The sequence below is a fragment of the Bos mutus genome, chromosome 10 (assembly GCF_027580195.1).
Source record: "Bos mutus isolate GX-2022 chromosome 10, NWIPB_WYAK_1.1, whole genome shotgun sequence".
Classification (NCBI taxonomy): domain Eukaryota; kingdom Metazoa; phylum Chordata; class Mammalia; order Artiodactyla; family Bovidae; genus Bos; species Bos mutus.
Window position 1 is genome coordinate 82,653,150 of NC_091626.1, and position 52,911 is coordinate 82,706,060.

Genomic DNA, 52,911 nt, shown 5'->3' on the forward strand with positions numbered 1-52,911 from the left:
GTGATAGCCTTCTCCAAGCCACTAGAGTTGAGATTCATGCCTGGAGGTGTGTAGGCAACTGCACACAGAGCAACAGAAAATAGTCGAAGAGTGGCTCTAAGGCAGGTGTACAAAAGGAGAGCAGAGAGAATCTGGTTTAAGGACAAGACTGATTTACCATCTAACTTATTTTAAAATTTAAGATTCATCTATTGCCCCTGAGCACTTTTACTTCAGAAAAAGAGAAACCAGGCTCTTTTACCTTTCAGAACAGGCACAGCAGGGTGCCCACAGAACGTGTTTTTGCATTTAGTGGTACACACCCAGACCGTAAAGGAGACTCAATGGCCAGCATACAGAGTATGTGTCAACTACCAGGCCATATGCAAAGTACTCCTAACAGAATTTAATCCTCAAAGTACTACCTATGACATTACGCTACCTTTTAAAATTTAATTATTTAACTTTTGGCTGTGCTGGATCTTCATTGCTGCGAGGGCTTTCCTCTAGTTGGAGCAAGCAGGAGCTGTTCTGTAGTTGCTCATTGTGCTGGTTTCTCTTGTTGCGGAGCACAGGCTCTAGGCTCTAGGCTCTAGTACGTGGGCTCAGTAGCTGTGGTTCCCAGGCTGTAGGGCACAGGCTCCATAGTCGTGGCACACAAGCTTCACTGCTCCAAGGCATGTGGGGTCTTTCTGGATCAGAGATGGAATCTATGTCTTCTGCATTGACAGGTGGGTTCTTTTATCACTGAGCCACCAAGGAAGCCCTGACATTATGTTATTATCTTCATTTCTGAGATGGGGAAATAGGTACATAGCTTGCCAACACCACAACACTAGTAACTCATGGGGCTATAGGAAGCTTTTTATCTTGTAAATTCATAATTTTTATAGTTATAGGACTAATTATATTTCCTATTTTTTGCATGTCAGATTTAGTAAAGCAGATTTCCTAGGAATTTAGATAGCTCATTTAAATATTTGAACTTACTGGCATAAATTTGGTCAAATTTCTCTCAAAATTTTCAAAATTCAGCTTCATTTCTGATACTGGTTTTATGTGCTTCTTTCTCTTTTTCTTACCTAGTCTTGCTAGAAATGTATCAATTTAATTAGTCTTTTCAAAGCAAAAACTTTCTTGGTTTGTTGTCCCTTTCTATTATAGATTTGTTTCTTATTTCATTAATTTCCCCTCTTATCTATATTATTTCTTCCTTCTATTTTCCTTGGGAGTTGCTGGTGATTTTTTTCTAGTTTCCTGATATGGATGCTTATTAGATCATTGATTTTTAGCCCTTGTTCTAGTCTAAAGTATGTATTTAAGACTATACAACTTCCTGAAGACACAGTTTTTTGAGGCAGAAGCCCAATGTTTCTCCCTTTGCCTGGCAAAGCAAAATAGCTATCTTTTTCTACTTAAATGTCCATACAATAGAATACTACTTCATGATAAAAAAAAATAAAGTACTGGTACCTCAAAGTGTAACATGAATAAACTCCACATCATGCTAAGTGAAAGACGTCTGTCACAGAAGAGCATGTGTTCCTTGACTCCACTTACAAAAAATGTCCAGAATGGGCAAATCTATAAAGATGGAAAGTAGACCTAGTGGCTGCCTTCAGTCAGGGGTATGGGTATGGGAGAGCAGCATGGCTGTTGACCTAATAGGCAAGGGGTTTCTTTCTAGGGTGATGAAAAAGTTCTAAATAGACTGTGGTAATGGTTGCACAACTCGGTCACTATACTAAAACCACTAAGTTGTACCCATTAAATGGGTGAATTATGTGGTATGTGATTGTATCTTAATAAAGATGTTAAAGAGAAAAAATGGCTATTCCATTAAATCAATGAAATATGATTTTAAGGTACATTCTATTACTTAATTATTAAACACTGAGTTTATTTTCAGTTTTCCACACTGCTGAGTAATAGTGTAAACATTCCATTTGAAAGAACTATTTTTTTTTAACTAAAGCTGCTATAAATGTAAAAGACATGCTATGTTATTAAGGTCACCTTTATAACTTCAAGATTAATACTTTACAGATGTAAAGAACTAGTTATCTTCCATACAATTATCTCCCATAAAACAAGGTCAGTAGCCGGTTCTTATGCCTCATTTATGGTTAGTCTGGCAGAAAGAAACACAAAAATAAAGTGCCTTAAACAAAGAAGACATTTTCTCGGTCACATGAAAGTCTAGAGGTAGGCAACCCAGGGCTGGGGTGGCAGGTATCTCCACAATGTCCTCAGGACCCCAGGCTCCTTTTAGTCTACTGCTTTGCCAGTTTGAGTATAGTTTTATGGTTCAAACAGTAGCTAAAAGAGGACCATGTTCCAGTCCCCGTTTAGCCTCCAGTTAGTCACTCTAAGCAAGACACTTTGTCAAGGCCTTCATTTCCTCGTTAAAAACAAACAAGTTGGACCCAATATTCTCTAAGATCCTTTCTAGCACTGTGATTGTATGGTATCTTGTGGATTCATTTCAGAAGACTTAACATTTGTTTACATTAAATCACTTCTGATACATTGATTATCAGAAACTGTCCATATAATGAACTGTGAATTATTTCTTAACATATTTTTTCAAGCCAGAAACAGTAATTCAACTATCACATTCTGAGATTTTAATCAAAATAAGATGACCAGAATCATACAACTTAGCATTTACAGCATTAAACTTAAAATATATATATATATATATATAGTTAATAGAACATTAAAAGTCAAAAGAATATCTGACAGAGGGAGAGAGATTGAGAATTCATGAAGTATGTTTCATTGACAATTACTCCATAACAATTGTGCACTCAGAATTTGTGGACATAACCTTACAAGCTGGGGGGAAAGGCCATCCCAAAGGTCAAAACAGAGAGCCAAAATGATTCTGAATTTCCTAAAGGTACATTTTGAGGAAGAAAGAATTCTTCCCCATTCCCCCAACCTCCTGTCCCAAAGAGAAGAATTTTAAAATATGCACATCGTTGGTAATAGCTTACAGAAAATAAATGCCCAGATAGAAGGACAATATTTAACTTAATACTTATTCTTTAATTTGTTTTTTATAGCAGACATGTTAATTTCATTTTGAACATGGTATGCCAAATAACCTGAACTTCCAGGAATGAAGTCGTGTAGCTCCCCAAGAAATTTCTTCATGGCATCAATTGATATATAACCTACAGAATAGAATATATATATTGGAAATTCTATCATACTATCTCCTTTTCAAGGTCTTTGATTTATTAGAGCTAAGATTTCCAAAGAATGTTTTTAGAAAAGAAGTAAAAAGAAGAAATACCAGTGAGAATATTCTCCATAAAATGTGGTAACTATCAGGGAACACCTTCCTCCCCTCTTCACCACTACCCCTAGCCTTATACTTTTTTTAAAACACGAGATACTTCATTAGCCACTTTGACTACAGAGAGTGTGATGTACCAGTTAGGGCTGGAACTTAAAAGTACCTAGACCAAAATAACTGGGACGTGTTTCTGGCTTAAAATATAATCACTTAGAACTCCCTATCCAGCTAGGGTTGTGTTGTTACTAACAACACAAACAGCTAGCTCATCTTCCCTAGTAGGGCAAGCGACACCTTCCTGCATTGCTAACACTGAGATAACAGTCTTTAATAAAAAATTAAGAGGAAAACTGATATCACAACTTAGTCAACAAAGGTTGTAGGTGTGAGTAATTCCAATGTCATTAATAATCTGAAATAGATACAAGAATCAAAAAGAAAACCTGAATGGAAAGAGCTTACAGACTCAATGATTTTGAGTAATATTACCTTGATAGCAGTTGCTTATCTGAGTGATAATGTTTTATGTGTAATATAAATGTCTGTGGCTTATACTAATATTGAAATCTAATTTAAAAGTAAATACCATATGAAAAAAAATTCTGCTAAAGCTCAGAGATGACTGAATTTAGACCACCACCATCAACAGTATATCTATACGGTTTGATTGTTTATAATAACAGGTAATAAATTCAGTTAATAAATTAACTATGAGGCCAATAACATAAAATTCATTAGCATCTTTAAAGATATTTTAAACATAACCATTTACTTCAGAACATCTCTTAAAGCACTATTACTATACTCCATATTGTTCATGGTCCTTGTCTAATGGCTAGATTTATGTGTAAAATAAACTAGTGCATTAAAATAGTAACATTTAATTAACTGCACATACATACTGTGTGAAGTTTCTAAAGATATGTGGGAGGATAAAAATTTTTTAAATATTTACTATATTAATAAAATTATTCCTGCAACTTAAATAAGGATAGGACATTTACGATTTAAAACTGGATTACTGTAGCAGTTTTGAAGTAGTTAGGACTTCAGGCTGAAATTGACAGACACCCAATTTAAACTAGCTTAAACAGAAACTAATAAGAACCTACTGCATGCATAGCACAGAAAACTACTCAGTGTTCTGTGGTGACCTAACTGGAAGGAAATCCAAAGAAGTGGGGATATACATATACACACAGTTTATTCACTTTGCTATACAGCAGAAATGAAAACAACATTGTAAAATGACTATACTCCAAAAAAAACCTATTTTAAAAAATTAAAAAAATAAATAAACTAGATGAAGGTGAGTTTACTGGAGAGACACTGCAATATCAACCAAACTATGAGGAAGGCATACATATTGCTAAGCCTCAGAAATAACTAGCTCTCATGGCTGTCTCACTGATCTCCAGTTTTTTCCTATACATATTAATTTAAATTAATTTTCTTCTCAACACAAGCTGACTTTCTTTACAGGGTAGAAAATATGGCCACCAATAGCTCTCAAGTTTTATATCTTAGAGCTATGGTCACTTGAATAAGAAGGACATTACTTGCTGCACTCCATGTCTAGAAATCCAAAGAACTGTGATTGGTCCAGCTCAAGTCAGGTATTCATTCCCAAAGCAACTGTTTGGGGTAGGAACTAGCTCATGTTTTAGAAAATGTAACCCAAAATAATTGAGAAGAAAAGAGAGTTCCTAGGAAAGACATTCTTGGTGGACAATTCTATATGAGTCTGTGGTAGCCAGCCCCTCAGATGGCCCTGAAGGATCCCTATCTCCTGGTATTCATAAATTTGTATAGGCTCCTCCCACTTTGTAATTGGGTTGTTCTGTATGACTGGCAGCACTTGGCAGAAGTAATGATATGTCCCTTCTGAGAATAGGATATAGAAAAGACACTGGCTTCTGTCTTCGACACACTCTTTCTCGCACTTGCATTTCTCATTCTGAGGAAAGCAAGCTACCACGTTGTGAACAGCCCTTATGGAAGTCCACTTGGTGAGAGCTAAGCCTTTTGCCAAAACCCAACAAGAACCCAAAGCCTGCCAACAACCATATGCATAAGCTTTGAAATGGATTTTCCTGTCCCTAAAATGTCTATGGTTTTTCCAGTGGTCAGGTATGGATGTGACAGTTGGACCGTGAAGAAAGCTGAGCGCTGAAGAATTGATGCTTTTGAACTGTGGTGTTGGAGAAGACTCTTGAGAGTCCTCTGGACTGCAAGGAGATCCAACCAGTCCATTCTGAAGGAAATCAGCGCTGGGATTTCTTTGGAAGGAATGATGCTAAAGCTGAAACTCCAGTACTTTGGCCACCTCATGCGAAGAGTTGACTCATTGGAAAAGACTCTGATGCTGGGAGGGATTGGGGGCAGGAGGAGAAGGGGACGACAGAGGATGAGATGGCTGGATGGCATCACTGACTCGATGGATGTGAGTCTGAGTGAACTCCGGGAGTTGGTGATGGACAGGAAGGCCTGGCATGCTGCGATTCATGGGGTCACAAAGAGTCGGACACGACTGAGCAACTGAACTGAACTGAAAATGACTGCAAACTAGCTGACAAACTGACTACAACCTTGCTACTGCTACTGCTAAGTCACTTCAGTCATGTCCGACTCTGTTGGACCCCATAGACGGCAGACCACCAGGCTTCGCCGTCCCTGGGATTCTCCAGGCAAGAATACTGGAGTGGGTTGCCATTTCTTTCTCCAATGCATGAAAGTGAAAAGTGAAAGGGAAGTCGCTCAGTCATGTTCGACTTTTAGCGACCCCATGGACTGCAGCCTACCAGGCTCCTCCGTCCATGGGATTTTCCAGGCAAGAGTACTGGAGTGGGGTGCCATTGCCTTCTCCGACTACAACCTTACTAGAGATTATTAGACATAAGTATCCAACTAAGGCTTCTCTCGTAGCTCACTCAGTAAAGAATCTGCCTGCAATGCAAGACACCTGGGTTCTATTCCTGGGTCGGGAAGATCCCCTAGAGGAGGAAACAGCAACCCACTCCAGTATGTTTGCCTGGGAAAACCCATGGACAGAGGACCATAGCAGGCTATAGTCCATGGGGTCACAAGAGTTGGACACAACTTAGCAACTAAACTACCACCATCCAACTAAGATGCTCCTGGATTCCTAGTCCTCAGAAACTATAAAATAATAAGTGTTCACTGTCTTAAGCTGCTAAGTTTTGAAGCAATTTGTTACACAGCAATATATAAATGGAGAAGGGAATGGCAAACCATTTCAGTATTCTTGCCTTGAGAACTCCATGAACAGTATGAAAAGGCAAAAAGATAGGACATTGAAAGATGCACTCCTCAGGTCTGTAGGTGCCCAATATGCTACTGGAGATCAGTGGAGAAATAACTCCAGAAAAAATGAAGAGATGGACCCAAAGCAAAAACAACACCCAGTTATAGATGTGACTGATGATGGAAGCAAACTCCAATGCTGTAAAGAGCAATATTGCATAGGAACCTGGGATGTTAGGTCCATGAATCAAGGCAAATCGGAAGTGATCAAACAGGAGATGGCAAGAGTGAATGTCGATATTTTAGGAATCAGCGATATAAAATGGACTGAAATGGGTGAATTTACGTCAGATGACCATTATATCTACTACTGTGGGCAAGAATCCCTTAGAAGAAATGGAGTAGCCATCAGAGTAAACAAGAGTCCGAAAAGCAGTACTTGGATGCAATCTCAAAAAGGACAGAATGATCTCTGTTCATTTCCAAGGCAAACCTTGGAATATCACAGTAATCCAAGTCTATGCCCCGACCAGTAATGCTGAAGAAGCTGAAGTTAAACAGTTCTATGAAGACCTACAAGACCTTGTAGAATGAACACCCAAAAAAGATGTTCTTTTCATTACAGGCTACTGGAATGCAAAAGCAGGGAGTCAAGAAACACCTGGAGTAACAGGCAAATTTGGCCTTGGAGTACAGAATGAAGCAGAGCAAAGGGTAATAGAGTTCTCCCAAGAGAATGCACTGGTCATAGCAAACACCCTTTTCCAACAACACAAGTGAAGACCCTACACATGGACATCACCAGATGGTCAACAATGAAATCAGATTGATTATATTCTTTGCAGCCAAAGATGGAGAAGCTCTACACAGCCAGCAAAGACAAGACCGGGAACTGACTGGCTCTGATCATGAACTCCTTATTGCCAAATTCAGACTTAAATTGAAGAAAGTGGGGAAAACCAATAGACCATTCAGATATGACCTAAATCAAATCTCTTATGATTATACAGTGGAAGTGAGAAATAGATTTAAGGGACTAGATCTGATAGATAGAGTGCCTGATGAACTACGGACAGAGGTTCGTGACATTGTACAGGAGACAGGGATCAGGACCATCCCCATGGAAAAGAAATGCAAAAAAGCAAAATGGCTGTCAGGGAGGCCTTACAAATATCTGTGAAAAGAAGAGAATCAAAAAGCAAAGGAAAAAGGGAAGATATAAGCATCTGAATTCAGAGTTCAAAAGAATAGCAAGAAGAGATAAGAAAGCCTTCCTCAGTGATGAATGCAAAGAAATAGAGGAAAACAATAGAATGGGAAAGACTAGAGATCTCTTCAACAAAATTAGAGATACCAAGGGAACATTTCATGCAAAGATGGACTCGATAAAGGACAGAAATGGTACGGACCTAACAGAAGCAGAAGATATTAAGAAGAGATGGCAAGAATACACAGAAGAACTGTACAAAAAAGATCTTCACAACCAAGATAATCGCGATGGTGTGATCACTCACCTAGAGCCAGACATCCTGGAATGTAAAGTCAAGTGGGCCTTAGAAAGCATCACTACGAAAAAAGCTAGTGGAGGTGATGGAATTCCCGTTGAGCTATTTCAAATCCTGAAAGATGATGCTGTGAAAGTGCTGCACTCAATATGCCAGCAAATTAGGAAAACTCAGCAGTGGCCACAGGACTGGAAAAGGTCAGTTTTCATTCCAATCCCAAAGAAAGGCAATGCCAAAGAATGCTCAAACTACTGCACAATTGCACTCATCTCACACGCTAATAAAGTAATGCTCACAATTCTCCAAGCCAGGCTTCAGCAGTACGTGACCCATAAACATCCAGATGTTCAAGCTGGTTTTAGAAAAGGCAGAGGAACCAGAGACCAAATTGAAAACATCCGCTGGATCATCGAAAAAGCAAGAGAGTTCCAGAAAAACACCTATTTCTGCTTTGTTGACTATGCCAAAGCCTTTGACTGTGTGGATCACAATAAACTGTGGAAAAGTCTGAAAGAGATGGGAGTACCAGACCACCTGACCTGCCTCTTGAAAAACTTTTATGCAGGTCAGGAAGCAACAGTTAGAAGTGGACATGGAACAACAGACTGGTTCCAAATAGGAAAAGGAGTACATCAAGGCTATATATTGGCACCATGCTTATTTAATTTAAATGCAGAGTATATCATGAGAAATGCTGGGCTGGATGAAGCACAAGCTGGAATTAAGATTGCTGGAAGAAATATCAATAATCTCAGATATTCAGATGACACCATCCTTATGGCAGAAAGCAAAGAAGAACTAAAGATCCTCTTGATGAAAGTGAAAGAGGAGAATGAAAAAGTTGGCTTAAAACTCAACATTTAGAAAACAAAGATCATGGCATTCAGTCCCATCACTTCATGGCAAATAGATGGGGAAACAGAGGAAACAGTGGCAGACTTTATTTTGGGGGGCTCCAAAATCACTGCAGACAGTGACTGCAGCCATGAAATAAAAAGATGCTTACTCCTCGGAAGAAAAGTTATGACCAACATAGACAACATATTCAAAAGCAGAGACATTACTTTGCCAACAAAGTTCTGTCTAGTCAAGGCTATGGTTTTTCCAGTAGTCACGTATAGATGTGAGAGTTGGACTATAAAGAAAGCTGAGCACCGAAGAATTGATGCTTTTGAACTGTGGTGTTGGAGAAGACTCTTGAGAGTCCCTTGGACTGCAAGGAGATCCAACCAGTCCATCCTAAAGGAGATCAGTCCTGAATGTTCATTGGAAGGACTAATGTTGAAGCTGAAACTCCAATACTTTGGTCACCTGATGAGAAGAGTTGACTCATTTGAAAAGACCCTGATGCTGGGAAAGGTTGAAGGCAGGAGGAGAAGGGGACAACAGAGGATGAGATGGTTGGATGGCATCATCAACTCAATGGACATGAGTTTGAGTAAACTCCGGGAGTTGGTGATGGACAGGGAGGCCTGGCATGCTGCAGCCCATGGGATCACAAAGAGTCAGACACGACTGAGCGACTGAACTGAATTGAACTGAATATGTAACTAATAAAGTATCTCTTATAAGTTCCCAAACTTTTAATTATCAGAACTTTTTGGTTTGGGGACTTCCCTGGTAGACAGGAGTTAAGACTTCACACTTTAATGCATGGGGGTCTAGGATTGAAATTTTTTGCCTGCAAGAAATTTATCACTATTAGTTATTCTTTTCCTTTTTATTAACTATATGTGCTCAGTTGCTTCAGTCATGTCTGATTCTACAACCCTGTGGACCATAGCCCTCCAGGCTCCTTTGTCCATAGGCTTTTCCCACCATGAATACTGGAGTGGGTTGCCATGCCCTCCTCCAGGGGATCTTCCTGACCCAGAGATCAAACTGGTGTCTCCTGCATCTCCTGCATTGCATGCAGATTCTTTACCACTGAGCCACTGGGAAGCCACATATGGAGCTATTAATCAGAATTTTTTATTATGGTTATAACCAGTGACAGCAGACTGAGAGAACTTAATTCCCATCATAAGCAAAAAATAAACAAAAAACAGACCAAAAAAACTTTGATATTTTATGGGACACTGGTAACACCTGGATATATGTCTGGTTGTCACAACATGGGGGTCATGTGGTGGAGAGGGGCATGTTTCTGGATGGGGTGCTACTGGCATCTAATGGGCACTGGCCAGGGTTGCTCTCTACAACAAAGAATCATCTGGCCTAAAATGCCAACAAAGGTCCGTCAATTTCAAAGCTATGGTTTTTCCAGTAGTCATGTATGGATGTGAGAGTTGGACTATAAAGAAAGCTGAGCACCAAAGAACTGATGCTTTTGAACTGTGGTGTTAGAGAAGACTCTTGAGAGTCCCTTGGACAGCAAGAAGATCCAACCAGTCCATCCTAAAGGAAATCAATCATGAATATTCACTGGAAAGACTGATGCTAAAGCTGAAACTCCAATATTTTGGCCCCATGATGCAAAGAACTGACTGATTTGAAAAGACCCTGACGCTGGGAAAGATTGAAGGCAGGAGGAGAAGGGGATGACAGAGGATGAGATGGTTGGATGGCATCACCGACTCAATGGACACAAGTTTGAGTAGGCCCCAGGACTTGGTGATGGACAAGGAAGCCTGGCGTGCTGCAGTCCATGGGGTTGCAAAGAGTCGGACACGACTGAGTGACTGAACTGAACTGAAAATGCCATATATGACAGTTCCAGGACTGAGAAACCCTGTTCTAGGGTATAGCTCCAACTTGTATTTTCTAAAACCAGACATATAATTAGATTTATTTTAAGAGATTTAACATTCACTGAGTTGAACTCAACCCATTTTGAGGAAGAGACAGTAAAGTTATAGTCACAAATGTTGATAACACTGCTAAATTAGAATACTGCAGCCTTACATTTTCAATCAGATTACCACTTCCCTACATTTTCAATTAACACATGCTGATTTTCTCAACAGGAAGTTATTTCTTCCTGTACAGGTAAATGGGCATGATAAAAAAGGAAAGACTGTCACTTTATGTCAAAATTAAAAACAATTAAATTATTTTTTAAATAAAGCTTTCTTCCAAGAAAGTACTATTTTTAAATTTAATGCAGTATTAGAAAGAAAAAAATAATTATTCAACTTCACAAATTAAAAAATTAGAAGATTTTACTTTAGTTCTACCAATAAAATCAATACCAGCTTACCACAGGTTAAAATTATACTTTAAAGATGACTAAGGATTATTTTTACAGTTTTTAATAATTTTATTTGGCTGCACTGGATCTTAGTGGTGGCGCGTGGGATCTAGCTCTCTGCCTGTGTGCTAAATTGCATCGGACTCTTTGTGACCCTATGGACTGTAACTTCCAGGCTCCTCTGTCCATGGGATTCTCTAGGCAAGAGTGCTAGAGTGGGGTGCCATTTCCTCCTCCAGGAGATCTTCCTGACTGAGGGATCAAACCCATGTCTCTTACAACTCCTGCACTGGCAGGTGGGTTCTTTATCACTAGTGCCACCTGGGAAGCCAGGGATCAAACCCAGGCCCCTTGTATTGGAAGCCCTGAGTCTTAACCACTGGTCCACCAGAGACATCCCTATAGTTCTTTTTTAGTTTGTTTTATATAACACTTCCATGTCTTTTTAAACAGTAAGATGGCAATGAGATATAGAACAGCACTGTTACTTGTCCAAATCTAAGCGTTTGTCTTTATTGCATGGCTGATTTTAATATTATTGGTCTTTATGTTATCAAGCAGTCAGTAAATCCAAATGAGCAAAAGACATTTAGTGGTGATGGAGCTGCCTGAAGCAAAATCAATACCAATACTATACCATAACCATCCATGGTTTAAGGTACCTACATCTTATCTGAATATTTAGATCTAGGGAAAAATCTAGGCAGCAATCAGCTACTCCCAATCATAGTACTTAAGTACAGTTGACCTTCCAAATAATGGGGGGGTTAAGGGTGCCAACTCTTCCAGCAGTCAAAAATCCACTTACAATGTATGGCCCTGGAGATTCAATGTTCCTCTTTATCTGTGGTTCTACATCTGCAAACTCAACCAGCTGCAGATTATGTAGAACTGTAGCATTTATTTTAAAAACCCTCATATACGTGGACCCTGGAAGTTCAAACGTTTGCTATCCAAAGGGCAACTGTACTTCTTCTTAGTTCACTGTCCTTTGCAGTCAACAATTGCTCCTATGGACACCTTATCTTTGACAAAGGAGGCAAGAATATACAATGGATTAAAGACAATCTCTTTAACAAGTGGTGCTGGGAAAACTGGTCAACCACTTGTAAAAGAATGAAACTAGAACACTTTCTAACACCATACACAAAAATAAACTCAAAATGGATTAAAGATCTCAACGTAAGACCAGAAACTATAAAAACCCTAGAGGAGAACATAGGCAAAACACTCTCTGACGTAAATCACAGCAGGATCCTCTATGACCCACCTCCCAGAATATTGGAAATAAAAGCAAAAATAAACAAATGGGATCTAATTAAACTTAAAAGCTTCTGCACAACAAAGGAAACTATAAGCAAGGTGAAAAGACAGTCTTCAGAATGGGAGAAAATAATAGCAAATGAAGCAACTGACAAACAACTAATCTCAAAAATATACAAGCAACTCCTGCAGCTCAATTCCAGAAAAATAAACGACCCAATCAAAAAATGGGCCAGAGAACTAAATAGACATTTCTCCAAAGAAGACATACATTACAGATGGCTAACAAACACATGAAAAGATGCTCAACATCACTCATTATCAGAGAAATGCAAATCAAAACCACAATGAGGTACCATTTCACGCCAGTCACAATGGCTGTGATCCAAAAGTCTACAAGCAATAAATTCTGGAGAGGGTGTGGAGAAAAGGGAACCCTCTTACACTGTTGGTGGGAATGCAAACTAGTGCAGCCACTATGGAGAACAGTGTGGAGATTCCTTAAAAAACTGGAAATAGAACTGCCTTATGACCCAGAAATCCCACTGTGGGCATATACACTGAGGAAACCAGAATTTAAAGAGACACATGTACCCCAATGTTCATCGCAGCACTGTTTATAATAGCCAGGACATGGAAGCAACCTAGATGTCCATCAGCAGATGAATGGATAAGAAAGCTGTGGTACATATACACGATGGAGTATTACTCAGCCATTAAAAAGAATACATTTGAATCAGTTCTAATGAGGTGGATAAAACTGGAGCCTATTATACAGAGTGAAGTAAGCCAGAAAGAAAAACACCAATACAGTATACTAACACATATATATGGAATTTAGAAAGATGGTAATGATAACCCTGTAAGCGAGACAGCAAAAGAGACACAGATGTATACAATAGTCTTTTGGACTCTGTGGGAGAGGGTGAGGATGGGATGATTAGGGAGAATGGCATTGAAACATGTATAATATCATATATGAAACGAATCGCCAGTCCAGGTTTGATGCATGATACTGGATGCTTGGGGGTGGTGCACTGGGATGACCCAGAGGGATGGTATGGGGAAGGAGGAAAGAGGGGGGTTCAGGATGGGGAACACGTGTATACCTGTGGTGAATTCATGTTGATGTACGGCAAAACCAATACAATATTGTAAAGTAATTAACCTCCAATTAAAATAAATAAATTTATATTTAAAAAAAAAGAATGTACCATATGAAGCAATAAAACCTGTTGAATCTGTTAAAAAAAAAAAAAATGCTCCTAAGAGTTCCAGAACTGACTTTTCTACTATCATAGTTGGAATAGAAGTTTTCTTTGATATCTCCAACACTCAGCCCCAAACTATACATTCAAAGTTCTTAATTGCTTTTCTGAAGGCCATTTATATTACTCAAATGAATAGAAGGAAAAAACTAATAAAACAATTGGATAGATAAACTTAGTTAGATGAATAGTAATATGATAGAAGACATTAGGAATTTGTAAACTAGTTGCAAGAGGTAATTATGACACTGCTAAAAAAGATAAAATGATAAATATACAAATGATTTTATAATGAAACATCCAAAAGTCCACACATTTTAATTGTAGTGTTTTAAAAACAAATTTTTTAAATCCTCTATTTTTAAAATTAACAATGACCCTACTAAATACTACCCACATCAAATTATCCAAATAATATTTCCTACTTTGCCTCACTTAACACTATTCAAATTTCAAAGGCCACTTTTCAACTAGCTCTTTTGTTTGCACCCTCTCAATGTCAGCCTCAATTAACTGTCTTCTTTTTATGCTGGGCACTAGAAAACCTATAAATATGAAGTCTTTCAACATCTGGGTGACCCATGAAAGGGCTTCTGGGCACATGTGAGCCTCTTTAAATTATATGTAAAGTTTATGTGTTATGTTTGTATGTATGCATGCTTAGGGGAAGGGACCTATGTTTCATCAGATTCTCAAAGGAAACTATATAATTAGGATTGTTCAAGCAATTAATATGGCTTCCCTGGTGGCTCAGATGGTAAGAATCTGCCTACTATGCAGGAGACCTGATCCATGAGTCGGGAAGATCCCCTGGAGAAAGGAATGGCTACCCACTCCAGTATTCTTGACTGGAGAATTCCATGGACAAAGGAAACTGGGGGCCTACAGTCCAGGGGGCCGCAAAGAGTTGGGCATGACTGAGCAACTAACACTAACATTTTATACAATTAATTTTCCAAATTGGGACACTTAAGAGCAAAAGTTGATGCCAGGACAACAGGCATAAACTGGAACTGTCTTATGTAAACACGGATGTGTTTCCACCTTACCAATAGACCAGCATTTTAACACAGGAAATACAGGGCCTATTTTGGGTCAGTTCTGCAGATTAATTTATTTAATGTGTGATGAGGTTCTCCTATTAGTGTGTATGACAGGGAAGTTAGACTTTGTACAAGATATTCCCTTGTTTCTTTCCTACTTGAGTTGACTCTAAATTATATTTTAAATTACCTGTTACCATGTTGTTCACTGGATAGTGCTGAAGAGGAAAGTACATCTGCTTTTCTACAACTGGAGTCCTTATAAAATGCTTTTCTGTGCTATAAAATGAAACATATAGAAAGTCATATTTATATTTGTTTTTTGGACTTGTTATACAAATTAGAAATTATTCCAGGCAATATGTATAGCAATGTATTGCTCTGTGATAAGACTTCAGTCTTATTAGGTGAAACATTAACTATGAACTTCTTTTGTGCTTCCAAACAGACGGGGAAACACTGGAAACAGTGACAGACTATATTTTGGGGGGCTTCAAAATCACTGCAGATGGTGACTGCAGCCATAAAATTAAAAGATGCTTGCTCCTTGGAAGTTATGACCAACCCAGACAGCATATTAAAAAGCAGAGACATTACTTTGCCAGCAAAGGTCCAGCTAGTCAAAGCTATGGTTTATCCAGTAGTCATGTATGGATGTGAGAGTTGGACTGTAAAGAAAGCTGAGCACCAAAGAATTGATACCTTTGAACTGTGGTGTTGGACAACATTCTTTTGAGTCCCTTGGACAACAAGGAGATCCAATCAGTCCATCCTAAAGGAAATAAATCCTGAATGTTCACTGGAAGGACTGATGCTGAAGCTGAAACTCCAATACTCTGGCCACCTGATGCAAAGAACTGACTGATGTGAAAAAAAAAAAACCCTGATGCTGGGAAAGACTGAAGGAGGGAGGAGAAGGGGACAACAGAGGATGAGATGGTTGGATGGCATCACTGACTCAATGGACAAGAGTTTGAGTAAACTCTGGGAGCTGGTGATGGACAGAGAGGCCTGGCATGCTGTGATTCATGGGGTCGCAAAGAGTCAGACATGACTGACTGACTGAACTGAACTGAACAGATATTTTTGGTTTTCTTGACTGCTTCACAAAACAAGTATTTATTGAGTAATAGAGACCTGGTCTTTTCCCCAATATTCTTTAAAGCATAATAATTCAATAATACCTTATAATTAGATAAAAAACATAAATACACATATAATTTTAAATACTCTAAAAGAAAAGGCTCCATTTTAAATAATCGTAACATTTACTGCTATTGTGTTCAAATAACTGGAACTCTATTAATTAGTATTTGCACATTTTAAGCAAAAAATGATGTCTGGGAAAAAACATGAGGTAAACTAAGTGACTCTGAGTTAAAAAGAGAAAAAGTTAAATTATTCTGAGTGTGGTTATATAGTATAATTAATTATATTCTAATTTTTACAGAGCTAAGCCGTTTTCAACTGAAATATCTTGTTTTCTAACTCCCAATAGCAATGTTTACTATATTTAGACTATATATAATCCATAGATAATACAACTGTATGAGAATAAAAACTTCAATAATAAAACATTGAAGTCATCCTTAAATTTATTTTCCTAAAAAATATCTAAAATTATATTGAGTTATAACAAAGACTTTATTTTCAATTTGTTTAAAAGTCCATCTAAAAGAAACTATAGCTTGGAGACTTCCCTGGCGGTCCAATGGTTAGGACTCTGTGCTTCCACTGCAGGGGTCATGGATTTGATTTCTGGTTGGGCAACTAAGATCGTGCATGCCATGAGGCATGGCCAATAAATTAAAAGAAAAGAAATGAAAATAGAGAAACCATAGCTCATTTAGGAAGAGTCCCACAAATAAAGCAAAACAATGTTCCCAGAAAAGTCAGGGACTAAACAAGGATACCCATTATCATTGTTATTATTTACCATGGCTCTAAAATTTCTGGCCAAGCAGAAAGAGATATGGGAGGGAAAAGCAAGAAATGGAAGAGATAGCTACTAAAATAGAAGAGCTATATAGAGAAAAGGAAGAAAAAATACTTTCATTATTAACAAATGATATAAATGTGTACCCTGAAAAGCCAAGAGGAAAAACTGAAATATTTTTAGAATCTTAAAGATTCCAATTGGGTAAATGTAAGACAAATACTCAAAAATAAATAAATTTTCTATGTATCAGCGATGACTAATGAAAATAAAATGGAAAAAATGATCCAATCCACTATAGCAACAAAGTTCATAAAAATCTAGGAATAACATAATAAGCAGTTTCTGATTCTATGTGTAGAAAAATTAGGAAACCTTACTGAGATATCAAAAAATAAAAACAAAAAAGGCATTGTCTTGGATAGGAATACTGAAAATTATCAATTATTTTCAAAGGGATTTTAGTGCTCAAGAAGAAATAATTCTAAAATTCACAGGAACAATCACGTTAGAAGATCTAACAGGAGGTAAGATTAAATTTATAATAACATGAAAAAATACCTAGGAATAATCTTAAAAGAAATATAATATTTATATGAAGAAAATATGAAAAAAATAAATATTTATCTAGTTATTTGGCTACACCAGATCTTAGTTGCAGCATGCGAGATCTTTAATTGCAGCATGTAGGATCTAGCTCCCTGACCAGGGATCTAACTAGGGCCCCCTGCATTGGGAGCACGGATTTTTAGTCACTAGACCACCAGGGAAGTCCCCTGAAAAAAAATTTTTAAGGTCCACAAAAGAAAACTTGAACAAGTGAGGAAAAATATACCATTTTATCAGATAGGAAGGTTCAGCGTCAAAGTTTCCCTAAATTAACCTATAATTTTTGTAATGTTACTAAAAATAACAACAGGAATTTTTAGTATGAACAGGCTGGTTCAAATTCTATCAAAATTCAGATGGAAAAATAAACCAGGAAGAATAGTTAACTAAGAAAATTTGGAAAAGAGTAAGGAGGAGGAACTAGCTCTAGATATTAAATAATATTATAAATAATTAAAACAGTGGTACTGTTGTACGACAAATGAATGTAATAGAATATATTAATAATAAAGTCCAGAAATAGACCCAAATACTTAAAGGGATTTAACCTAGGATAAAGGTGGCATTTCAATACAGTGGCAGGGGGGAGATAAATTATTCATTCAAACCAACAGACAAAAGTAAGTAATTATCTGAAGAAAAAAAAGAAGGTGAGATCCATACCTCACATCTTACACCAAGATATATTTGAAATGTGTCAAAGATTTCAATTTAAAAATATCATTAAGAAAAACCATAGCAAAATAATAATAATCTCATAGAAGGCTTTCTTTAAAAATGACACAAAACGCAAGGAGCCGTTAAAGAAAATATTAGTAAGAAAGAATGAATACAGGACTTTGTCCAGTGGTTAGGAATCCACCTGCCAAAGCAGGGGACACGGGTTCGATCCCTGGTCTGGGAAGATTTCACATGCCATGGGGCAACTAAGCCCCTTGTGCTGAAAATACTGAGCCCTCATGCCAAGCCCATGCCCCACAACAAGAGAAGCCACTGCAATGAGAAGTCCACTCGCTGCAACTAGAGAAAGCCTGTGCACAGCAGCAAAGACCCAGTGCAGACAAAAATAAATAATTTCTTTTAAAAAAAGAATGAATACATATAGTACAAAATTTCTGCATGCAAAACCCATTTTTTATTTATGAAATTTATTTTTTATATAAATTATGTATTTCTTTGGCAAACAGTCTTCACCTTATTTTACCCATAGCACATCTGGAATGCCACACTACAGGATAAGTCTTAACAAGGTCTATATTTCCAAAGTAGCATGGGTCTACCAGGCACTGTAGAGGAAAATAAAGAAAAGCCAGAATCTGCTGAGGTAAAGAAGAGGGAAGGGGTAACATATATTAGAAAAAGGCTAATGTGAAGGTAGAAATATGTTATCACACTGTGTCAGAGAAAGTATAGAAGAATGGTGACTATCCCAGTTTACCCTGGATTGAGGGATTTCTCAGACATGGGCTTTTCAGTGCTAAAACCAAGATTGTCCCAAGCAAATCTGGATGTCTGGTTACCCTAGCCATGTAAATACAAAATCAATTGGAATGTAAGTTGGTTTAACCTCTTAGAGGGCAATTTGACAAGGCCTATCAAGGATACAAAATGTATACACTCCTGACTCAGCAATCCCCCTTCTAAGAATTACTCTACAGACACTTGCACACATACAAAATGACATTACTTGATCAATCACTGAAGCACTGATTTTAACAGCAAATGAGAAATTACCTCAAGTCCAGTAAAAGAGGAAAAGTTAAATAAATTATGGTAAATCCATATAATAAAATACTACACAGCATAAAAATGAAAGCATTCTTTATGTAGTTAACATGGAATGATCTAAAAGGTAAATTATTAAGCGAAAAGAGGAAAGGTGCTGAACAACGTTTATAGAATATTACTATCTATGAAGAAAAGGAAGAATATTTACTTGAATTTGCCAGTATACACATATACAAGAACCTGATAATACTGGTTCCTCTGGGAGGGAAACGGGCTATCTAGAAGCCAGTATATTTCATCAGTTCAGTTCAGTTCAGTTGCTCAGTCATGTCCGACTCTTTGCGACCCCATGAACCGCAGCACACCAGGCCTCCCTGTCCATCACCAACTCCTGGAGTCTACCCAAACCCACATCCATCGAGTCGGTGACACCAATCAACCATCTCATCCTCTGTTGTCCCCTTCTCCTCCTGCCCTCAATCTTTCCCAGCATCAAGATCTTTTCAAATGAGTCAGCTTTTCGCATCAGGTGGCCTAAGTATTGGAGTTTCAGCTTCAACATCAGTCCTTCCAATGAACACCCAGGACTGATCTCCTTTAGGATGGACTGGTTGGATCTCCTTGCAGTCCAAGGGACTCTCAAGAGTCTTCTCCAACAAAAGCATCAACTGTGAACTTCTCCACAGTTAAAAAGCATCAATTCTTCTGCACTCAGCTTTCTTTATAGTCCAACTCTCACATCCATACATGACCACTGGAAAAACCATAGCCTTGACTAGACGGACCTTTGTTGGCAAAGTAATGTCTCTGCTTTTTAATATGCTATCTAGGTTGGCAGAGGCAGTGGCCGAGACGAGCTACCCTGTGCCCAAGGGCAGGGGCAGTGGCCGAGAGGAGCTACCCTGCATCAGAGGTAAGAGTATATTTCATAGTTTCCCCTTTTGTGTATCTTGAATTTTGAACCATATGAATATATTATCTATTAAAAATAAAATTTGACAATAGAAAATAATAAGTAGGCATGAAGAACTAAGGAAAAGATTTTTAAAAGGACAGCAATGAGTTTAGTATTTACATGCCTTGTCAGGTATTAAAATACATAAAGTTAAATAACTTAAAAGAATATTGTATTTAAGTTATATAACTTAGAAGAATATCAAAACAAATCCACAGATTTATGAAATAGAGCATAGCCTAAAAACAGATCTCCAGACATATTAAAAACAACATATGACAAAGAAAATCACACATCAGCTGGAGATAGATTTATTCTAAAAAACTGGTAGAAGTCTAAAAATGGGGAAAGAACAGTGAATTTTACATTTTCTGTGACAGTTATTTGAGGTATGGATAAAAACTATTGGCACCATTGCTCACCAAGTTTGTGTTCAATAAACAGAGGTGTTTATGACTTTAAAAAACTGGTGGAAACTTATTTGTAAGACAGAAATAAATTTTGATCTTCAACTGTTAACATATACCATATACAAAATGAATACCTGCAGAATAAAAAACCTATTTGATATCTAAATGGGAAAGGACTTTTCTGGACATAAAAGCAGTAAAAGAAAAAGAAAAGTGATTAGTTTAACAATGTAAAAATTCAAAACTTATGTCTCCAAAAAATATAAGACAGATAAACATCTGAGGAAACAATGTGACAAACTGGATATGTGGCAATGTGACAAAAAGTATAATATAGCTATTATATAAAGGTATCAGACAAGTTGATAAGAAAAACAGTAAGACTCCCAGTAGAAAATGAGGAAAGGGTAAAAATAAGTCATAGAAAAGGACATGTAAAATGCTAATAAAAAAGATTCAAACCTACTAGTAATCTAATAAAAAATGCAAATTAAACCAAGAACCTATTTTTCATCTATTAAGTTAGCACAAGACTTATTAATATACTGATGAGGATGCAGTGAGACAAACACTGGTGGGATTTTTAAATTTTTACTTTTATGGGAAGCAACTAACAATAGGCATCATGGCCTTTAAAAACATTCATGTTTCATTAATATCATAAAATCCACATCTGAGAATTTACATTAAGAAAATTATCTAGGGAATTTCATGGCTGTCCAGTGGTTAGGACTCTGTACTTTCACTGCCAAGTAGCTGGTCAAGAAACGAAGATCCTGGAAGCAACATGGTGCAGCCAAAAAAAAACAAAAAGAAAATTATCTAAAAAGTGGAGAAAGATTTATTTTTAAAAAGATACTTATGAAGGTGCTACGAGAATAGCAAACTATAAATTTTTTTTAATTTAAAGGGAGGTGGTTAAACAGACAATAAGATTAAATGCCAATACAGCCATTACAGACATAATATCAAATAAGGTTTTTCAAAATGGGGAACTGCCCATACAATAATAAACAGAAAATCAAGAGACAGACTCTCTGCTGTCCGACCTCAACTCTACTTAATGTGTACATGGAACTCGCTTCAGTGATGTCCAACTCTTTGCAATCCTATGGACGTCTATGCTCATGTGTCTGGTTTCTCAACCACCAGCCTCCTCTGTCCATGAGATTTTCCAGGCAAGAATACTGGAGTGGGTTGCCATGCCCTCCTCCAGGGGATCTTCCTGACCTAGGGATGGAACCCATGTCTCTTACATCTCCTGCATTGCCAGCTGGATTCTTTACCACTAGTGCCACCTGGTAAGCCCATTTAATGTGTGTATCTGTATAAAACTAGCAAGAAATGTACTAATGTTGATGGTGGTTATCTGAGTGGTGGGTTTGCTTACAATTTAAATTTTCTTTATTCTTGTTGTTGTTGTTAGTATTTTCCATTTTGTCAAACTAGATGCATTACATTTATTATAAAACAAGAACAAGAAAAATAAGCAAAAATTCATGCCATTTTCAGAAGATTTGGGAACGTACTGGGAAAGAAAAACAGCACAATGATTAAGAGTTTGGACTCTAGAATTGGTTTCAAATTACCTTCACTACTTAAATAATACCAGGTGAATTATTTAACTCTCTGAACCTGTTTCCTCAATTGTAAAACAAGGCTAATACTATTTATCTATCTTATAGAGTTGTGAGAATCAAATGAAATACTGTGAATGGCTTAGCTCATAAATGTCTTTCATTTGGCACGTGTTCAATAACTAATTCACCATTCAGTGTTCAATATTACACGCTCTGGTGGTTCCACAAAGAAAGACATCTACCTTTATTTTTGTTGTTATTTTGTTGTTACTGGAAAATATTAGACATATTTCCCCCAGATTTGTAAGCTCTCTTTGTATATTAAGGAAAACAGCTTTTGTCAAATGTTTTTTCAAGTATATATTTTTCTTTTAACTTGGTTTATATTTCTATTTCCAGGTACAAGTTTAAAATAGTTTTGGTAGTCATATTATCAATCTTTTCCTTATGGTTCTGCATTTTGCAGGACAACCATTTCTTGAAGGAAAAAAAAAAAACACACATCTGTTATCTTCTCTAGTCAAGTGAATCACTGGGAGTTACTTTTTAATCTCTATTTCCTGGAGGCGGTCCTAAGATGGTGGAGGAATAGGACAGGGAGCCCACTTTCTCTCCCACAAATTCATCGAAAGAACATTTGAATGCTGAGTAAATTCCACAAAACAACTTCTGAATGCTGGCAGAGGACATCAGGCACCCAGAAAGGCAGCCCATTGTCTTCAAAAGGAGGTAGGACAAAAGATAAAAAGAGAGACAAAAGAGGTAGGGAAGGAGATCCCTCCCCGGAAGGGAGTCTTAAAAAAGAGAGAAGTTCCAATGCCATTCTCCCAAATCATCCCACCCAGAGGGATGGTACGGGGAGGGAGAAGGGAGGGGGCTTCAGGATGGGGAACACGTGTATACCTGTGGCGGATTCATGTTGATGTATGGCAAAACCAATACAATATTGTAAAGTAATTAACCTCCAATTAAAAGAAATAAATGTATACTTAAAAAAAAAAAAAAAAGAAGTTTCCAAACACCAGGAAACACTCTCTCCGGCGGGTCTGTGGTGAGCCTTGGAATCTCAGAAGTCAAAATAACCGGGAGGAAAAATAAATAATTAAAACCCACAGATTACGGTGCCTAACAGCAACTCCCAACAGAGCAGCAGCCCATATGTTGGCAACCCCACAAGCAAGCGGGGGGCTGCACAGGGAGGCGCGGGCTGCATTGCTTTGGGCAAGGACCGGGCCTGAATGCCCCGAGAGCAATCTGAGGGAACTAGCTTGAGATAGTAACCCAGACTGCGGGATAACTATAAAAGCCTTAATCTAAGACACCGCCAGAACAAAGGCCCACTCACAGAACAAAGGACTGAGCAGAGCTAGCCGGCTGTGGACCGGCCGATCCCCCACCGGAGACAGACAGGTGAGGGCAGCCAGAGCCGGAAGGGGGCAATCGCAGCCCCAGAGAGGCATCCCATACCAAACTGCAAGCAGACTTTGTTGCTAACCAAGACTTCTTGGGATTCTGGATGGTCAACATTCGCCAGGAGGGTCACAGCCAGAGATCAGCTCCCCAGAAGAGACACAGGGCACACCTGAGAAGGCACGCCCATTGTACACCCAGAAAACCAAGCGGCTGGGACGGGGGAGGGGATAAGTCATAGCCTTCAACTGGGGGCAACTGTGCTCGCCAAGCACCTGGTCACTTAAGCCACTCAGAACTGGGACGGGCACATAACGCAGGCCCAACCGAGTCTGCACCTTTGTGGAGTACCCGAGAACCTGAACCTGAGCGGCTTAGACCTGGGTTGTGCCATGCAAACCAGGGCCAGCATCAGACAGTTCCCAGCAGAGCAACCTAAAGCCTGAGCAGTGTAGACTGGGAAAGCACACACGCTGTGAGCAGGGTCAAACCCAGCGTGACTGAATCACTGTGAGCACATGCCAGTGATATTTGTTTGCAGTGTTCCTACCTCCCCACAGCACGACTGAACAAGTGAGCCTAAAAAAAGTGACCACCACTGCCCCACCTTGTGTCAAGACAGAAATTAGACACTGAGGAGACCAGCAAACAGAAGAAGCTAAAATAAACAGAGGGAACCGCTTTGGAAGTGACAGGTGCAATAGATTAAAACCCTGTAGGTTAGCACTGACCACATAGGAAGGGGCCTATAGACCTTGAGAAGTACAAGCTGGACCATGGAACTATCAGAAAATGAAGTGACCCCACACTGTCTGGAACAGCTCCAGAGAAAGTCCTAGATATATTTTTATTATCAATTTTTAAATTAAAAATTTTTTTTCTTTTAAGTCCCCTATTACTCCTTTAATTTTCACTTTTATAACCTATTACCTTGCAAAAAAAAAAGACCATATTTTTAAAGCAAACTTCACATATATATTTCATAACTTTTGTGACTTTGTTGTTTTGTTTTCTGTTAATACTGTATTTTTGAGAATCTAATCTCTACTCTAGATTTTTAATCTTTGCTTTTTGGTATTTGTTATCAACTTTCTACCTTTAAGAACACGATCTTCGGTACCCATTTTTACGTGAGAGTGAGATCACTGGCCTGACTGTTCTCTCCCGCTTTAAACTCCTTTTTCTCCACCAGGTTGCCTCTATCTCCCCCCTCCCCCTTTTCTTCTCTACCCAACTCAGTGAATCTCTTTGTGTGTTCCAGGCTGTGGAGAACACTTAGGGAACAGATTACTGGCTGGATCTGTCTCTTTCCTGCTGATTCCCCCTTTTATCCTCCTGATCACCCCTGTCTCCTTCCTCCCTCTTCTCTTCTTTATGTAACTCCGTGAACATCTCTAAGCAGTCCAGACTGTGGAGAGCACATCAGATCAGATCAGATCAGATCAGTCGCTCAGTCGTGTCCGACTCTTTGCGATCCCTTGAATTGCAGCACGCCAGGCTTCCCTGTCCCATCACCAACTCCCGGAGTTCACTCAGACTCATGTCCATCGAGTCCGTGATGCCATCCAGCCATCTCATCCTCTGTCGTCCCCTTCTCCTCCTGCCCCCAATCCCTCCCAGCATCAGAGTCTTTTTCAATGAGTCAACTCTTCACATGAGGTGGCCAAAGTACTGGAGTTTCAGCTTTAGCATCATTCCTTCCAAAGAAATCCCAGGGCTGATCTCCTTCAGAATGGACTGGTTGGATCTCCTTGCAGTCCAAGGGACTCTCAAGAGTCTTCTCCAACACCACAGTTCAAAAGCATCAATTCTTTGGCGCTCAGCCTCCTTCACAGTCCAACTCTCACATCCATACATGACCACAGGAAAAACCATAGCCTTGACTAGATGAACCTTTGTTGGCAAAGTAATGTCTCTGCTTTTGAATATGCTATCTAGGTTGGTCATAACTTTTCTTCCAAGGAGTAAGCGTCTTTTAATTCATGGCTGCAGTCACCATCTGCAGTGATTTTGGAGCCCAGAAAAATAAAGTCTGACACTGTTTCCACTGTTTCCCCATCTATTTCCCATGAAGTGATGGGACCGGATGCCATGATCTTCGTTTTCTGAATGTTGAGCTTTAAGCCAACGTTTTCACTCTCCACTTTCACTTTCATCAAGAGGCTTTTGAGTTCCTCTTCACTTCCTGCCCTAAGGGTGGTGTCATCTGCATATCTGAGGTTATTGATATTTCTCCCGGCAATCTTGATTCCAGTTTGTGTTTCTTCCAGTCCAGCATTTCTCATGATGTACTCTGCATATAAGTTAAATAAACAGAGTGACAATATACAGCCTTGACAAACTCCTTTTCCTATTTGGAACCAGTCTGTTGTTCCATGTCCAGTTCTAACTGTTGCTTCCTGACCTGCATACAGATTTCTCAAGAGGCAGGTCAGGTGGTCTGGTATTCCCATCTCTTTCAGAATTTTCCACAGTTTATTGTGATCCACACAGTCAAAGGCTTTGGCATAGTCGATAAAGCAGAAATAGATGTTTTTCTGGAACTCTCTTGCCTTTTCTATGATCCAGCAGATGTTGGCAATTTGATCTCTGGTTCCTCTGCCTTTTCTAAAACCAGTTTGAACATCAGGAGAGCACATAGGGAAGTGATTACTGGCTAGCTCGCTCTCTCCTCTTTTGATTCCCCCTCTTCTCCTCCTGGTCACCTCTATCTCCTTCCTCCCTCTTCTCTGTGTAACTCTGTGTACCTCTCCAGGTGTCCCTCACTGTGGAGAAACTTTTCATCATTAACCTAGATGTTTTATCACTGGTGCTGTATAGATGGAGAAGTCTTGAGGCTACTGTAAGAATAAGACTGAAAACCAGAGGCAGGAGGCTTAAGTCCAAATCTTGAGAACACCAGAGAACTCCTGAATCCAGGGAACATTAATCGATAGGAGCTCATCAAATGCCTCCATACCTACACTGAAACCAAGCACCACCCAAGAGCCAAAAAGTTCCAGAGCAAGACATACCACTCAAATTCTCCAGCAACACAGGAACATAGCCCTGAGCTTCAATATACAGGCTGCCCAAAGTCACACCAAAGCCGTTGATATCTCAAAACTCATTACTGGACACTTAATTGCACTTCAGAGAGAAGAAATCCAGCTCCACCCACCAGAACACCAACACAAGCTTCCCTGACCAGGAAACCTTGACAAGCCACCCATCCAGCCCCACCCACAGCAAGGAACCTCCACAATAAAGAGGAACCACAAACTGCCAGAATACAGAAAGGCCACCCAAAAACACAGCAATATACACAAGATGAAAAGGCAGAGAAATACCCACCAGGTAAAGGAACAGGATAAATGCCCACCAAACCAAACAAAAGAGGAAGAGATAGGGAATCTACCTGATAAAGAATTCTGATTAATTATAGTGAAAATGATCCAAAATCTTGAAAACAAATGGAGTTACAGATAAATAACCTGGAGACAAGGATAGAGAAGATGCAAGAAAGGTTTAACAAGGACCTAGAAGAAAAAAAAAAAGAGTCAATATATAATGAATAGTGCAATAAATGAGATCAAAAGTACTCTGCACGGAAGCAACGGTAGAATAACAGAGGCAGAAGATAGGATAAATGAGGTAGAAGATCAGTTCAGTTCAGTCGCTCAGTCGTGTCTGACTCTGCAACCTCATGAACTGCAGCATGCCAGGCCTCCCTGTCCATCACCAACTCCCAGAGTTCACACAAACTCATGTCCATCGAGTCAGTGATGCTATCCAACCATCTCATCCTCTGTTGTCCCCTTCTCCTACTGCCCCCAATCCCTCCAAGCATCAGAGTCTTTTCCAATGAGTCACTCTTCGCATGAGGTGTCCAAAGTAATGGAGTTTCAGCTTTAGCATCAGTCCTTCCAATGAACACCCAGGACTGATCTCCTTTAAATGGACTGGTTTGGATATCCTTGCAGTCCAAGGGACTCTCAAGAGTCTTCTCCAACACCACAGTTCAAAAGCATCAATTCTTCGGCACTTAGCTTTCTTCACAGTTCAACTTTCACATCCATACGTGACCACTGGAAAACCATAGCCTTGACTAGATGGACCCTTGTTGGCAAAGTAATGTCTCTGCTTTTCAATATGCTATCTAGGGTGGTCATAGCTTTTCTTCCAAGGAGTAAGCGTCTTTTAATTTCATGGCTACTATCACAATCTGCGCTGATTTTGGAGCCCCAAAAAATAAAGTCTGACACTGTTTCCACTGTTTCCCCATCTATTTCCCATGAAGTGATGATGGGACCAGATGCCATGATCTTCGTTTTCTGAATATTGAGTTTTAAGCCAACTTTTTCACTCTCCTCTTTCATTTTAATCTAGAGGCTTTTGAGTTCCTCTTCACTTTCTGCCCTAAGGGTGGTGTCATCTGCATATCTGAGGTTAATGATATTTCTCCCGGTAATCTTGATTCCAGCTTGTGCTTATTCCAAGCCCAGCGTTTCTCATGATGTACTCTGCTGAGAAGTTAAATAATCAGGGTGACAATATACAGTCTTGACGTAATCTTTTTCCTATTTCGAACCAGTCTGTTGTTCCATGTCCACTTCTAACAGTTGCTTCCTGACCTGCATATAGGTTTCTCAAGAGGCAGGTCAGGTGGTCTGGTAGTCCAATCTCTTTCAGAATTTTCCACAGTTTATTGTGATCCACACAGTCAAAGGCTTTGGCATAGTTAATAAAGCAGACATAGATGTTTTCCTGGAATTCTCTTGCTTTTTCCATGATCCAGCAGATGTTGGCAACTTGATCTCTAGTTCCTCTGCTTTTTCTAAAACCAGCTTGAACATCCGGAAGTTCACGGTTCACATATTGCTGAAGCCTGGCTTGGAGAATTTTGAGCATTACTTTACTAGCGTGTGAGATGAGTGCAATTGTGCGGTAGTTTGAGCATTCTTTGGCATTGCCTTTCTTTGGGATTGGAATGAAAACTGACTTTTTCCAGTCTTGTGGCCTCTGCTGAGTTTTCCACATTTGCTGACATATTGAGTGCAGCACTTTCACAGCATCATCTTTCAGGATTTGAAATAGCTCAACTGGAATTCCATCACCTCCACTAGCTTTGTTCATAGTGATGCTTTCTAAGGCCCACTTGACTTCACATTCCAGGATGTCTGGCTCTAGGTCAGTGATCACACCATCGTGACTATCTGGGCCGTGAAGATTTTTTTTGTACAGTTCTTCTGTGTATTCTTGCCATCTCTTCTTAATATCTTCTGCTTCTGTTAGGTCCATACCATTTCTGTCCTTTGTCGAGCCCATCTTTGCATGAAATGTTCCCTTGGTATCTCTAATTTTGTTGAAGAGATCTCTAGTCTTTCCCATTCTGTTGTTTTCCTCTGTTTCTTTGCATTGATGGCTGAGGAAGGCTTTCTTATCTCTCCTTGCTATTCTTTGGAACTCTGCATTCACATGCTTATATCTTTCCTTTTCTCCTTTGCTTTTTGATTCTCCTGTTTTCACAGCTATTTGTAAGGCCTCCCCAGAAGCCATTTTGCTTTTTTGCATTTCTTTTCCTGACAGAATGTGGTCTACTGGTGAAGGGAATGGCAAACCACTTCAGTATTCTTGCCTTGAGAACCCCATGAACAGTATGAAAAGGCAAAATGATAGGACACTGAAAGATGAACTTCCCAGGTCAAAGGTGCCCAATATGCTACTGGAGATCAGTGGAGAAATAACTCCTGAAAGAATGAAGGGATGGAGTCAAAGCAAAAACAATACCCAGTTGTGGGTGTGACTGGTAATAGAAGCAAGGTCCGATGCAGTGAAGGGCAATATTGCATAGGAACCTGGAATGTTAGGTCCATGAATCAGGGCAAATTGGAAGTGGTCAAACAGGAGATGGCAAGAGTGAACCTCGACATTCTAGGAATCAGTGAACTAAAATGGACTGGAAAGGGTAAATTCAACTCAGATGACCATTATATCCACTACTGTGGGCAGGAATCCCTTAGAAGAAATGGAGTAGCCATCATGGTCAACAAGAGAGTCCAAAATGCAGTACTTGGATGCAATCTCCAAAATGATAGAATGATCTCTTTCATTTCCAAGGCAAGCCATTCAATATCACAGTAATCCAAGTTTATGCCGCAACCAGTAACACTGAAGAAGCTGAAGTTGAACGGTTCTATGAAGACCTACAAGACCTTGTAGAACTAACACCCAAAAAAGATGTCCTTTTCATTATAGGGGACTGGAATGCAAAAGTAGGCAGTCAAGAAACACCTGGGGTACCAGGCAAATTTTGCCTTCGAATACAGAATGAAGCAGGGCAAAGACTAATAGCGTTCTGCCAAGAAAATGCACTGGTCATAGCAAGCACCCTCTTCCAACAACGCAAGAGAAAACTCTACACATGGACATCACCAGATGGTCAACACCAAAATCAGATTGATTATATTCTTTGCAGCCAAAGATGGAGAAGCTCTATATAGTCAGCAGAAACAAGACTGGGAGCTGACTGTGGCTCAGATCATGAACTCCTTATTGCCAAATTCAGACTTAAATTGAAGAAAATAGGGAAAACCACTAGACCATTCAGGTATGACCTAAATCAAATTCCTTATGATTATACAGTGGAAGTGAGAAATAGATTTCAGGGACTTGATCTGATAGATAGAGTGCCTGATGAACTATGGACAGAGGTTTGTGACATTGTACAGGAGACAGGGATCAAGACCATCCCCATGGAAAAGAAATGCAAAAAAGCAAAATGGCTGTCTGGGGAGGCCTTACAAATAGCTGTGAAAATAAGAGGTAGAAGATAGAAGGGTAGAAATAAATGAAACAGAGAGGAAAAAAGAAAAAAGCATTAAAAGAAATGAGGACAGTCTCAGAGACCTCTGGGACAATGTTAAATGCCCCAACATTTGAATCATAGGAGTCCCAGAAGAAGAAGACAAAAAGAAAGACCATGAGAAAATACTTGAGGAGATAATAGTTGAAAATTTCCCTAAAATGGGGAAGGAAATAATCACCCAAGTCCAAGAAAGCCAGAGAGTTCCAAACAGGATAAATCCAAGGCAAAACACCCAAAGACACATATTAATCAAATTAACAAAGATCAAACACAAGAACAAATATTAAAAGCAGCAAGGGAAAAACAACAAATAACACACAAGGGGATTCCCATAAGGATAACAGCTGATTTTTCTATAGAAACTCTTCAGGCCAGAAGGGAATGGCAAGACATACTTAAAGTGATGAAAGAAAATAACCTAAAGCCCATATTACTGTACCCAGCAAGGATTCCATTCAAATATGAAAAAGAAATCAAAAGCTTTATAGACAAGCAAAAGCTGAGAGAATTCAGCAGCATCAAACCAGCTCTCCAACAAATGCTAAAGGATTTTCTCTACACAGGAAACACAGAAAAGGTGTATAAACTTGAACCCAAAACAATAAAGTAAATGGCAATGGGATCATACTTATCAATAATTACCTTAAATGTAAATGGGTTGAATGCCCCAACCAAAAGACAAAGACTGGCTGAATGGATACAAAAACAAGACCCCTATATATGTTGTGTACAAGAGACCCACCTCAAAACAAGGACACATACAGACTGAAAGTAAAGGGCTGGAAAAAGATATTCCATGCAAATAGAGACCAAAAGAAAACAGGAGTAGCAATACTCATATCAGACAAAATAGACTTTAAAACAAAGGCTGTAAAAACAGACAAAGATGGACACTGCATAATGATCAAAGGATCAATCCAAGAAGAATATATAACAATTATAAATATATATGCACCCAACATAGGAGCACGGCAATATCTAAGACAAATGCTAACAAGTATGAAAGGGGAAATTAACAATAACACAATAATAGTGGGAGACTTTAATACCCCACTCACACCTATGGATAGATCAACTAAGCAGAAAATTAACAAGGAAACACAAACTTTAAATGATACAATAGACCAGTTAGACCTAATTGATATCTATAGGACATTTCACCCCAAAACAATGAATTTCACCTTTTTCTCAAGCATACCAGAACCTTCTCCAGGATAGATCACATCCTAGGCCATAAATCTAGCCTTGGTAAATTCAAAAAAATGAAATCATTCCAATCATCTTTTCTGACAACAATGCAGTAAGATTAGATGTCAATTACAAAAGAAAAACTATTAAAAATTCCAACATATGGAGGCTGAACAACACGCTGCTGAATAACCAACAAATCATAGAAGAAGTCAAAAAAGAAATCAAAATATGCATAGAAATGAAAACACAACAACCCAAAACCTATGGGACACTGTAAAAGCAGTGCTAAGGGGAAGATTCCGGAGAAGGCAATGGCAACCCACTCCAGTACTCTTGCCTGGAAAATCCCATGGACCGAGGGTCCTGGTGGGCTGCAGTCCATGGGGTCACTAGGAGTCGGACACGACTGAGCAACTTCACTTTATTTTTTCACTTTCATTCATTGGAGAAGGAAATGGCAACCCACTCCAGTGTTCTTGCCTGGAGAATGCCAGGGACGGGGGAGCCTGGTGGGCTGCCATCTGTGGGGTCGCACAGAGTCAGACACGACTGAAGTGACTTAGCAGTAGAAGCAGCAAAGGGAAGATTCAGAGCAATACAGGCTTACCTCAAGAAACAAGAAAAAAGTCAAATAAATAACCTAACTCTACACCTAAAGCAACTAGAAAAGGAAGAAATGAAGAACCCCAGGGTTAGTAGAAGGAAAGAAATCTTAAAAATTAGGGCAGAAGTAAATGAAAAGAAACAAAGGGGACCATAGCAACAATCAACAGAGCCAAAAGCTGGTTCTTTGAGAAGATAAATAAAATTGACAAACCATTAGCCAGACTCATCAAGAAACAAAGGGAGAAAAATCAAATCAACAAAATTAGAAATGAAAATGAAGGGCTCACAATAGACAACACAGAAATACAAAGGATCATAAGAGACTATCATCAGCAACTATTTGCCAATAAAATGGACAACTTGGAAGAAATGGACAAATTCTTAGAAAAGTACAACTTTCCAAAACTGAACCAGGAATAAACAGAAAATCTTAACAGACTCATCACAACCACGGAAATTGAAACTGTAATCAGAAATCTTCCAACAAAAAAAAGCCCAGGTCCAGACAGCTTCACAGCTGAAGTCTACCAAAAATTTAAAGAGCCAACACCTATCCTACTCAAACTCTTCCAGAAAATTCCAGAGGAAGGTAAATTGCCAAACTCATTCTATGAGGCCACCATCACCCTAATACCAAAACCTGACAAAGATGACACAAAAAAGAAAACTACAGGCCAATATCACTGATGAACATAGATGCAAAAACCCTTAACAAAATTCTAGCAAACAGAATCCAACAACATATTAAAAAGATCATACATCATGACCAAATGGGCTTTATCCCAGGGATGCAAGGATTCTTCAATATCCACAAATCAATCAACGTAATACACTACATTAACAAATTGAAAAATAAAAACCATATGATTATCTCAATAGATGCAGAGAAAGCCTTTGATAAAATTCAACATCTATTTATGATAAAAGACCCCTCAGAAAGCAGGAATAGAAGGAACATACCTCAACATAATAAAAGCTATATATGATAAACCCACAGCAAACATTATCCTCAATGGTGAAAAATTGAAAGCATTTCTCCTAAAGTTAAGAAAAAGACAAGGGTGCCCACTCTCATCACTACTATTCAACATAGTTTTGGAAGTTTTGCCCACAGCAATCAGAGCAGAGAAAGAAATAAAAGGAATCCAGATTGGAAAAGAAGAAGTAAAACTCTCACTGTTTGCAGATGACATGATCCTCTACATAGAAAACCTGAAAGACTCCACCAGAAAATTACTAGAGCTAATCAATGAATATAGTAAAGTCAGGATATAAAATCAACACACAGAAATCCCTTGCATTCCTATACACTAACAATGAGAAAACAGAAAGAGAAATTAAGGAAACAATTTCATTCACCATTGCAACAAAAAGAATAAAATACTTAGGAATATATCTACCTAAAGAAACAAAAGACCTATATATAGAAAACTATAAAACAATGGTGCAAGAAACCAAAGATGACACACATAGAGGGAGAAATATACCTTGTTCAGAAGAATCAATATAGTGAAAATGAGTGTACTACCCAAAGCAATCTATAGATTCAATGCAATCCCTATCAAGCTACCAACAGTATTTTTCAAAGAACTAGAACAAATAATTTCAAAATTTGTATGGAAATACAAAAAACCGCAAATAGCCAAAGCAGTCTTGAGAAAGAAGAATGGAACTGGAGGAATCAACCTGCCTGACTTCAGTCTCTACTACAAAGCCACAGTCATCAAGAGAGTATGGTACTGGCACAAAGACAGAAATATAGATCAATGGAACAAAATAGAAAGCCCAGAGATAAATCCATGCACCTATGGACACCGTATCTTCAACAAAGGAGGCAAGAATATATAATGGAGAAAAGACAATCTCTTTAACAAGTGGTGCTGGGAAAACTGGTCAACCACTTGTAAAAGAATGAAACTAGAACACTTTCTAACACCATACACAAAAATAAACTCAAAATGGATTAAAGATCTCAACGTAAGACCAGAAACTATAAAACTCCTAGAGGAGAACATAGGCAAAACACTCTCCGACATAAATCACAGCAGGATCCTCTATGACCCACCTCCCAGAATATTGGAAATAAAAGCAAAAATAAACAAATGGGACCTAATTAAACTTAAAAGCTTCTGCACAACAAAGGAAACTATAAGCAAGGTGAAAAGACAGCCTTCAGAATGGGAGAAAATAATAGCAAATTAAGCAACAGACAAATTAATCTAAAAAATACATAAGCAACTCCTGCAGCTCAATTCCAGAAAAAATAAATGACCCAATCAAAAAGTGGGCCAAAGAACTAAACACACATTTCTCCAAAGAAGACATACAGATGGCTAACAAACACATGAAAAGATGCTCAACATCACTCATTATCAGAGAAATGCAAATCAAAACCACAATGAGGTACCATTTCATGCCAGTCACAATGGCTGCAAATCAAAAGTCAACAAGCAATAAATGCTGGAGAGGGTATGGAGAAAAGGGAACCCTCTTACACTGTTGGTGGGAATGCAAACTAGTGCAGCCACTATGGAGAACAGTGTGGAGATTCCTTAAAAAACTAGAAACAGAACTGCCTTATGACCCAGCAATCCCACTGTGGGCATACACACTGAGGAAACCAGAATTTAAAGAGACACGTGTACCTCAATGTTCATCGCAGCACTGTTTATAATAGCCAGGACATGGAAGCAACCTAGATGTCCATCAGCAGATGGATAAGAAAGCTGTGGTACATATACACGATGGAATATTACTCAGCCATTAAAAAGAATACATTTGAATCAGTTCTAATGAGGTGGATGAAACTGGAGCCTATTATACAGAGTGAAGTAAGCCAGAAAGAAAAACACCAATACAGTATACTAACGCATATATATGGAATTTAGAAAGATGGTAACAATAACCTTGTATGTGAGACAGCAAAAGAGACACAGATGTATAGAACAGTCTTTTGGACTCTGTGGGAGAGGGCGAGGGCAGGATGATATGGGAGAATGGCATTGAAACATGTAAATTATCATATGTGAAATGAATCGCCAGTCAAGGTTCGATGCATGATACAGGGTGCTCGCGGATGGTGCAGGGGATGAACCAGAGGGATGGGATGGGGAGGGAGGTGGGAGGAGGGTTCAGGATGGGGAACACATGTACACCCATGGCAGACTCGGCAAAACCAATACAATATTGTAAAGAAAATAAATATATAAAACTGAAAAAAATAAAATAAGAAAAAATTTCCTTTTCCCATTCTTCTCTTACAAGGTCACTTAGGATAACTCTTCTCTCCTTTACTAATTCCTTAATATCTTCATGGTCTCAACTTTCCAATTTCATTTTTCTTCCTAACCTTACCAGTTTCTTATCTCAAAAAGGATAACAAGTTCAAAGGAGTTCTATGAATGGAGATTCAGTTCAGTTCAGTTCAGTCGCTCAGTCATGTTCAACTCTTTGAGATCCCATGAACCACAGCATGCCAGGCCTCCCTGTCCATCACCAACTCCCGGAGTCTACCCAAACCCATGTCCATCGAGTCGGTAATGCCATCCAACCACTTCATCCTCTGTCATCCCCTTCTCCTCCTGCCCTCAATCTTTCCCAGCATCAGGGTCTTTTCAAATGAGTCAGCTCTTTGCATCAGGTGGCCAAAGTATTGGAGATTCAGCTTCAGCATCAGTCCTTCCAATGAGTATTCAGGACCGATTTCCTTTAGGATGCACTGGTTGGATCTCCTTGCAGTCCAAGGACTCTCAAGGGTCTTCTCCAACATCACAGTTCAAAAGCATCAGTTCTTCGGTGCTCAGCTTTCTTTATAGTCCAACTCTCACATCCATACATGACTACTGGAAAAATCATAGCCTTGACTAGACGGACCTCTGTTGGCAAAGTCATGTCTCTGCTTTTTAATACAAAGACCTAGAATATGGATATTCAAACTTAAGTGGTGGATTATCTATAAGTCACGGGACCATGAAGCAATAGTTCACTAAAATTAAATACACAACTTTGTGCTACATCAGATAACAATGTATATCAAATTAAGGAAAACTATATAGGAGGTACAAAAGGAACAAGAAAATATTATGGGAAAAAACTTGAAGGTAAAAAAACTACACTATATAAATTAAACTCATTAATTTTTATATTGAAGAAAGATCATTTTATTTCAGCAGCTAAATCCCATACTTTCAATAGTTAATGCTCCCTATGAACATCTAGAAACCACTGAAGTGGAAAATATAGTATTGGGACTAGATAGTGAATAAGCCTGAAAGAAGGGTGCATCTCACAGATTAGCCCTAACACAATGCCAAGTCCATGTTTGTTTGTCTTTTAAAATATAACTTTTATTTCTTAAGCCAAAGTAGCCACATTATACACAATTTGGAAAAGAGGGAAATCCTCTTCCTAATCCTCCAATCCTAATAAAATTACTAATATTTAGTTTATTTCCTTATTATATTATATACATTTTAAAATAATATCACAGTAATCAAAAAAATCCTGTTTCTTTTCTGTAAGGATAGTCTAGCATAATATGGTTAAATGCATGGGTTCTGGAATTAGACTGACCCAGTTAAAATCCTGCTTCTCCTCACTTATTAAAAGTTTGTGTGACTTTGGGGAAATTACTTCATCTACCTACACTTGTGTTCCCTCCCTGTTGTTTGACCTGAGGCCAGACCATCACCAGTGGAGGTGATGAGGATAACAGTGACCTCCTTCAGAAGGGTCGTGCACACACTGCCACACTCAGTGCCCCTGACCCTGCTGCACACCACCACTGACCCACACCTCCGCCAGAGATGCCACGACACTCACAGGCAAGTCTGGGTCAGTCTCTTGTGGGGTCACTGCTCCTTTCTCCTGGGTCCTGGTGTGCTCAAAGTTTTGTTTGTGCCCTCCAAGAGTCAGTTCCCCAGTCCTGTGTAAGTTCTGGCCACTCTGTGGTAGGGTTAATGGTGACCTCCTCCAAGAGGGCTTAGCCATACCCAAGGAGGGAACACAGCCGTGCCCATCAGAACAGGACCCAGTTTCCCCCTCAGTCAGTCTCTTCCATCAGGAAGCTCCCATAAGCCCCTTATCCTTATCCATCAGAGGGCAGATAGAATGAAAACCATAATCACAGAAAACTAATCAAACTGACCACATGGACCAAAGCCCTGTCTAACTCAATAAAACTATGAGCCATGCTGTGTAGGGCCACCCTATACAGATGGGTCATGGTGGAGAGTTCTGACAAAATGTGGTCCACTGGAGAAGGGAATGGCAAACCACTTCAGTACTCTTGCCTCATGAACCCAGGAACAGTATGAAAAAGCAAAAAGATAGGACACTGAAAGATGAACTCCCCAGGTCAGTAGGTGCCCAATATGTTATTGGAGAACAGTGGAGAAATAACTCCAGAAAGAATGAAGAGACAGAGCCAAACCAAAAACAACACCCAGTTGTGAATGTGACTAGTGATGAAAGTAAAGTCCGATGCTGTAAAGAACAATATTGCATAGGAACCTGGAATGTTAGGTCCATGAATCAAGGTAAATTGGAAGTAGTCAAACATGATACGAGTGAATATTGACATTTTAGGAATCAGCGAACTAAAATGGACTGGAATGGGTGAATTAAACTCAGATGACCATTATATCTACTATTGTGGGCAAGAATCCCTTAGAAGAAATGGAGTAGCCATCAAAGTCAATAAAAGAGTCCAAAATGCAGTACTTGGATGCAATCCAAAAAACAACAGAATGATCTCTTTTCATTTCCAAGGCAAACCATTCAATATCACAGTAATCCAAGTCTATGCCCCAACCACTAATGCTGAAGAAGCTGAAGTTGAACGGTTCTATGAAACCTACAAGACCTTCTGGAATGAACACCCAAAAAAGATGTCCTTTTCATTTCAGGAATGCAAAAGTAGAAAATCAAGAGATACCTGGAGTAACAGGCAAGTTTGGTCTTGGAGTACAAAATGAAGCAGGGCAAAGGCTAAAACAGTTGTGCCAAGGCAACATACTTGTCATAGCAAACACCCTCTGCCAACAACACAAGAGAAGACTCTACACATGGACATCACCAGATGGTCAACACCAAAATCAGACTGATTATATTCTTTGCAGGTGAAAATGGAGAAGCTCTATATAGTCAGCAAAAATAAGACTAGGAGCTGAATGTGGCTCAGATCATGAACTCCTTATTGCAAAATTCAGACCTAAATGGAAGAAAGCAGGGAAAACCACTAGACCATTCAGGTATGACCTAAATCTTATACAGTGGAAGTGACCAACAGATTTAAGGGATTAGATCTGATAGACAGACTGCCTGAAGAATGATGAACAGAGGTTCATGACATTGTACAGGAGGCAGCGATCAAGATCATCCCCAATAAAAAGAAATGCAAAAAAGGCAAAATGGTTGTCTGAGGAAGTAAAAGGCAAAGGAGAAAAGGAAAGATATACCCATTTGAATGCAGAGTTCCAAAGAATAGCAAGGAGAGATAAGAAAGCCTTCCTTAGTGATCAATGATAAATTAGAGGAAAACAACAGAATGGAAAAGACTAGAGATTTCTTCAAGAAAATTAGAGATCCCAAGGGAACATTTCATGCAAAGAAGGGCACAATAAAGGACAGAAATGGTATGGACCTAACAGAAGCAGAAGATATTAAGAAGAGGTGGCACCAATACACAGAAAAAGTATATAAAAAAGATCTAGTGACCCAGATAACCATGATGGTGTGATCACTCACCTAGAGCCAGACATCCTGGAACATGAAGTCAAGTGAGCCTTAGGAAACATCACTACAAGCAAAGCCAGTGGAGGTGATGAAATTACAGTTGTGCTATTTTAAATCCTAAAAGATGATGCAGTGAAAGTGCTGCACTCAGTGACTGTGTGAGTGAAAGTCACTCAGTCATGTCCAACTCTTTGAGACTCCATGGACTGTCCCTCGAATTCTCCAGGCCAGAATACTGGAGTGGGTAGCCTTTCCCTTCTCCAGGGGATCTTCCCAACCAGGGATCGAACCCAGGTCTCCCACACTGCAGGCAAGTTCTTTACCAGCTGAGCCACGAGGGAAGCCCAAGAACACTGGAATGGGTAGCCTATCCCTTCTCCAGAGGATCTTCCAGACCCAGGAATCGAACCAGGGTCTCCTGCATTGCAGGCAGATTCTTTAAAAACTGATCTATGAGGGCTCAATATGCCAGCAAATCTGGAAAACTCAGCAGTGGCCACAGGACTGGAAAAGGTCAGTTTTCATTCCAGTCCCAAAGAAAGGCAATGCCAAAGGATGTTCAAACTATCACACAATTGCACTCATCTCACATGCTAGCAAAGTAATGCTCAAAATTCTCCAAGTCAGGCTTCAACAGTACATGAACCATGAACTTCCAGATGTTCAAGCTGGATTTAGAAAAGGCAGACGAACCAGAGATCAAATTGCCAACATCCACTGGATCAAAAAAGCAAGAGAGTTCCAGAAAAACATTTGCTTTATTGACTACACCAAAGCCTTTGACTGTGTGGATCACAAAAATCTGTGGAAAATTCTTCAAGAGATGGGAATACCAGACCACCTGACCTGCCTCCTGAAAAATGTATCTGCAGGTCCAGAAGTACAGCTAGAACCGGACATGGAACAACAGACTGGTTCCAAATTGGGAAAGTACGTTAAGGCTGAATATTGTCACCCTGTTTAGTTACCTTATATACAGAGTACATCATGAGAAATGATGGGCTGGATGAAGCACAAGCTGGAATCAAGATTACTGGGAGAAATACCAATAACCTCAGATACGCAGTTGACACCACCCTTATGGCAGAAAAGTGAAGAACTAAAGAGTCTCTTGATGAAAGTGAAAGAGGAGAGTGAAAATGTTGGCTTAAAACTCAACATTCAGAAAACTAAGATCATGGCATCCAGGCCCATCCTTCATGGCAAATAGATGGGGAAACAATGGAAACAGTGACAGACATTATTTTGGGGGGCTCCAAAATCACTGCAGATGGTGACTGCGGCCATGAAATTAAAAGATTCTTGCTCCTTGGAAAAAAGACTATGACCAACCTAGACACCATATTAAAAAGCAGAGACATTACTTTGCCGACAAATGTTTGTCTAGTCAAAGCTATGGTTTTCCAGCAGCCATGTATGGATGTGAGAGCTGGACTATAAAGAAGGCTGAGTGCCGAAGAACTTATGCTTTTGAACTGTGGTGTTGGAGAAGACTCTTGAGAGTCCCTTAGACTACAAGGAGATCCAACAGTCAATCCTAAAGGAAATCAGTCCTGAATATTCATTGGAAGGACTGATGCTGACGCTGAACCTCCAATACTTTGGCCACCTGATGCAAAGAACTGACTCACTAGAAAAGAACCTTGATGCTGGGAAAGATTGAAGGCAGGAGGAGAAGGGGACGACAGAGGATGAGATGGTTGGATGGCATCACCGATTCTATGGACATGAGTTTGAGTAAACTCCGGGAGTTGGTGATGGACAGGGAAGCCTGGCGTGCTGCAGTCCATGAGGTCGCAAAGAATTGGACACGACTGAGCAACTGAACTGAACTGACCTATACTTGATCTCTTTTTCTGTAAAATGGCAATTTCTGTAAAATGGTGATAATGATACCAATGTCATAAGAAGACTGAAGATTAAATGAGATTAAGACACAGTGTTCAAAGGTGTGTATACTGAATGAAGTATACAAATCAGTGAAGTATACAAATTCAGTACCTTTTGGATAAGTCTTTCTTGTGATCTGTTGCTAGTACACTGCTTTCCCTAAAGACCTTTAGTTCATTTGATGTTACTTCATCATGCTGTGGATAGCAAAAAAAATCACATTTAAAAAAATCAGCCATACCAATCATGCAATCAATATCATTTTTTTAAAAAGTAAATTGGCAATATATATACCAACAGTCACAAAAGTATACAAATTCAGACCCATTCCATTTCGTTTCATAGGAAAAACTCACAAAATTTTGTATATACACACACAGAATTATCTATTTTTAGAGATACATAAAGAAAGGAGACCTGGATTTTAAAAATATAAGCTATATTTGTATTAGATAGTAAAACTGACTGATTTTATTCTCTTATTGATTTTTGAAATTTTCCCTAATGTGGTCATATAACTCTTTGGTTTAAAAAAAAAAAAAAAAGAAGCCAAAAAAAGTGTTATTGATTTAAACTTTCTTAAAATCCTCGACATGAAAATTCCTAGGCATCCTGCAAGTTACAAATCAAAAATATGAAGTAAGTTGAACAAATTGTTATCCCTTCAAAATTAAAGTGAAACATTTAGCTATGGAGTTACAAAAGAGTTACAAAATAAACATATATAAAGCTTTTCCAAAAGATTATGTTAAAGTTGACAGACCTCAGATTCTGGTATCTATAACATATTTACATAATATTCCATTAGGAAATTTCTATATATAGGTTGCAAGCCCACTCTAAACAATAATAATGTTTCCCAAATTACTTTCCAGATTTACCCTTGCTATTGCCATTAAAAGAGGTAACTTCTACTTACAAATTCCATGGTTGTGTTATTATAATTAGTTAATATTCAATATCAATCAATATTTGAAAGAACAAAATCCCTTATCATATAATCATACAATTTCTAGAGTCAACAGTCAATACAGGCATATGCTACTAATACATTAAAGAAACACTGGATTGGGCTGGAGCTGAGAAAATTTGGTTCCACTTTACTAATATCTGGCTATGTGAACTAAGTCAGAGGTCTTACCTTCTTATCTCAGTCTTCTCATTTCTAAAACAGAGTAATGGTCTTCAAGGGTCTTTTGGTATACTCAATAATTATTATCAAATAATAACCATTCTACCACCATTTATGTCCCAGGAACACTCTAACAAGTCAAGGATTTGAGTATTTGCTCATAATTAAATTCAGAACCTTGAACAAGAACACAAGATAATACTGTGTTTTCTTAATGTTGCTTTGGCAGCTCCTGGGATCTTATTTCTACGACCAAGGATTGAATCTGGGCCCTCAGCAATAAGAGTGCTGCATCCTACTGGACTGCCAGGGAATTCCCTATGCTATGCTATGCTAAGTCACTTCAGTCGTGTCTGACTCTGTGCAACCCCATAGACGTCAGCTGACCAGGCTCCTCTGTCCCTGGGATTCTCCAGGCAAGAACAACGGAGTGGGTTGCCATTTCCTTCTCCAATGCATGAAAGCGAAAAGTGAAAGTGAAGTCGCTCAGTCAGGCCCGACTCTTAGCGATCCCATGGACTAGAGCCTACCAGGCTCCTCCGTCCATGGGATTTTCCAGGCAAGAGTACTGGAGTGGGGTGCCATTGCCTTCTCCGGAATTCCCTATACTGTGTCCTTTTTATTATATCAAATTGAGCTGAACATAACAAGAGGTTGTTTCAAATTGGTGATGCTAAATTTGATCAGTTGGTTAAGACGCTGTCTGCCAGATCCCTCCATTGTAAAAGTATAAGCAATGCTTGCCTTTGTAATTAATAAGTAATCTGTGAGGTGATCATTTTAGATAATGATTTTAGCATCCATTTATGGCCCTTGCCTAAATCAACTATTTTATTGGGAGTGGTAAAGTGCAAATTTTCTACCCTATCATCCTTTCTACATTTATCACCTTTTATTCTAAAAGGAAATTTTTCCTACCCCATCTTTTACTTCCCTCCTTCCCTCTTTACTTTCTGCCTTTTTTCCTCCTTTTGTTCCTCTGTTCTTTTTTTTTCTTTCTTTATGCTTTGGAGTATAACTGTGGAATCATGGATTTTAAAAAAAAATTTAAGTATTATAATCCATCACCATCATTATTCTTTTTGGATAAATTCTTATACCAATTTTGCCTTTGCATAAAGATTCTGAAGTGAATAAAAAACATGGCAACTGTGAGGCAGGATGACAAAAGTTAAAAAATTTACAGTATTGCATACATTTATTGAGGTATTACTCATAACATTTAACAAATACTACAACAAGAAATTAATCAGATAGCATCTACACTGGCAGCAAAGAACTGGTAAATACTGTGTACCTATTATTCCCTTAATATTACTGAGGCAAACTTTCAAGCTTTTTATTTTATTCATACAAAAATCTCAATTTCACTAATGTTACTAGTGTAAAAACAATGCCAAATGAGACAATGTTCAATAAAAACATGCCCTCTAAATTTCTTACTCTGGGTCACTGGAACTAACACATCACTGCTGCTGCTAAGTCGCTTCAGTTGTGTCCGACTCTGTGCGACCTCAGAGACGGCAGCCCACCAGGCTCCCCCGTCCCTGGGATTCTCCAGGCAAGAACACTGGAGTGGGTTGCCATTTCCTTCTCCAATGCACAAAAGTGAAAATTGAAAGGGAAGTCGCTCAGTCGTGTCCGACTCCTAGCGACCCCATGGACTGCAGCCTACCAGGCTCCTCCGTCCATGGGATTTTCCAGGCAAGAGTACTGGAATGGGGTGCCATTGCCTTCTCCAAACACATCACTAGTACATATTTTAAAGATTACACTTTCAAATTTTTTGTTTAAACTGTATATTCTGTATAAACTGTATACCTTAATTTACTCTTACCTTTTCTATCAGAAAATGTTGGTCTTGTTCCCAAATAAAACTACCAATTTTTCTCCTTATTTCTGTAGTAATAAAAATAAATCCAATATTATTTTTCAAATAGTAACTTTGTAGAATTCACTGAATTTTGTTTAGGTTTCAAATTTTTAGGTCGGCATTATTCCACTTGTATCAAAAGTACCTGAGATATTTGTTTAAAATGAGGACTCCTATTGAACCAGATTGTTGAGGAGAAGCTGGAAACTTGCATTTCTAACAAATTCCAGATGATTCCAATGCATTATGTAAATCATTGTTCTAAACTTCTTCTGCTATGGTATTTTCATAAGGTGTCAGTGTGTTTAGGCCAAGCATTAATAAAGATAACTGTCCAGTCAAAATAAAAGGCATAAAATTCCTGAGCTTGTGGAGTGCTTAAATAATTCAAATTTGGAGAAGGAAATGGCAACCCACTCCAGTATTCTTGCCTGGAGAACCCCATGGACGGAGGAGCTTTGTGGGCTACAGTCCACGGGTCGCAAAGAGTCAGACACGACTGAGCGACTTCACTTTCACTTTAAATAATTCAATAGTTTAGTTTGTTAAAAGAAGGTAGGGTGAGCAACATGTCTATTGGGCATGATAGTGCAGGAATTCTACAATGTTCAGCATGTCAAAGGACTGACATCTTAAATCAATGATCTCAGGTTTCCACAGTAGCCCACTCAAGGATAAAAATGTTAACATTCCTCTAGACCTAAGCTGTCTAGATTCCTCTAGACCTAAGCTACCTAGATAAATGTAGGTACATATTTGAAATGTGTAGTTAGTCCAACTTGAGATGTGCTGAAAGTTTAAAATAAACCCTGGAATCAAAAAAAAAGAACACAAAAAATTATCAATAATTTTATACTGATTATATATTGAAATAATATTCTAGCTATGTTAAATAAAACATATTCTTAATATGAATTTCATCTTTTTTTATTAACTTGTGGGTGTTAGGAAACCTAAAATTAGTATGTTGCTTACATTTGCCTTTCTTGCTTTTACTAGACAATCCCAGTCTAGGTGAATGATAATGCATACTTTAAATTTTTTAAAAGGAGCATGTTTTCATTTAAAATGGATTTTTTTAAAGTCGAATACATTTTAATGTCAGTTGTTAAACTCAAAGATTTAATAGGAGTGATAACTTAGATCAGATAGTCATTCCATAATATAAGCTCCCTGAAGATAGGTATTCACTGATTTTAAGTAAATCATTTCTCCTATCCAGTTATTAATATATTTGCGTAACCACTTAGAACAATTTCTTTTTTAAGTTACAACTAGGTTTTGCCAGGACATCAACTATGGAAGAAAGCCAATCCTTGAAGTTCCCAAAGCTCTTCTACAGAAATATTTTTCAAGTTGTTTCTTTTTTTAAATACTCTGCTCGCTGGGAATTTGTACTATTTTCAGTCTGTCTTTCTAGGGATGGACACCTACACATCAAGAAATACATCAAGAACTGGGTAATAAGAAGATCTAAAAAATGGGATAGTAGGATTTGGACAGAACAGGCTAAGAATGTGTGTTCCTAGCAGGGAAAACTGAAAGAACAAATCTCAGAAGCAATTTATTCATTTGCTCTTTACTTCATACAGTTGCTGAAATAATGTGCAAGTACTTTAAATAATATAAAAACAATACAAACACATGGATTTATTATCACGATGAATCTTGAAATATCAGTGGAGGAAAAAAACAGAAAAAATAACGGTGAGAGTCAAAACTAGCAATGAGCGTTTATTATATACTCACAGGTCAGATTACTTAATATATTATCCTCAAAACAACTGGGGAGAAATTGCTGGAGGCCACAAAAACTAGTTAAGTGCTGGATTCTCACCAGTGAACAATGTGAGGACAATATTTGCATCAGTCTTATTTACCACTGAATCCCCAGCGCCTTGGTTGAAACGTGGCACAGTAGGAGCTCGGTTAATGTAAGACTGAATGATAAACAAATCGAGAATACACACCCAAGGCAATCTGATCCAAAGTACATGCTTTTCTATTTATATTAAATGATATAAAACAAAAAGCTCTGATGAAGAACAAATATCAGTAAAGCTGGATGACATAGCTGGATTTCGGAGTTTCGGAGCGATTAAAGATCTTTGCTAACCTTTTTGCAGGCTTGCAGGAGGAAGAATGAAATGACCTAAAGCCACCGAGTTTTTTATTTCAGCATTGGCTACAGCAGAGAGATAGTAGGCGTGAAAAACTGTAGCATTATCTTCTATGTAATCAAGACTCTGATATATTCTAGGAGAAAGGAAATAATTTAGGTTATGAAATAAACAAGAATGTATTCAACATTTCAAAAGAAAGAATAAATGAATGGAAACAGAATTATCTGTAGGTGATCAGGAGACTGGAAGGTGGGGAGTGAAGGGGTGAGAAAGGGAGGGAGCCAGAACCGTGATCAGACCTCTGTTCCGTAAACATAATCCCACTGCAAGGTTAAGGGGGCTCACTGGTGGACAGAGTCAGAGCAACCTCCCAGAAAGTTCCTGTGATATCAGGGCAAGAGGCAGTTTACGGTGTGTACTAAAATAGTGGCAGCAAGAACAAAGAACATTTACAGGAGCACGGAACACGGTATTTGACCTTGGATTAATTGGATTAATTAACAGACTAATGGGAGTAGGAGTTATTACTCAAGAAATTACCAACATTTTCAGAACACAACGTTTAAGGTAACAGGCAATCAGATCTGGCTTAAATATACTGAACAGGAGAGTTCTACAAGGCATCACACGGATGTGGGAAAGTCTGCTGGAAAAACACAACCTGAAGTCGGGAAAAGACTTGAGGAGTGGGTAGGAGGCCAGGCCTTAGCGGCAGAAAAAAGGGACTGTGAGCTATTTCTGAGCCTGCCCCTCCCCCTCCCCACACATCCACACCGGACTGAATTTGTTCGTTTCCAGTCTCTTCCTATTATCAATATTTACTAGCCGACAGCAACTGCCAGCGACAACTCCTAGTTCCTCATGTCCCCAAAGGTACCCCCAGGTGACCTTCAGGTACCTCAGCGTGTCTGGGTGTGAGGCATCGCAGCTGAACAAGAAGTCGGCGGCCCTCGGGTCACTGATAGTCCCCCCTTCAGCCACTGTGGAGGCAAGAGCACAGGGTGAGCCCAGCAAGTGCCCTGGGGCCAAGGTACCAGAGGGAAGGGCGGTGCTCTCCTCTCCACCTCACCCACCCCTGCTGCCCAACCTCCTACCCCAAAACTGCCTCAGGTCGTGGCTGACGCTGCCACAGAACCAACCCCGCTGCCCTTGAAACATGGCGAGGCCTCACGCTCCTCACGCCAGGACTCGGAGGGCGGGGCAGGGCGGGGCGGGAGGTGAGGCCACTGATTGGTCCTGGGTCCGAAGCCAAGCTCCATGATTGGTTGTCAGAGTAATGCCTCCGAAAAGCCTGAGGCACGACGGAGAAGGTTCTGGTCTCTACCAGCTGTGCGCAGCTGCTTGTGAAATTGTGAAGAGTTGTCTAAGCTTTCCGAGAAGGCAATGGCACCCAACTCCAGTACTCTTGCCTGGAAAATCCCATGGACCGAGGAGCCTGCTGGGCTGCAGTCCATGGGGTCACTAAGAGTCGGACACGACTGAGCGACTTCATTTTCACTTTTCACTTTCATGCATTGGAGAAGGAAATGGCAACCCACTCCAGTGTTCTTGCCTGGAGAATCCCAGAGACGGGGGAGCCTGGTGGGCTTCCGTCTATGGGGTCGCACAGAGTCGCACACGACTGAAGTGACTTAGCAGTAGCAGTCTAAGCTTTCCCTGATTCGGCAGAGGAGGAAGGTGTCCTGCTTGTGAGTTTTAAGCCCTAAGTATTAACAAAGGTTTTGTGCTGTGTCATTATTTTGAAACAAAACCCATTTTATCTCTTTTAAATAAATGTTTCAGTTGGAGTCTCTAAAAGAGAAGAATTCTTAAACAAAAATATCAGTATCCCATTTTAAAAGGGACTTACCTGGTAGTCCAGTGGTTAGGATTCAAAAGCTGCCATTGAAAGACTAAAAAAAGTAAAAAACTAAAACCCAAAAACCTTTTTTAAAAAACCTAATATACTAATGTATCACCGACGTTTAAATTATGTTATTCTTTAGCGTTCCCCCACATCAGTTTTGATAAGCACATTGTTCCTGCATGGGGTCAATTTATTCTAAAATTTAAATATTGATATAAAGTTGAGCATTGCCTGCGAAATCCAATGAACAAAGAAGCCAGGCGGATTACAGTTCATAGGTTCACAGAGAGTAACACATGACTGAGTGACTGAGCATGCAATAAAAACTTAAATGATGTTTTGTAATGTCAGGCTCTGTAGCAGTGGTTCCATTTTCATTTGTGATACTAGTTACTTGTGCCTTCTTTTCATTTCTTAGTCTTACCAGAAGTTTGCAGTTCTTACTAGCCTTTTCAAAGAACAAACTTGTGACATTTTTGATACTTTCATATGTTTCATTTGTATATCATTAATTCCTGCACTTATAATTTCCTTCTTACTTTTCTTGGCTTTACATTGCTATTCTTTTTCTAATTTCTTGAAAGAGATGACTTTTTTTCATACTTTGTTTTGCTAGTATGCATATATAAGATTATTGATTTCCTTTAAACAGTTTGCCAGTTTTTCAGATGTTATTTTTATTATCATTCAATTAAAAATATTTTCAGATTTTCAATAGGATTTTTGTGATCCATGGGTTATTTAAAATACTAAAAACTTCCAAGTTCATGTGACTGTTTAGTTATCTTGTTATTGATACCTAGTTTACATGACTTAAGATCAAAGAATATACTGGTGTGATTATAATCATTTTAAATTTCTTGAAACTTTCCTTCTGACTGAAATATATGTTCAGACTCCTGTGTGTATTTACAAAGAATGTCCTGCAGCTGTTGGATGTTCTCAGATGTTGGGTACAGTGTTCTATCTAACCTATGTTCATTGAGTCAAATTTGTTAATCATATTGTCTGATTCTTCTATCAATTACTGAGAGAGACATGTTAAAGTCTCCCATTATTTGCAGATTTATTAATATATTGTTAATTTTTGTTTTATATGTTGAAATTATGTTTTCAGGTGCATGCACATGTATACTTGTTACTTTCTAGCTGATTGACTAATTAAGCACTTAAATATAAAAGGCAAAACTTTATAATATGTAGAATAAAACACAGGAGACTATCTCTGACCTGTGAGAAGAAATTTTTAAAAATGAGACAAAAGTATTAAGCTGTCGGAGGAAGTATTTGCAGTGCAAACAACCAACAGGATTGGTATCCAGAACATGTAAGTAATCTTGTGAATCAATGAGAGACAATCTTATGCAAAAATTGGACAAACATTTGTATAGGCATTTCACAGAAGAGGAAACTTAAATGGATAATAAACTTTTCAAAAGATGCTCAACCATAGTGGTAATTAGGGAAATACAAGCTGAAACTGTGAGATACCATTATGTATCCACCTTACATATGTACCCTCCTACTAATAAAAATGACAAGTGAAAGTGAAAGTTGCTCAGTCGTGTCCAACTCTTTGCGACCCGGAGTTCTCCAGGCCAGAATATTGGAGTAGGTAGCCTTTCCCTTTTCCAGGGGATCTTCCCAACCAAGTGATGGAACCCAGGTCTGCCGCTTTACAGGCGGATTCTTTACCAGCTGAGCCACAAGGGAAGCCCTAGATTAATGGGGACTCCCACTGCTAGTGATGGTGTAAATTGGCACAATTTGACCAACTGTTGAGCATTACTTACTTGAAGATGTGCATGCCCTATGTGCCACTGCTTATTAGGTATAAACCTAGACAAATTCTTGCCCCCACTTACTGGTACACATATCCAATAATGTGTATGGCAGCATTGTTGCTAATAAGGATAGCAACAGAGATCATTTAAAAAATAAAACAACTAAAAACAACTACTTACTTATTAACAGTAGTTTGGATTATTTAAATTGTTTAATTTTCATACACTGGAATACAACAAAAGTTTGAATTTAAAAAAGCTAAGGAAGACATGCAGCATGATTCCATTTATTTAAAGTTCAAAGAACAGGCATAATGAAACTATACTTTCTAGGAATACATACATGGGAAAACTAAACAAATGTAGAATGGGAAAACTAAACAATACGTTTGTTGGAAAAATGTATTTATGAATTATTTACAAATGAAAAAAAAGACACAAAACATAGAATAGTGATTAACTCAGGGCTGGGAGAGATACACAGGGGCCCTCAAAAGTTTTCAATACTGTTGTATTTCCAAAGCTAGATAGTGAATTAATGAGTGGGATTTTTTGTATTATTCTCCAGACTGTACATTGCATTACATGTACTCTTCAGAATGTATTTTACAAGGCATTTTCCTTTTGAGGTTCTCACCTCAGTGAATCCGAACACACTGACTGGAGACTCTTTATCCTCTACTTCATTTTTTGGTTATTATTGGCCTCATCTCCTGTGGCATGAGAGAAAACAGTATATAAGATAGCCCCAGTCATGCTTCTTAGTGACAACTATTCTGAGTCTGGGCTTCCCAGGTGGCACTAGTGGTAAAACCCACCTGCCAATGCAGGAGACATAAGATACGCAGGTTTGATCCTTGGGCCAGGAATATCCCCTGGAGGAGGAAATGACAACCACTCCAGTATTCTTGCCTGGGTAATCCCATGGACAGAGCATCCTGGCAGGTTTTAGTCCATGGGGTCACAAAAGAGTTGGACACAACTGAAATGATTTAGCATGCATGCATTCAGAGTCTAACAGGGCAGTCCTATATTGGTGTTTTATAATTCATACTCCTTAAAAAAAAATTCCTACTTTTAATTGTAATCTGAGTTCTCAGTAACTGGGTTCTTCAAATTATTCAATATAGAATAACCAATTATCTAGGGAAACTGGGGGAAATTTTGTGTCATCTATGTTAAGACAAATACTGGAAAGCTGAAGTAGCATATCTGAAAAAGTATTAAAGGTTGATTCCTATAGATAGTGGAAAATATGTATACACCTGTGGCCTGTTGTAATTCCCCTGGTGATCTGAATAAAACATTCACTATTTTCTTTCCCTTTTTAAAAAACACTTTACTGTGGTATAATATACTTCTCATAAAAATTCCCCATTATGTTTACAGTTAGCTTATTTATAGTATGGGCTTCCCTGATGGCTCAGCAGGTAAAGAATCTGCCTGCAATACGGGAGATGTGGGTTTGCTCCCGGGGTCAGGAAGATTCCCTGGAGAAGGAAATGACTACCCACTTCAATATTCTTGCCTGGAGAATTCAGAGGAGCCCAGCGGACTACAGTCCATGGGGTTGTAAAGAGTCAGACATGACTGAGCAACTAACACTATTTATAGTATATTTGTGTGGCTATGCAACCATTACCACAAAACATTGATTTTTAAGAAATACATTTTCCAAGTCTGGATTAGAATTTACATTCATTCCTACTTATCTTTCATTTTGTCCAACTTAATCACATCTTTTCCTTTGAATTTTCTCCTCCTCTACTGGTGAATATTGACCTCCCCTTTCTCTGAACTCTGTAGCACTTGTCTGTCCCAAAGGACAGACTTTACATGTCAATTATCTAAAACTTTGCCTGTATATGACTTAATTAGACCCTCATCTTTCCCCCAAATTCTTTGTCATATTACTTGAGGGTTTTTTTTAACCATAGTGCCTAAAATCCCACCATTAGAAATATTTACTTATTTATATGGACTGTATATTAGCTAATAAGTAGTATTGTGTTAATGTTAAGTTTTCTGAATTTGATAATTTAGCACTGTGATTATGTAAGAGAATATCTTGGTTCTTAGAAGATACTTGCTGATGTATTTAGGAATAAGAATCCTAATGCCTGCAAGTTCTTCTAAAGTAGCTCAGCAAAAATTACATTAGTTATAATTATAGACACACACAAAATCATATGGGGTGGATGTCAGGAAGAGAGACTAAGAAAATATGGCAAAATGTTAATGATTGGTAATGTAGGTGGAGAGTATATGGGAGTTTATCATACAAGTATGTAATTTTTCTCTATGTTTAAAGTTTTTGGGTTTTTTTTGTGATTTAAAAAAGAGAGAAATCATGTTCCTTTAGTTCAGTGGTTCTCTGCCCTGGACACATTAGTAAGCTTTTAGAAACTACACATGCCTGTGCCCCAACTGCTAGAGATTCTTATTTAATTGGTCTTAAATGGGGTCCAGGTACCTGAATTTCTTTTAAGTCCTCCTAGGTGAACCTTTTTTTTTTTTTTCTTTTTATACTTTTATATCCTTCAAAACATCTAGCAAGGTTCCAGGTACAGAATAGGTCTTTATTACATTCTGGTTTAAATGAATTCATTTTTTTAAAAAAACATTTCTTAAATGTAGCCATAACATGTCATGGCTGTTTGCCCAAATCAGCAGTTACAAATGTATGTATATTGTGTATTCCAGCACTACATAAATATTACCTGTAGTGTAGGTATCCTTCCACTATGACAGATAGGATAGGGGGCTTTTACCTTGCCAAAAGAGCTGTGCTGATTGTAATTTGAGAGGGCCATGCTGCAGATCCTAAGCACTGCTTCCTTGCCCTCCATCCCTCCCAAAAAAACTGTCAGATATAGAGAATGAACTCCCAGTTAGATGGGAGTTCCGTGGAAAGGAGACAGGGATGGTTCCCCAAGGGTACTGCTGAGGTTAGTAATGCTTAGAAAGAAGCAACAAGCTAGAGAATGAATATATTGGGGAGTACAAGATGAAATACACTGCTGTTTAAATTATAGGCAGGAATGTTTGCAAGGACATAGTCAAAAGTAAATGGATATACTTAAATATATTTGAATACAGAAAAACAAATGCTCCACAGATAGGTAAAGCAAGAAAAAGAGACCGAGAAAGAGTCAGAGATTAGCTGGACTAAAAAAGTATCTTGAGAGAATTCAAGACCAGATTATAAACTAGCCCAGTCCATCTTATTTTCTAAATCTCAGGAACAGTTTTCTTTTAATTAAAGTAACAGGTTCCAGGAAATAAATGTTTTGTAAAATTTACATAAGAGCATAATTAAATAGGAAGAAGAGTGCATGTCTAAAAATAATCTGTTAAGAGTCATTGTGTTGGAGAATAAGGACTGCATGATAGAATTTCTGATCATGTTTGAAAAGGGTTCCTGAACATCACAAACTCCA

The 52,911-nt window shown here is 38.7% G+C and overlaps 1 protein-coding gene across 1 annotated transcript; it reads right to left on the bottom strand.

Annotated features, from left to right (window-relative positions):
* Positions 1–3,015: 3,015 nt before the first annotated feature.
* Positions 3,016–46,999, bottom strand: TERB2 (telomere repeat binding bouquet formation protein 2). The gene is made up of 7 exons (XM_070378571.1): positions 46,936–46,999; positions 46,740–46,821; positions 45,835–45,974; positions 43,683–43,744; positions 40,825–40,910; positions 15,007–15,095; positions 3,016–3,158 (listed from the first exon to the last, which is right to left on the bottom strand). The coding sequence occupies exons 1-7, from the start codon at positions 46,997–46,999 to the stop codon at positions 3,016–3,018; spliced, it is 666 nt and encodes a 221-aa protein (XP_070234672.1).
* Between the last annotated feature and the right edge of the window lie 5,912 nt (positions 47,000–52,911).

Coding starts and splice junctions, on each gene's coding strand:
- TERB2 (XM_070378571.1), bottom strand. CDS start 46,999: ATGTTTCAAGGGCAGCGGGGTTGGTTCTGTGGCAGCGTCAGCCACGAC. Junction 15,096..40,824: donor AAGAAAGACTTATCCAAAAG/GTACTGAATTTG, acceptor TTCATTTTATAG/CACAGAAAAGCATTTTATAA. Junction 3,159..15,006: donor AGTGAACAACATGGTAACAG/GTAATTTAAAAT, acceptor TCTATTCTGTAG/GTTATATATCAATTGATGCC.